The sequence below is a fragment of the Anguilla rostrata genome, chromosome 13 (genome assembly GCF_018555375.3).
Source record: "Anguilla rostrata isolate EN2019 chromosome 13, ASM1855537v3, whole genome shotgun sequence".
NCBI classification, from domain to species: Eukaryota; Metazoa; Chordata; class Actinopteri; order Anguilliformes; family Anguillidae; genus Anguilla; species Anguilla rostrata.
This window is the reverse complement of record NC_057945.1, coordinates 24,571,158-24,635,191: the sequence shown is the minus strand read 5'-3', so window position 1 is coordinate 24,635,191 and position 64,034 is coordinate 24,571,158. Positions and strand designations below refer to the sequence as shown.

Below are 64,034 nucleotides of genomic sequence, written 5' to 3'. Positions count from 1 at the left end.
AAAAGCTTACCATTAAAGATTTAGCATGGCACATGTTTATAATTCAAATACATACTTCCATTCATTTATGTCATGAATTATGTCATTAATGTAGTAATCATCATCATCATGTTTACAGTAAGTGGTACATATTTTCCTGATTCTGATCTTAATGAAATCATTTATATTGTTTATCAGTTTCATCAGTTTATATTGTTCAGTGGCTACATGTTATACATGATCATGGCAACTTAACATGCCCCACTCTGCCAATATTTAGTGTCCTCTAAAATTATTCACAGCAAAATAAGCAAAGAAGCCATTGTAAAAAATCAATACAGTTAATGACCTATATTTTATACTCAAAAATGGTTAAAAAAAAAAAATTATATTATCTTAATACAATTGCTTTGTCAAGATTGTGAATAATTTATTAATAATAACAATTTTCAACCATAAAATTAAAACCTCACCCTGGGGCAACCTCCCTCCCTCAAGTAAGTATGTACGTAAGTAAATAAATCAATCAATACATAAATAAATATACCATTCTTATTCTATTTGTGCAGTCACTATGTGAACTTGATGCAGGGAATTGGTTCAAGTCCAAGTCATACACGATAAAGAACATCAAAGACAAGCTCAGGATTTGTTTCTCCTCACAACAGAGAGGCCCTAGAGGGGCCGTTGATCTATGAAGCGGAGGCCTTCCTGAGAGCATGTTAGCCAGCTAATCCCTCTTCATAATCAGGTAATCTAGTTAGCACCCTTCCTGCTGTGCTGCGTGTCCCACTCCAATTTTACACCTTCCATCAGCCCTGGAGTGCCATACCTAAAAACACAGGCTCTCAATCACAGGAAGCCATGATCGTTTGCAAAACCATGTCCTTTATGCTACACAGACCGGTAAGAATTAAATCAAGTGTTTAAATAGGCAGGACGTTTTTGGGAACTTAATATTTCATATGTGTGTCACCCCCTGCTCAGGAGGCTTAGCCAATAATAAAAATGCTCCATTCAAAATCAAAAATAAAATCATTTAACTAGGTGACCTAATTTCTGACTGGTTTGTTAGATCTGCTGTCACTCTATATTAGCCTGCTTCACATAAGAGAAATAATTATAAATAAATAATAATATAAAGGTGATTTTAAAGTTCATAAGTAAGTCTGTGAAAAAACCATCATATGGTAAGTCAGCATAAACTTGTTTGTGGTTCAGTTAAGAGATAAATTACGTAACGTAATAGGCTATGTCTATAGATCGCCCATCATGTCATTCACATGTACTACACATACATTTTGTCCGAGAGCCAAAAAAATGAGGAGATCATCAGACTGCAGCATATGAATTTTTGTCATCTCTGAAAGATGCTACTGTTCACAAAATTACAAATAAGTCCTTTCAGAGTTTACAAGGTGAAAGCAGTGTATCTTTTGGGTCTAAATCGCTTCTTTGAAATGCGCAAGCTTGGATGCATTGGCCAGCTGGGACTACTGACAGATTGGACAGCTCACCCTCTTGCTGCTGCATTTTTAAAAATTTCAGGTGACAGGACATTGGTCAAAGCTGGTCGCCATAGCACCGGTCACATCTCTCCGGCTTGAACCCTCTGAAGTGCCCCACTTTCTCCAAGATGTGTTGCCTGCCTATTCTGTCCAAACCTCACATTTCTTTCAAGATTTCCCTTTTACTGACACACAACACAGCTGCTGCTGCTGCTGACTATGCTATGCGTCAAATGGTCAAACAGAGATCCTGTTGTCTGCTTAGGTGAAGAGATGTACAAGATGTCTGCTTCGATGAAGAGATGTACAAGATGTCTGCTTAGGTGAAGAGATGTATAAGATCAGATGAAGTACTAGATGACATTAGGGTGTTAGAGTGAAGAGAGAGGAGGGAGAGAAAGAACGCTTGAGGGGACAGACCTTCACAGGCAGACCTGGTTGCTCAGAGAGGACAGGCTGTGCTCACGCTGTCAACTTCAAGAGGTGGAGACTCTTCCACCCCTTCTTTCTAATCTAAGAAAAATACAAAAAAAGTAAAGAAAACATTCCATTAATTGCACAGGTTTACCCAACATTTTCAAAAACTTCCTGACTAAGAAACATGCTACAATGCTGCTTCCATAATGCCAAAAAAGCATTTTTAATTGAATTGTCTTAAGAGAAGGTGTTGAGCAACCTGTCAGAGACACAGGCTCACACAGGTTCAGATGTTGAACTTTTCACAACACCATCTTACCCATTGAAAATCCAATGATGGCATCTTGTAAATTATTGTCAAACAGTATCACATTACAGAAAGACCACATCTACATTTTACTACTTTTTGTGTGTAGTGCTTCCTATGATGGAGTTTGTGTGCATGTATTTAATTTTTGTGTAAGCTGCTTTTATTTTTATGCAAAATAGCCATACTGCATCACCACAGCTATTGGAGAGTAGTGCTGAGTTCACTGTGCACCTGACTTATGTGCACCTGACATGTGCACTATCCCAAAGCTTTCCGAAAAACATTCTGACAAAGTTAAAGGAATAACTGTTAAAAAATACACAAAAATGTTTTCCATTTTTGAGATACCATTTTCTGGAAAAAAGCAAACCAGTTTAATTCCCTCAGTGATTAACCTTGAGTCAAGCAGAAATAGAAGTACTTATTGAAATTCACATTTGTATCTGGGACAACTTGATGCTCTCTCTCTCTCTCTCTCTCTCTCCCTCCCTCTCTCTCGCTCTCCCTCTCTCTCTCTCTCTCTCCCTCCCTCCCTCCCTCTCAATGAAGACAAATTCTCTTGATGCCTGCAAAGCCCCTGAAAATATAGAAATAGATTGCAATATTTTTTTTAATTCCGCTGAACTAATAAGTTTCATTACTCTAACACACATTCACACAGGCTTCTAGGGCACTCTGATTAGATAAATGCTGCCCTAATTATTTTCTTTGCTAAACAAATAAATAAATGGATGTGTCAATGGCTAACTTGATGGTAAGACATAATTGCGCTGGCTCATAATACTAAATAAAAAATTGAAAAAAAAGAACGAATCATCTTCATGTTGTAAATTACTATTCATGTACTACTATAAGGAAGAAGGAAAAAAGTTGCACTTTCATACAAAATGAGAGAAAATTAACTTATTTCATCATTATCACTCTGGGCTGTGGGCTGGTTTTCTTTTTTTGAATTGATACTGTGCAGATTCTCTTTATCTGGGCTAGTAATACTGAAGACTAAGTGAATACATTTGGAATCATATATGGTACATACCCATGGATATACACTTAGTTTGCATAGCATATTTCAATCAAGTGATACGATATATTCAAATAAATCCTGTCATAAAAACAGCCTTCCAACACACTGTGTTAGTGAAGTGTTTTCATAATTTTGCCAACAACAGGCTTCATTGGTTTTAAACTACTGATGAAACCCCTTTGACTATTAATGGGAGTGACAATGTGTTCTGGCACGGTTAATTGTACTTATTAAGTATACTTTTAAGCACATTAATACTCTTTTAAGTTATCCACATTGGGTCCTGTGCAGGCTGATATTGCTTACAGGCAGAAAGATTTACCTCTGCCTTTTAGAATGGTAAATAAAAAATAAAAAGATTTCCTGTTTACAAAGATTTTAAACTGGCATATTACAGTTGTTCATGGTACTAATATGATATGTAATGTTTATGATATTATGGCACCAGATCGTTTTGATGTGGTGACCACAAAGATGTTGGGCAGTTGTTGGCCACAACTCCATCAGGCTTTACCAGCTAGTATTAAGGTAATGGGGAAAACTTACGTTTACTTTTGGCAGCCTTGCTTTTGCGAAATGACCATGCTAGCACCATAGTTATTCCAGCTTTGTTTCCATGCTGCCAGCAGGGGTCCAGTCTTCAAACTGGAACTGGTGACTAATCACTCTCACTTCTCCAGTTGCCATGGGGATTTTTGGGACTACTTACTCATCAGTAACGTGAGTCACGATGGAGCGGGATTGTGCTGGTATTTGAGTCTAGTCACTGTGTTTGATGATGAAGTGTCAAAATCACTCAGTAGTTGAGAGAAATGTGCTGAACAACAGATCAAAAATGTCATATATTTGCCAAACGTGCTCATATTAGAGTGAACGTACAGACGAATTGAGCTCCATCATAGGCCAAAGACATTTTTTTTTCTTGATTTGGCTCTGTACTCTACAATTTTTCATTTGTAATCAAACAATTCAAATGTAATTAAAGTGCAGATTCTCAGCTTTTATTGAAAGGCATTTTTTATACATTTTGGTTTCACCAAAAAAATTGCAGGACTTTTTATACACAAAAAAGACAGTCACACACTCAGTCAGAGCTGTCTTAAAAAAAAATGTTTTCCCTGAAAAAATATGTATATATTCCATATCTTGTTATGGTCATAGGTACCTATACTAGTATATACAAAATTTTTGGCTCGTCCAAAATCAAAAAAGAACCAATGTCCTAACCTTTCTTTAACCTGCTGAACACAGCCCTAAACTTGCCTCGACCCTCAGACTTATCGTTTTCATAACCCTAACCCTAAGTTGAGCCCTAAAACGTAATTGAAGCCATAGGAACTTTTGAAAACATGTGATTACTCATTTAAAATTGTGGAAAAACTAAGTCAAGACTGTGAATTCCATAGTACAAATGCTAAAAAATATATTTGAGGCCTTAATAGGATTATTTCTATCGTGAGTCCTGATGGGGGTACACACTGACTGAGGTAAAACGGGCTAGATTTCACAGATTTGAAGACTGCAAAATCGCTTAAAATATTGTCTAGTGTACGGCCAGCATGAGACAGCCCTGCTGTCCAGTCCAACCCTGATGAACACCCCTTGAAAAATTGCAATTTATTTAAAAAATAAAAATAATTCCTTCCACACCAGTGTACTGGTTTTTTTTAAAAATCCAGTTCTGTCAGTGTTGTTGACTCAGGTTGCTTGTCAATGTTCATCCCCCAGGCAGAAATCAAACAACAGCTTTGCAAAGGCCATGGATAAATCCCTAATTTGTGCACACTGCAAGACGGTGATGTGAAAACACAATCATAATTATGTTGTGTACGTTTGGAAGAAACAACATATGAACTCAGGGTTCAGTCTCCCTCCAGTAGTGATGCTCAGTCTTAACCAAAGAGGATCTGTATCAGCAAGGCCAGGCAGAAGTTCTGCCGCTTTACTACACTCCCCAATGAGACTTCTGTGCTGCTTCCATTTCTAGGTGATCCATGGTCTCCGTGGTAATTAACCCAAATGTGGAAATTAATAGATGAAGGGTGGGGCCAAGCAGGAAGTAGGGCACTGTAGGAGTGGGAGGTTTTCAGAATGGCTAAGTGGAAAGTGGGACACCTTCGCCTCTCCTGTGTCAAGGGAGTAGGGTCTGCTGCTATAACGAAATACCCACAGGCACTCTTTAATTGCTCTTACCCCCTGAGATATAAGTCCAATGAAGAGTTTGAGACATTTTTAAGAGAACACTTTGACACAAAAACACACACTGATATATTATGCATACATGTCTATAGGTAGATATTCTGGAGTTAAATATGTATATATATATATATATATATGTGGTTAGAAAATGGCAATATCCAAGGCAAATGTCATTACACCCACATACAGTATGCAGCTAAATATTTTCTGAAGAAATACCACTTACTGTAAGTGCAGCTCAAACTGTAAAGCTCAAGGGTACAAACAGCATTGCTCAAACTGGGATACAAGAATACTTGTCTGCATACATGTTGTGGGCCAATTACCCCCTTTTTTTGGGACAGTGGGCTCTGACGAGGTGGAATAATTATAGGATAGCCTCCTCTGTGAGCGTTTCCCCATCCTGGCAGTCGATCTGTGTGCTGCATCTCTCCTGGACGTGCAGTGGTGCTGACCCACATAGGACAGCGTCGGATGACTCTTTCGTCAAAATTCAAAATGAGGATGGAAGTGTCTTGCGCCACATCTCTGGAGGGACCTGGCACACATTGCTCTATTTATCTCTGCATCTGTGTCGGCTTTTGAGCAGAGGAAGGAGAGCAGAGGGCCAAACCCATAGGCCAGACTGCACCGCTATCTGTCTAACCAAGGTGTAACCTCAAGCAGGAAGGTGGTTTTGTAATAGTGGGGGGGATTACACATGTGTATGGGAGAGCCAATAGATAAGCCAACGTTCATTCAGCCCAGGAGAACAAACAGCAAAGACCAGACAGCCAGGCATTTCTAGGGCCCCATTGTGTCAATCTGGATCATCATTGTAGACAGTGGTGTAATTACTGTCATTGCTCAACTTGGGCTCCAGAGACTGCTGACAAACACCTGGCCAGCCATAGCTGGCAGCCCGTCACTTCAAAGAAAAAAAAAGTAGACACCCTGGCTGAAGCACTGTGTGTGTGTGTGTGTGTGTGCAGTCCATAAGTAACAATGGACAATGACAGTTTTTGTTGTTTTGGCTCTGTACTCCAGCACATTGGACTTAAAATGAAATAATGTGAAACAGTATGAGGACAAAGTGCAGACTATCAGCTTTAATTTGGTGGCATTTACATCCATATGGGGTGATTCATGTAGGAATTAAAGCCCTTTTTATACATAAATGGGCCATCACATTCAAAGTGTATCATTTGCATACAGCACGCATTTAAAGTAATGCTTGCAGACATCGTTTCATTCACCACCTATTTCCCATCGCGGTTATTAACAATAAATCCATAATACTCCCAAACAACCCACTTAAACCGCAGAGGATCCTCCGTCATTGTTTTTTCTCATGCAGTCGCCATTTTGCAAGCTGACCGACAGGCTGGAGATTCAGCTGTAAGCTGCACCGCACTCGCAAAAACTTCACCTGTGTGATTTTTTATATAAATTAAAGCAGCACAAGTTAAGATTAGTTAACTGAGTTAACCAATCTTTGTATTCCTTATTTTCAGTGTTGAATGATATCAAATAGAAATGGTCAATATAACCTTTACATGACAATTGTTTGTTTTTTTATTTGTAAATGCCTGTTTAAAAAACACAGCTGGATATAAGAGAGGATTCTTGAACCCATCAGCAAACCGAGCCCGACAAAAAGAAGCAATAGAGTTCCTGAGAAAGTTGTCATGTCTTTTTTCAAAGACTGAAGAGTCAGTATTTCCTGGTCTTTAAACATCAATTCATTAAACATCATGTTTTGTTAACAGCAAGTTCTGTTAAAAATGTAATATACATTATTTAAAAAATACTGGGTTCCAATTCAGACGGATGTTTTATGTTGCTTTTCAATAATGTTGCAAGAGGATTTTCCAAGAGTATTTAACTTCCAGACATTGCTTGCACTCACAGTGCTTAGTTATCACTTAACAAAGCTCTGTAAGATAAACTGAAAAGCATCAGAGAATGTCTGCCAGCAGCTCAGTTCACTCAGGAAATCTGACCCAAAATAATGTATAATGTCTCAGTGTTTATATCACACAATGAAGAACAGTGTCATTGAGGAACATAAACACTGAAAGAATTGACACGACACCATTCTACAAATTTATATTTATTTTGCGCAATAACTTGCAGCATGACCACCTTTGTGCATTCTCATATGTAATGTATTCAGATTTTACTGTAATATGTACTGTAAGATGCTAACATGGCTATGTGCAGAACGGCACAATAATCACATAAATCACCACTCATCTCGACCAGAAAGACTAACAAGCTAATTTGAAGCTGAAAATATACAAGGCAAACAAATACAGGCTATTTGAAATAGATTTTTATTTCCATTTTAACTTCTCACCAATTTGGAATTGCCAACTCTGTCTGTAGCTATGTCCACTGTACTGCACACCAATATTACTATAGATGAAGCATGTGGACACCACCACTACAGTCCTTCAGCCAGTCATTATTTTACCACACAGCACTACTGGAATGATGCATCTCCTACTGAGGATAACTTGCAGCCTGTAGGTACCTGAAATGTTGGGAGGAGCTAATGTAAGAGAATGTTCCAGGCCCTGGCCCAAGACCAACTGTGTCTTGCTATTGTGGACTTCCGGTGATAACCTATGGCATAATTAAGGTCACAGCTCAAACCTGAGACTACATGTCCAGGCTGTGTTTTTCATGAAGGCCTTTAACGAGTGAGCAATGATGAGGTCCTGACATATAAGTATTGCTGATGACAGAGACGTCCAGGGGCAGGAACAGTCTACAGTTATGGGCTCCGCAGTGGCAAGGCTTTCTTTTAAAACCTTCCTCTCCCACTCCCTTTGCCTGTTGGCCACCCGGAGATGGATGCGACCCCTTGCCTTGGGGGTTGTTGTAGCCCCCAGAGTAGTCGAAAGTGAGCTCCTCTCCAAGGGCGATGTCCCGCCCAGCGAACATTGCCAGCCTAGGGACCAGTGAATGCACTCGGACCGGCACCATGAAGAGGTTGGGCTGGCAGGAGTGGTTGAGGAAACGGCCAACGTTTCCCACGGTTCCAGGGTCCACGATGGTCTCCCCAACCTTCCCTTCTCCAGCATGCTCCCTCACCACAATGATGTAGTTCATATCTCCGGGCTTCTGGGCACGCTGCCTCCGACATGCCTCCTCGAACCCGATCACCTCCCCAGCATACTCGCACACAAACGTCCCCTGAGGTATGGGCTCCAGTGCCCGTACCCCCCAGCCCTTACCATGAGTGGGGAACACACACAGGCTAAGGCCCAGGCCCCTCTGCACCACCCGGTTACTGCAGGCTTCGCTGCACCCACACAGGGCGTTACACTCAAATACGGGCAGGCTGTACTCAGTCTTCTCCTCCCCGAGGTATTTCAGACGCCCCTGACTGTTGTATGCCTGACTGTGGGTCTCCAGGCAGGAACAGCTCCCCTGCTGGCAGGACTGGGAGCGGCAATCGCATCCTGGAAGTGTCACCTCGGCTGGGTCAGTCTCACACCTGGGACCTGGAACATTCTCTGGACTGTACTGGCATATGACATAGATTAATCATGACATGAAGGTTAAGACCTGTTAAAAGATAATGGCTACCAAGGTAAGTTAAACGGAAGGCTATAGGGAAGTAAATCCTCAATTTTACTGTCAAATAAGCAGCTCTGAAAAACAGCTGATATATGATTACAAACTGCAAGAATACTATACGAATGCACCGTCTCAATATCTATGCTACTGCACATTCTATTAATCATTACTTAATGACAATTGCAACCATACATTGTAGAGAAGACAAGCCGTGGCACATGAATGCAGAATTTCCATTTGAAGCAAAACCATATCCCAAACAAATACTGTGACAAAACAACACAATTCTACACTTTGTTTTATGTTTTTTTAGTAACTAGGACACCAAGATATTGTAATATGAATAAATTACAATTACGATACAATATCCTATATACAAATAGGATATATTATTTTAGCCCTTTCTTACATAGGCAGTATCACAGAACATGTACTCAGAGAGCCACCACTTTTTACTTTTTAATACCCTGTTTGTTGAGGAAAAAAAAACATTTGTTGAGATGACCACACTGGTTAAGATTTGAGGAAGGAGAAAATCTACCGAAAGTATGTGTATTGCTAAAATTTACCTTTTAGATTAGATTTTAGTCTGAATTAAGAAAAAAAAAGTAATATTTCTCTGACCATTATTTTAAACCAATCTGAATCAGTGTTTTAAAAAAAAAAAAATTGAGTCATAATGTTTATATAGATTTGTGCGTCTTCATAAGATATGGTTAAAAGCTTGTATTATTTAAAGCAACGCCTACCACATGGCTGCAACGTGCTGGAAATAAGAGTTGCATGACAATCAGTGAATGTAGGCCAATGGTAACCAACCCAGTTCCTGGAAATCTACTATCCTGTAGGTTTTCATTTCAATCCTAAATTGACACACCTGATTCTACTAAATAGCAACTCAATGAGATCTGTAGTTGTTCATTGATGTGGAATTTGTTATGTTGGAGTCAAAACCCACAGGACGAGTTTATGCAATCTTGATAACTACAGGAGTGGTAACCAACCCTGTTCCTGGAGATCTACCATCCTGTAGGTTTTCACTCTAACCCCAGCACGCATCAACAGCAACTTGTTCAGCTGTTAATTAGTAGTCAGGTGTGGCAACTTAGGTTGAAATGAAAACATACAGCTGGTAGACTAGTTACCACTAAGCTAGAGAGAAGTAAACACTGTGATGAAGACCTTTAATATACAAAAAATTGCACACTAACAGCCCAAGCATATATATTTCACGTTTCTGGGTAAATTCCGCTCCACGCACATATCTGTTTAGCAGTGCATTGATCAACGTTAAATGAGAGCTGACCTAATGACAGGAATGTGCTGCCGTTTGCTGGTGCAACAGCGACAGTACAACATACTCCAATATTATTAGGCAACAAGTAAAAGGAGTTCAGTCAACACCATAAAGTAACTGGAACGGCATACACATACTGCATGGAATCTGCGGCAACCTCTACGAATTACAGTTGATTAACTTAACTGTCCAAATTTCTCAGCAGCTGACGATAGCTACAGGCTAGTTTGGTCGCAAAGTACGAAGGCTTTATAACACGAAGGCAGTGTCCTGTTAAATGGAAAAGATAGTCTAAACGTCCAAAATAACTAAAGTTATACCGCTAACTAGCTAGCTGCCCTTACTCTATTATTACATTTAAGGTATGTCCTGGCAACAGAGACCGCTGGTAATCTAGGTAACGTAAGTAAAATGGTAGCTTCAATGGGCTAAACTGGTTAACTAATCTGCTAGAATTTTTTCAGTTCAGACCCCTATCTTTGTGTTATCACGGAAACGCCATGGGAATCGAAATTTGCTACATAGCATTAGCAGGCTAGCTACCTGAAATAGAGGCAAATCATCTTGCCTGACACTGCCTTCGAAGAAAACTGGAAGATTTTCAAGACCATTGCACGCATCTTGATCAGAGACGAAGCTCATGCTCTTGCATTATAGTGTATTTTGCTAGTTTCCCCGGATCAAATACAGTCAAGTCTGCAATCTTATTTTCAACTAATTTCAGAGGTTCACTTCACGGACTGCAATTTCAAACATTTCCAGGAAACACAAGAAACGCTTCCGGTGTTGAAGAGTCAATTTATGCATAGAGCGCATATGCCGAAGCAAATGAACTGATTCATGCCTCCATTCTTGTTTTACTGGCATCTAGGGTCGATGTTGGGAATAACACAGTCTGTTCTGAACAGATGAGGAGGAACAGCAAAATGCAGAATTAATATGCTTTCAAAAAGCCCTTAACATAAACTGCAACTGTTCTACCATTGAGCTAACTGGCCTACGTAGGCGTAATTGCTTCATAATATGGAAATGATTTAATAACCCATTCCAGGCACTTTAAATGAATTCTGTTAGGTAAAGAAAACATGGAAGGCCTTCTATTTTTCCCATTCCACTAAAAGTAAAAGTCTTTGGAAAACGATAGCTTCACTGCTAAATAATAACACAAAAAACATTAGTTTTATTTTATCTTGAACTACAATAATCTCACTTTCCTCCCTTGTAGCATATACTGGCAGTAGTTGATGTTGTACAGCAGGGGGTGCCATGGGACTTGACAAAAATGCAGAAACTACATGGGGTAATTAAACCATTTATAGGAATGCCACATGAAAAGGACACCAAACTTCAGGTTATAAATCGGTTATAGAAAGTATATCTCTCCTCTTATAAGGTTATATATACTACAGTATATATGACGTAGTGCTGGTTTCAGTTTCAACGTTTCTTACATTAAATTGTTTCTGTCCATGAACAAATAAATCTTTGATTTGCACAATTTATACTTTAAAATTCCACTGTCCAAATAAATGAGTCCATGCATGTTATTTGTATAAATAAATAAATAAATAAATAAATAAATAGTATGTCTGATGAAGCCCAAACTGAATATGAGTTCTCTTCCGTCTTCAGTCAAAGCTCTTATTTGCTTGTTTTATTTTACAGCTTTCTGAGGTCTTAGGTGGATGACAGACACACATGCTTGACTTGTGGCTAGGACAGGACAGAATGCAGTCATCTCATTGTGTCCATATTATGAGTGAATGAGCAGCGCTCACTAAATAAGGGTGACAGACCCAGTCAAGCGTGGCAGTGAGGATTGACTTTCTCAACACAGGTGGAGTCATTGATGAGAACATGCACAGTGGTGGCTACCACCTGGGTTGCCATGGACACACAGAGTACTGTAGGGTAGCCTACAGCAGAGGTGACAGTTTAACCTCACTGGCGTGATATCAGATGTCCTCTGAATATTAACTGGTTTCTCTGAAATTACACAATCCAATTTCTCCTCAAATAAATTGACTGCTATAAGATGAGTTCTTATAATAACTTAAAATCATGATAATAATAGCTGTTAATATAAATGTAAATAATCACTCTGAGTGACTTCTATTTTTGATTACTGTTATATATACACTGATGTAACTGTTTAAATGTTGTCTAAATTTGTTGAAATGTCAGTATTCTATCTGGCCTTTATGGAAGTACTGCTTGTTGTGATATAATGGTTGTTAAAGACAGGTTTTCTTTTCCCAGTTCACACTAAAAGCAGGCCGTTAACGCTAGATCAGCCAGGGCAAAGCCATTTTAAAAGGTAAATGACTTTGCTACTGTGCTGCTGTGAAAGCTAAATAGTTACCCATCCACAAATTTTCCTAGATATGTGCATTTAGCACCATCATGTTGCTTAGAAAAGCGGGACCATAAATAAACAAAAGATGTAATCACTTCCTACTTACATTGCCAACTGCTGTAAAAATGAAGGCTAAAGTGTGTAGACTTTTCAAATAATGTGTTTTAATTAGAGTATTTGGCATATCCAATTGTTTGTCTGAAAAATCAATATTAATGTTGTTTAAACCTTTCTGGATGGGCTTAGGTGTTGTGAAAATATTGTACCTCCTTGGGGGCATGCCGCATGTTCTCTGGTCTTCAGCTGAATAAATCACCTGACTTGACTGGTTATTTACTAGTAGATGCAGCCAACCATTGAATAGCCCATGCAATTTTTTTCTGTGGGATTAAGTGTATCTACCAAAATCAATGTTCGTCCACCCAAATGGCATGAAGTCTTTTGTAGCATTGTGACTATGTTACGGCAACAGCTTTGTGTAGCTCCAGAATCAATACACTACACGGCCATCTACAACAGCAATCCAGTTTGATAAAAGAAAACGTAATCATTTTTGCTTTCTGTCTTTGTTCTCTATTTCTGTTTTGTTCTTTACCACAGTCATCCGCGCTTGCAGGAAACATCACCTTGATGGGCCCTGTGAAATGCTTGGGTAGCTGGCACAGGGGAGAGTCACTTGCAATCAAGCTCTCACTGGGTAATGAAGGGAGACGAGGAAGTCTTTGAAATTTTCTTTGTTCTCAAAGTCAAAAGAAAAAGTGGATGGGTCATGGTGAATGATGTGGAATGGTGGATGTGTTTCCCTTATGCCCAGAGCATCAGAACAAGTGATCTGAAACTAAATCAAACTGCAGGGGCTGTGGAGGAAATCTGTGGGTGTTATGGAGGGGGTTATAGGCTCTTATCTAATTCCCTTTAATGCACTTCCACAGTGAATTGTATTTCCAGCTTTCAGTATACTTTACAATGTACAAACTCAAGGGACAAACTGTCTGAGTATACTTAATTTGCCAATAGACAGTTTTAATTCACAAATTGTCCATTGTCTTCAGCAAGCTGTAAGGAAGTGTACGGTTAGATTAATTATATTATGCTTAGGGGAAGACCTAAATTTTATTTCTTTATGCCCCTGGATTGAGGATCTGTTCTCTGAAAGAAACAAAAGCTGCAATGATCCACAGAGAAAGGTGAATAAACTCAATCATTGGTCAGCAAGCCATCAGTAGCCTGTGACGTATCATCAGTAAAATCCAGTGGAGGGTCTTGGGGATGGGTCTCAACTTTACATGCAATGTGGTAGAAGTAATTTTAAGAGCATTTTGAATTTATGAAGTGCTGTTTTGGAGTGCTGGTAAATAGCTGTCCAACAACCAATAACACATGTTGCAAAGAGCCTCACACGTAGTATTGGGGTTGGATTATATAATGGATTCATTTGATGGGATTAACTATATTCATTAGTTCAAAAACCAGCCAAACTCTGCAAATAAACATGGAAAACCCCCCCCCCCCCCATTCTCAATAGAAAAAGAATGCAAAGGTGGAAGGAAAGGGAAATAATGACCTCACATGATAACTCATGCATCTTCTCCCATTTTGCTCTTTGAGGCAAACCCCCTAAAGGTCACCAAAAGGTTTAAGTGGATCTATCGAATAAAACCAAATCAAATTTGCAGCTCCCAGACAAATGTAATGTTATGCTGAGGCAATGCATTTCCCCTTGGCAAGATCAAATGTAATTAACTGCTCATCACAGGTTGTTATGACAGGTTGAATTTAGTTTGCAGAACAAGATACCTATCCCTGATTATGACAAAGCTATTGGTGGTTTTATCTCCAGAGCTGTGTTTACTTTATAGCCTTACCTCAGCACTACTGTAGGTGTTCATCACTTAATTTATTATCTTGAGTTTTATATTCTTTTGAGAAGCATATTTTTAATAGGAAAGATATTACTTCATGATGTAGTATTATTTGAATATGAGTTACGCTTTATTTGTGTAGTATTGTTTTAAGAACAATCAGGTCATAGGAAATGTTGCCATTTAAAGAATAAATAAAGACTAAATGTAAGAGGGGCCTTTTAAGAGGGAGTTACTCTTAAATGCCAAAACATATATTGTAGTGTCTCTCTATAAATATGAATAAACATACACAAGTTGAGCAATGCTTTTTGATGTATAGATGTTTTTCAACATGTCATTCAACCCTAACCCTAACCCTAAGCTCACATAGAGTGTCAGAGGAAGATCGTTCATATGTGGGATTGTAGGCAGTCTAATGAGCCAGTGGGGGTCAACTCGAGAGCAATGACCAGCAACTGTCGGCACTGGCACAGTCCGGTCTCGACGAGGCTCATCCATGTACCACAATACTTTCCTCAAATATATTTCCAGCCTGAGACACTGCTACAGAACTGACAATACAAGGTTTCATCTGCCTTCAGCAGAACTGCAGTGCTAGTAATAACACAAATTCTTCACTAATGCTGAATTTAACATAAAAAATTAATCTCCATGCTGTGGACTTTCTTCAACATGAATTTATGTGTGTGTGTGTGTGAGTGTGTTTTATCCATACTTCAAAAGGTCAGAGTTTATTACATTAACACATAGGGGATCATTAGAGATGAGTTCATCATAGTTATGCATGCTTTCGTATGGTTTTGCTGTGTGTGATTCAGAGAAGCACAATTGAACCTCACTGATTCCTGAATCGTAATGTTGAAGAAAATGATTATATACCATGCATGAAATTGATTGTTCACAGTACAATTCAATACCTGAAGTGAAGATGTACGGGTGTGTCCATGCACAGACTTGGGTTTTGATGGCAGCAGTGATTTGATGAGTTTGATGTGAGTCTTTGTTTCTCCCTGGACCCTGGAGGCTGTGGATGTGCTGTGTGTCTATACAGAACAACTAGCCTGACTTGGTTTTGCTGAGCCAAACTTGCAGAAGCATGACCAGTTCAGTTTGGTTCAGTCGGAAGGGCAAAAAGCACTGTGCGTTTATGCGAAAAGAACCAATAGGAGGATGGGGCTTTTGCAAATGGATTTGTCCAGATCACACACTTGAGTCGCCCTGTATAGGGGTGTCATCCTATTGAAAAACGAAAAGAACTGTATCTCACCAGCAACATCGCATATGTGTTTAACTCTAGATTAATTCAAGAGCATTTGCTACCCGTGCTGCAGGACTATTCCAGCCTCAAATAAGATAATCTTGCTTGTCGCCACCTGTTACATTGGATATCATTACAGAATGTGTAATCACTGCTTGTAAGCTCTGTTGTGCCGTACTGTGCAGCTAAGCCAGCCCATGTGAATGTGAGTTGGAGCCATTATCTGATTGCAATGAGCCATCGCCCTCATTATTTTTGCACGGTCTACGAATGCGCCGCAGTGTGAAGCAATAAAGCCCTCCCTGCCGGTGTAGCGCCTTTAAAAAGTAATGGTATTTACATTCCACCACATTAAGCAGAATTCCCTTCATTCTGCCATGACATTAAAGAGTCCATAAAGTGCCAAATGGAAGATTGGCTGACGAGTGTGTACGTCGGGTGTTTACCAATGATGTCACATTAATCCTGCTACGGCTGTGTGCGCCCCTCTTCCAGCACTTGTTAGGGGTGGGGAGAATTGACTGTGCTGTTTCTGGTTCTGATGACGGTCATCTTTAAATGACTTTAATGCTGGGAAGATACACTTGTGGGTGAATGGAAAAATGTACTCATTAGTTATGCTTTTAATGCTATCAGAGAGATTCTGTTGCTGTGGATACTGGATCAACATGCTTTGAAAGATGAGCATGTAGACAGAGTAAACATTTCTGAGCCCTCCTTCTGTTTGGTGATGTATGCGGTGGAACATTGTCTTTTTTCTGCACCACAAAACCTGAGCAGTAACTTTAAAAATGTGATTACAATCGTTATAAAATATCCGGTATTAATTCAACTCTAACCAGTAGGGACCATACAGTATTTACTCTGTAAGAGGTGATTTAATCCTGAACATTTTACTGTGTACCATTCCTTTCATCATCACGATTTTATTTTAAACAATGAAACAAGACAGATAACAGACACTCAGATTGACTGATTTTTTTTCTAGAATATTTGTAACAGGTGTCATACTGAAAACAGTCACCCTATCAATGGCAATAGTGACAGCACTCTGGAACTAGCTGATCAATACAGCTTCATTATGGAATGGTTATATAAAAAAAGGGTGCAATGTCTTTTTTCTCTTGAAATGGCCCTGGAAACACAAAAGGCCTTGTCATGGTTTTGGGTGTTAACGCCATTTCTTTTCCAGCCTGCGTCATTCTTTTTTTTATTACGGCCATTATGTTTTTTTTCTGCACCTTTTCTTCAGTTATTACGGCCTTTTAGTTTTCTTCATTTCCTTGAATTACATGCGTGCAAATCTTTTTTTACGATTTGCCCCTTTTGGCATTCTATTTAAACCCCTAGCAAACCGATAAGCTTTGCTTTAGTGTCAACTTGCGTTACACGAAAAGCCGGTAACTTGGTCTGTTTTGGTAAGAGGTTTAGTTACTTGTTCAGTACTAGAGCAGTTCTTCTTCTGCGTCCTTTGACTTACGCGAAGAGGAACTGCGGAACTGAATGTTGAGGTTATTGGATTGTGTGTCAGGGTGCGTGCGTGGGGGGTTAGGACCCAACCGCAGAGTGAGGGGAAAAAACTCAAAACTCCCAACGGTAATTGAAACAGACTTTACTTAACAAAACAGGACAAAAGGGAACAAAAGGCCTCACAGTGCAACTCTTCAAAAAACACAAAGTAAAATCTACAACTCACAGGACACAGAAATCCAAAGTCAAAAGCACGTGGAAACATGAACCTGGGCAGGACACATGGGGCAGGAACAGATCAGAGGCATCACACAAACAACCAAGGATCCAGCACCTGAGTAAGAAAAGGAACTTAAATAAACAGACACTGACGAGACACATGAGGCACATGAACAATCAGGCCACAGAGGGGAGCAAAACAGACAACAAAAAGCAATAATTGAACAATTGAAAACAATAATACAATTACACAGGGTACAAGCAGGACACAAAACAGAAGTGCCGCCATCTGGCGGCCCAACAAAGAAAGACAGAGACAAAACACAGAACCATGACATTGTGGGCTACAAAGTTAGCTCTACTATCTTTACTCATTTCTCCTACTCTCCTGTGGTTCGTTTGACAGTCCTCTGTGCAAGGGCTGTTTTCTTAAAGTTCTCACGTTCACCATTCTTTTCTGTTGTGTTTTGTTTTAGTACACTCAGTACTCCTTAAGCCTTAGTTCTTCACCCTGTTCTCGGGGCATTGAAGCTTTTTCTTTGGGATAGTCTCCCATAGGAGTATTGGTTTTCTTTTTGTTTATTTTTTTTTCTTTCCCTATCCTTTTGTCTCTAATGAGTGGTTATTCCGCCCCAGGTGGTTAACTTGAAGTATCCTGCTCAGTCGTGTTTGGTCTCCCTAATTCCCCACTCCCTCACAGGGAAGATCTGATGTAACATTGCATCTTTACATTGCAGCCATATTATTTACAAGTCAATTTGCAGGGATTATTTGAAGTATGACCCTGACAAACATGGCCGACAGGTGAAAGGTTGTGTGATTGCTGGAAGGAATCATCAAGTAGGGGATACAGCCATCATGGTCGGCCTGCCACCATGGTCAGGTCATGATCCTGGTACAAATGAGCATTACTCAAAACCCAGTTAACACTCAGGACAATCCATGCAGTGTAAAATGAAAAAACACCATCATGCAGATTTATTTCCTCTATCAACACACTGACCTCCAGAGCGGTCCCTTCAGCCCATTGAATGCAGAGAAAAGCCTCTAAACCATCTAATAAACTGAAAGCATCAGCTGTTTCATTGAGGAGGGGATTTAGGCACAAGCACTGTAGGAGAACACGCTGAAAAAATAAAAACATTAAAATAGGATTTCAGAAATGCACAACCTTGCCGAGCGTTAACCCGACAAACATAAATTTCAGGGTCCCAGCGAATGCTACAGTACTGCTGAATTGCACATTATGATTGCAAATGAGTCAATTAGATGAGCCAAATTCTTTTGGGAACATTGCTCCAGCAATCACTTCATGCTTCACAGTCTGGATATAACACAGACGCTGAGCATCAGTATGCATAGTCTCTTACATCTTTTCAAAAGAAGAGCACAACATTTTCATTTTTGTATAATATTCTGGGTTGGGTAATGATCAAGGTTTTCCACGCTTGCAGTTTTGTACATGTATAAATAGCATGAACTATTTACTCTCACAATATCCTACATGTTCTCCTGTAGTGTATCAGAACTCTGTGAGATAACTGTGTAGTTTCTGTTACTTTCCTGGAATAGATGGTGACACTTGTACAATTAGCCAGCCATGTTTATTCACAATGCCTTTTTTCATTAGCGTGTTTGCCATTTCATAAGCTAAGAGAAGTAGTTTGCGATCCACAAGGGTACAGATTTGATTTAGTAAAGGACAAATACAAAATTTCCTTCCCTATGCTCTCATTAAGCATCACTGAGAAAATGGGAAAGTTATGCTTTCAAAGTATACTGTCAGTTATACAATTTGCATATACTGTTATGGGTTTGGGGTGCAGTTTCGTTTTTGGCCTCCCAGCCTGATTATTACCTCATTGGATGCACCAGTTTCCATTTATTCCTCCCTATGCCGTGATTTTGGCCACCTGCGTGGTGCAAGGCTATTTAAGACACGGTCTGACTTTCAGTGCTTGCTTCAGTGTCTACTTACGTTCACATTGAGCCGGTAAGATATTCAGAGCCTGTTTAAAAGCCTCCTATTCTCTCGCTTCTAAAGAAGTGTTTCCCCCTTAGAAGGTTTGTATTTCGGTCTGTGTTTCTGGGCTTCGTGCCGGCAGACCATTAGGGCTTTACCTTTTCGTTTTCGTAAGCTGCGTCTTAGGTTCTTGGGTATCTCGGTGTTCAACCCCAAGTTTTCCTTTTTGTTTTGGGTCTTAGCTGCGATTCAGTTACGTTGGGTTTCCTTGGTTTCTATCCCAACTGTTTTCATTCCTGAGTGGTGTTCAGTGTTTTTCTTTCTGTTTCTCGCCCTTGTTTTTTACAGGGTTGTTTTTGGTTTGGCAGTTTTTTTAGGCTTGACAGGGAGTTTGAGTTTTCACTCCTGTCATTCTGTTTTATTTTTTCCCCTTCCTCGTTTCCTCTAGCCTCAGTGGCTTATCACCTCTATCATTCCCTTCCATTCCCTTCTGTTTAACTTAAATGTTCATTATTTACGGTCAGTATTTTAAAATCTGAAGGGACAAATGCAAAAAGATTTTAAAATCTGAAAGGACAAACAAACTCAACCTTAATATGCACCCTTTATTTTTAATTAGAAAAATATAAACAACCCATTTTATATTAAAAAAACCAAGGACCAACATTACTAACACAGTGGGTTGTTAGTTTTACAAAGCTATTTGTTTGTACCCTCAACAAAACACTTCTGCTGGATTTATGACTTTCACAGGACCATTTCCGATTCCCTTCTGTGGTTTATTTCTGAGGCATTCCATCTCCCAAACCCCTCTGGGTAATGGAAGAAGCACCAGTCATTTCCTCATTGATTGGACAAAAGACATTGGAGAGAGAACTGGTGAAAGTCTACAACACGCCGACAAATTAGAAATCAATGTCTGACAAATTGCATTCAATAGAGCTGGATAGCCACAGGTGACTCAGCTACAGCTGTTTCTGCCTTTATATCTACTTACAATCACCTGATGGGTTACTCTGGTGCACAACATACTGAAAGCACATGTACTGTCATGTAATACAATAGATCAACAGTGCAATCATAAGAATCCAATCTCTGTCTGAATGTACTAGCAACACTCATTTGTCACTGATCCTGGCCACAGATTTGGCCACTGTCGTACCAGCTGTTCTTCTGCACTCAGACAGCTATGAGTTTGTGGATACAATGTAAGCGTATGACTGTGTGTGAGTGGCTCGCCAAGAAAATGGCTCTGCTCATTGATAATCCCTCCACAGCATTTAGTCATTCAATCCATAGTCTGTGGGGAGGTAGGAATGGGATTCACATTTGCAGCCATTAGAGAGGACAGGGAGTCATTGGACCCCCAAAAACAATTTTCCTTGTTTGCCTTCAATAATTTTGCTGAAACTCCAAATAAAGAAAGCCATTGCTTGTCATGACCTATGTGAAAGTAATGAATGAATGATGACTTGACATTTATAACTGTTTGCTGCCTGAAGGTAGCAACAAAGCACAGCCTACTGATTAATAATGGGCTGTCTGCTGCATTAAACATGTACCAGATCAGTAAACCTGTAGATCTGTGTAAGTGCTATTTTATTTTTGGGGTTGTCTTGTAACAATTGGTTATATTTAATAATTTAAAAAGGCCAGAGTTTAGCAGACTTCCAGTTGTCATAAGTGAGAGAGACAGCTCTCTTTGGATCAGTGGTAGCTTTCCTGTAGGGCACAGTGAAAAGTACTAAATGGTCTACAGATGATTTCATCAGAGGATGCACATTTATGAAAATATGCACACAAGATAACTGCCAAAAATAATGATGTCTCCTTTATACTGAAATTATGGACACGTTAATGGTTCTGCAATTTTCTTTTGCTTTTGTGTACAATGGGAAAGGTTGTGTTTCTAGGAAGGCAGCAATAATTGGCATTTTCCACCATGATGGAAAGTGTTTCTGTGACAGATATGCTCTGCAGTAAAACTCATAATGCAGCAATGCATCCCCATTAGTTTGCCATGACGCCTCTATTCCAGAGAGTTTTTTGTGATTGTGGCTGGTCTGCATTTCATGTATTTGAAATGGCTGGAGGAAAACACTCCTTCAAAAATGGGAGCCACTCACGAGAGGTCCTTTAAGCAAAATCAGAAAGGAAATATTATGTAACCGGCAGGCGGTAATGCTATTCTCTTAGGACTCACCTGTATTTAAAAATGTGAAATGCAAGCAAGACGATTGTCTACACCAACCCCCTGCCCCAGCAGCACATCCAAAAACAGCAATGAGAGACAGCATAATTAGCATTTGTTCCTCATTCAAATTTTAAATTAAATGCAAGAGCCTGTCTGTCACTGTAATTACATCCAAGTTGCAATACAAGAAAAACTGCAGCAGTCATTTATTTCCAGGAGATAGAAATAGCATAGATCACCTTGCCCTGCTTTGAACTATGCTTCTGTACCACAGCGATATTTAACACTTTACTTTTTGAAAATTTAAGCAGACATAATGTGAAACCATTCTAAAGGCAGCTTGTGTTAACTTAGCTAAGGGAGAGAGTCAAACAAATAAATTGTTTACTTAATTATGTACTCACTGTATAGCTTTTAAACGCTTGGTGTGGCGGATATGTCAGAGTGTGAGTGCAGTGCTTTTGGCCATTCATATTCCATGGTCTCCCCACAGCCCTACCATATGTGATTGGCCACCAGACTGCCATGTTTCTTTGTGAATGTGTGAAGTTGGGAGGGCATTCCCACAAGCCACAGTGATGGGTATGAACTATAATGAATATTCTCTCTCCTTACTACTTGACAGCAATAGCAGAGTAATCCCATAGACTGGATTACATGTCCAATAATGCAGTTACATAGATGAGGCGGGTGCCTCCCCCCTTATATTGTGGGAAAACATTAATGGACAGTAAGCTGATTGCTTATATTGCAACAAGTTAAATGCATTGAAGACAGAGATGGGAAGTATTTTTGATGTGTGGTCTTTCATTAAATTACCCCATCCAATTAATTATTGTGGATGATTATACGTAGGCCAATAGTAAAATGAATGACAAGAATGAAAACCCAAAAGCAATAGATGCAGATTATTCTGCTGCAGATTTTCTACCTTCAGGGCAATTTACAAAGTGAATTATAGGCTGTAAGTGCATTCAAGAAGTTTATGGGAGAAAGCTAAGACTAAATATAAAATTTAAAGGTAAAACTCCAAACTTCTTCCACTAAGAGCTGTCAGTCTCATAGATAAACAGTTGTATACTGTGGGCCAGGAGATTGCCCTCTGCTGCACTGACACTATATCTTAGCCTTCAGGTATGGTGCAGGATCCTCTGATGCTCTAATTAAATAGAGCTCCATCGAATTTCATGTCCCCTAACCAACTCTGTACTAGATGCAGGAGAAGACAGCCCTTGTAATGAAGGGTGCTGTGCTGTGCAACTCTGCTGATGTACCCTAGGATTCACTGATTAGCACATAAGGGTGGCTGATTAAAATCACCTGATTAAATAGGCTGATCTGTGTGGAGCACTCTTATTAAGCAAATTCAAACAGAATTGCAGATCTTCTTCTTTTAAATGGGAAGAAGTAGTATCAAGTTCTCTCAAGTGGCAAGCTGTCACTCCCATTGAAAATAAAAAAGTTCAAAGTTCTGCTTACGGCATCTATGCCATTTTAACACCAAGTGCAATGTCATGTGATGTTACTACTGATTTTCTGTGACAATTAACCCTTCCTCTACCGCTTCCTTTATCATGAAACCCTGATGGGAAAATATCCAGTACCTGTATATCTATTCCCTATACACCCACATACTGCACAAGCTTTGATTAAGATTCTGTCATGGTTTTGGGTTGTTTACACCATTTCTTTTCCAGCCTGCATCGTTCTTTCGTTTACTACGGCCATTGGGTTTTCCCTGCGCCTTTTCTTCAGTTATTACGCCCTTTTAGTTGTCTTCATTTCCTTGATTGTATTATACGCGTGCAAATCTCTTTTTACAATTTGCACCTGGTGGCGTCTATTTAAACCCCTAGCAAACCAAATAGCTTTGCTTTGGTGTCACTTGTGTTACACCAAAGCCGGTAACTTGGTCTGTTTGGTAAGAGGTATAGGGTATTGTTCAGTACTAGAGCAGTTCCCTTTCTGTGTCCTTTGTTTGACCTGAAGAGTTACTGCGGAACTGAACTTAGGGGTTATTGGATTGTAGGCTACAAAGTTAGCCCTACTATCCTTTCTCCTTTCTACAACTCTCTAGTGGTTCTTTTGGCAGTCCGCTCTGCGAGGGCTGTTTACTTAAAGTTCTCACGTTAACCAATTTTTTCAGACTTGTTTTGGTTGTTATTTCTCAATACTCCTTAAGGCTTAGTTTCTTCACCCTGTACTTGGGTCACTGTGACAAACACACCTGCCACAGGCCACCGAAGTGGCTTTCCTTGGGGCCCTCCAGCACAGAGACACAGGGAGGAGATGTTAAAACAGTCCACATTTATTCACGAGGGTTTGGCAAGATGGTAACACCAAATGAGCAGATGTAAAAACCCTGTCATGACAGAGAGCTCCCTGGTGTGGGTGGGGATGGCAGATTTAACCTGTGCACAGTGATTACCTCACTACGCACGGGTGCAGCCACTCCTGTTCCTGGGTCCAATTAGCCTGGCCAATTATCTAATTCTTAACCAATTATCCAATTGGCCAGGTCTAATTAGCTTGACCCAGGGCAGGTGTGGCTGCTTAAACCAGCCATCCCCACACCACAGTCACTAAAGCTTTTTCCTTGGGGTAGTCTCCCCAAGGAGTATTGTTTTTCTTTTCATTTATTTTCCCCCTATCCTTTTGTCTCTCACGAGACTTAGTAGTTATCCCGTCCAGGTGGATAGCTTAAAGAATCCCTGCTCAGTTGCGTTTGGTCTCCGAAATTCCCCACTCCCTCACAGATTCATCCACGGATAAACCAATATCTCCCAAAGAGACTGCATTTCTCAGTTAGTTTTCAAATTGTCAGACAGAAACATCTTGTGGTGAAAAGGGGCACAAGTTCTCCTTTCTGACTGCATCACTGAAAAAAAGGAGTCAGCAGGTGGGAACCATTTTCGCCTCATTTGGATGACATTCTCCTCAGGTGACTGCAGTTTGTGGCTTGGTCTCAAACAGCATTCTCCTGATTCACTTGTGTTTGTGTGTACATGTTTTTTAATGTGTTCACAAGTGCAGTTTTTATACAGCAGTTACACAGAAAGCTCGATGCATGCTGACATAGACAAATCTCACCTTGTAAAATATTTCATTGTAATAATAAGCTGGTAAACTGAGAACATAAATGAGCTGCAGGAAAATATATTTTCACCATTATCAGAGGGTATAAATCACCCCCATTCCCCTCTATTCCCCCCATCTCTTTACTGACCTCATCTACCTCTTCTCTTTCTCTACCTCTCCCTCTTCCCCGTTCTCTTCTTTTCTTCTCTTTCTCACAGTACCACTCACGTCCGTGGTCCCGCTCTCTCCCTCCCCTTTCCCTCTCTCTCCCTGCTTTTTCAATTCTCTCCATCATAAATGAAAATTCCTTCTGTGGCCCCTCCCCTGTGAAAGAAGGACTAGGTGGGTGATGAAGTGGGTCTGTCGCTAACGACTGCCTCCTCTCTATAAATGTTTCAGGGAGGGGAAGAAAAAGTGACAGCCATTGATGTTGAGAGTAGCTTGTGAAATGGACATGGGGATTGATGGGTTTTCCTCTGCGATGTGTCACTGCTGCGACAGTTCTGTCCTCTATACTGAAACTGCTGGGCCTGGGTACCGATATCAATGTTAGCACATATATTCGTAACACTGTACACCAACCTGTACAGAACATGTCTGTAGATACCCTACTGCACACATGAATCACAGAACTGTTGATACATTAGCCCACATGTTACATTAGCTTAGTTTAGTTGAATGGCATGTATTTTATCAAATGAATGCATAAAGCCCCTGATCTTTGAATGTTTAGTATTACAATCACCGTAGTTGTTAAATCAACTCACAGTTCATAGAAGCCCAAAACAGCTGTGTTCTGTTTCAGAGTTCATTAAACGTTGCAATTCTTATGCCACTGTTGCTAATAGCCACAGTCCAAGAAAATATCTTAAGACTGCAATGTAAAAATTGCAATGTTATAGAAAAATATGAGCCATCATAACACTTGGATTCTTGGTTGGTTTCACTGGTTAAATAAGTATTTATTTATTTATTTGTATTTTTTGTGCAGACAGTGACACATGCCTGATACTAAAGTAATCTGTAGTCACCATTCTTCCGGTTGATTAAAGTCTTTAAAAATGCACTTGCTGACAATTGATACCAACTAATTGCTGCCCACATAAAATAGATTTCCAAATTTCTTCTCTTTCTCTCTCACTAAAGGCAAATGTTTGCAAAGAATTACTGTATATATTACATAGTTTTTACACTTTAATGAAATTTTATTTGATATAGTGCACTTGCCACTGGATGCTTCTTAAAAAGAATTTGTTGGAATCCTCTTGAATCTCAGCCCGGAGAGAAAGGGTCACTTGCCCATCATGGGTGAGCAAGCATGTGACTCTGTACCTCTGCTGTGCTGTTGCCCATCTGAAGGACGCCTCAAGGGGAACGGATATGTATCACGGCTGAATGGAGGGTGTTTTTGTGAGGGTAATCAGGTTTCACAGAGCGATCATGAGACAGAAGCCTCAGAGCTTTGCCACCAGCAGTGAGGAGATTCAATATACATAAATAGAAAACAGAAACGAGTTTTTACTAATCATTCATAAGTAAAAACTCAAATAAAATGAAAATGAAGGTTGTTAATGCAGCAGTGCTGCTAGTGTGCTAGATAGGGGGCTAATGGTATTCAGTCTACTTGTCACTAAAAATAGTAAATAAGGCATACCTTTCCATAATAAAGTGTAAGCTGATTAGTGTTTACTATGAAGACAAGAATACCACGTTCAATGTAAAATGCTAGCTTCTATCATGAAACAGATTCAGCTCTCAGCCCCTAACAGCTCGCTAATGAACGGCTTTGGCATGGTGCTCAATAAGCTCTCATTGAGCTATATCATTTCTCAATTTAATTAAATCTCCTTCTGTTTTATAGTAATATTGATTAGCGCTATGAGCATTGTTCATATACTTCATGACTCATTTAATTCACATCTGTAGTGGCTGAATCTGATCAGCATTGCTTTAAATAGTGTTACTGTCTTTTGATACTGTACCCTTGTCATGTGTCCTTGGTCTGCCAAAGAAATAAATGGAAAATATAATTTCAATTTCAGCTATTCTGGACCCACATAAATACAACTCTAGGGCAGGAAGGTGGGCATGGTTCATCACTAATCCTGTTTCCTGTGAGTTCCCAATCCTATGCTACCTGGCTCTTTGGGGATAAAATTCCTCTCTCCTCTTCGTGGCCTGTCCTGGAGAGCCAGCCAATGGGACTGCAGTATATGGGTTCTGAAAGGGGAAAAGGTGAGATCGGATTGTGTCTGGCTTGTGCTGTGCAGAGAGAAATCACATTACGCTGATAGAGCAGAGCACAAGGCGGTTGGGATAAATATAGCAGGGCCCTGTAGAGGACACAAGGATGGATATCGCTATTTCTCTATCTCTCTGTATCTATTTTCTTCCATCACCCTGTTGCTGTTGCTCAACATTTCGTTTGCTCCTCTTGTCTTCCAAGGACTGTAGAATCAGCACTTAATCTTTATTGGTGGCCCGACGTTAGCATCCATTCATGTGCTTTGAAAGTAAAGATTATCCAAGAAATTTGCTATAAGAATGTGTGATATTTTCGTGGCGCTTTCTTTTCTGCTACTAGTAAGAAATTCCTTGGTAGCCTCTTGGGAAATGAGAGTAAGTTAATTCAATTAATCTCAAAATATAACATTTGGAAAGAGAAATAAATTTGTTTTCTATTGTGGTATGGTCCCTGAAAGTCCTCTGTAAACTATATATGCTCATGGGTAAGTTACAAAATGGCAAAAATTATATTGCAAACAATGCTAATCAATTCCATAATAGACTGAAAATAAATTGTTACTAACAAAGGGTTACTTACCCATTGCTCAATTGTTTCTCTTTTCTCCTGAGTTAAAGGTAGTTAATCATTTCCACAATTGAAAAAGATGTTGACTGATGAAAAGCTCATTCATTTAATGCCACTGGTGCTGTGTCTAAAACAAACACTGAAATTCTACTTGGAGCTCTTAATTGAATCCTTAGAGAAAGCATTGCAGATGTGCAACTGGTTCACTCAATTCCTTACTTGTTTATCACAAATTAACAAGAAAATGTTTTGAGGCTTTCTGAGAGGGAAATGAAATTATATTTGTATCTTTACTGTGACGAATTAATCACAAGTCAGTATCAATACACCTTAACAGCCACCTTACTCTTTGCATAAAAGACATACACACAAATGTTTACAAACACAATCAGGCACACGCACACACATAGGCACACAGAAGGCAGGATTAAGCATTTTTTCTGACCAAAGTGAAATTAAACACAACCATGAGTGGGTAACCAGTGTGGCACTGCACCAAGCTTCAGCAGAGCCATGTCTCATTTCAGCCACTTTTTGAAAATTATGGATTTCGTTGCAGAATAATATTCATAAATAGTAACAAAAGCAAAAACAACAATACTGTCATCCTTCAAAGCATTTCAAAGCAAATTCCATCACTAAGTCTACATGGAAAACTCTTAAGTTGTGCAAATAAATAAATGAGTAGTACATTTAGTTTCTTCAACAACCCTGCAGATAATCAATTTCTTGCCTTCTTTTTATCTATTCCCCAAACTGCTTTTGTGCAAGCAGGAACCCCAAGAAGGAAACAGAGTTTCCATGCTTTCATCCACTTTTAAGGTAGTGATAGCTTTATCCTCTGCGCTTCATTACTTTAAGCCTAGCAGCAGGGAGGGGCCCCACTGTGTTGCTGTATACTGTTCTGCCACTCAGGTGCCTCCTGTACTGGAGGAGATGACATCACCAGGAAGAGAGAGATGTCACTGATGAGGCAGACAGGTGCTGTCTCCACAGGTACTGGATCACGCCTCAAGGAAGGGCGTTGCACCCAGGCTGTCCTTGAAACTGAGTAAACAACCCCTTTTTGAGCCAGCTTTGTCGACAGAAAAAGGGCAAACAACACTGCCATTAAACACTGCCTACATAGTGGGAGCACTGGGAGGCCTTCCTAACCCATCGTGACTAATACAGTCCTTCCTTCATTATTTACATTAAACAAATTATGTTAATACTTTGATCAGAGATTCAGATGTTTTCATTTTGTTCTTTTAAAACCAAAAACTTGCTGTTCAAAATCTAGAGGGTTCCTGCTGATCTTGTCTAGACATGGATCAAGACATTCATAATATGGAAATAAAGTTTTTCATTCTTTCATGACATTGCATTACCCTGGAGTGATTTTAGAGTGCTTTCTATTTCTATTATTGCATACGTTTATTTAATAGGTTAGCGCGACAACATTTCAAGTTCAAGGTACTTTCACAGTCAGTACTAGACATATGGAGCACACTGGCATATCTAATGTGTAATTCCATGGCAGTGTTCAGACAGACCTCAGGGTGAGCCGACACAGGGCTCTGGGCTTCATACAGAGCAAGGCAGCTCCCTCTGCCTTGTGCTCTGAACCGGCAGTCCTGTCTGTGGACATCAGGGCTAATGCAACAGCTTTTTCATCACACCAGGGCCATGTAAAGACCTTTAGAGGGACAGGTGCTCAAAGTGAGAAAAGGGCACACCAGCCTAGAAAAACTGTTTCATGACACCCAGGTATCATAAAAATATATTTTACCAAAATGAATTAATCAAAATTAATGACAGCAACAATAATAATACAAATATTTTTTTTTATCAAATCAAGGGGGAAGATTGGGCATTTGGAGAAAAATGGGCAGGTGCTTTGACAGTGATTAAGGATGTAGGGGGCTAATGAGTTGCGCAAAAAGTTTAGCTAAAGCTCCATTGTGATTATTACAAGAAATACTTGACACAATACATGGACCATTCATATTTCTCAGTGTCATTTACAAGTGCCACTGAAGTGTTGCTAAGAAAAATCTGCACGGAATCCATGCAATATTGTGGAGAAAACATATGCAAAACAATAGCTAGCCTTACTGGGGAGAAGGTTAGAGTTTAGAAGTTCCCCTCATTTAAAGTGTGATATGCCCGGTACACTGGGAGATTATTCTATTACCTGCTCAGGCAGGAGAATACAACAGAGTACATGACAGGGCATTAACAATCAAATAAATTGGTACAGACAAATTCTATTCCTGTATGAATTTCAGATGAAATACTCTCCCCTTGAGCTTTCTTGTAATGGCACATTTCTAGTTACAAAGTTGTTTTCATAATTCAAATTCTTATTATTTTAAAAAATGATGATACACAGCAACTGGGTGTAATATTTTCTTCTTGAAATAAATAAATAATCATGCCATCGTTCTACATTCCGGGAAGATAATTTTGTTTTTATAAACGTCAAAACTATTTTTGCTTGCGGGATATGACCCTTTTTATTAGAGCTGACAGTTTTATTGATAACTTTATGACTGTGCTGTGAATCAAACAGAATATGTTAGGCTTTAATAAAATGCACTGATTTCGATGTCTATCATGTATTATGGTATTTGCATAGCCTTTGTCTTCATTGAAAAGCAATTTTGAACAATGTCACGGCCACTGTTCATTGCTGAGGAACGATTTCATGCTCCCTTTGCATCTCCTTCCTCTCCATCTAATGATGCTATTCATTTTAAATGCATGTTTGCCATATTTATGTCAAATCCACCCATAGGAGTTAAGGAGCATGAAATCCATGGGTTGTTTAATGAGCCACGAACGAGGGTGTTTAAAACAGGGTTTCATCGCAATTAGCAGATATTCATTAATTAACACAAATGTTTAGAAATGGGAGGAGCATTTGCCAACTTGAGCTTCAAGCATCACTTAATGCAATCCTGTTCCTGGGGTGATCCGTATATGCTGTTTTCATTCCAACAAATCTCTTGTTGAGTTGTTAGAAATGTATTTATGTTCCCTAATTCTGTGCTAAAACATACTGAAACATGGTTTAGCTTCAGTGCACAGGTGTCCACAGCTTCAGCATTTAGGGTTTCACTGATTTCAGTTTAGTGTCAATACAAAATCTAACCTCATTTAAAATGAGTCTTTTGAGAGTATTAGTTTGCATCAGAAACCTGCTCTAACTGATTTGGAGTTTTGAAATTAATATGGAATATGTATCCTTTGTAACACTAATGTATTCTTTGGACATAATATGGCATTAAGAGGATAAAAGATGCCAGTCTATACATTAAAAGTCTCTAATTAAAAACAACAGTGCTTCATACTTCACAAATTGCAATTAAAGTTGGAATGAAATTCAGCTTTTACAGGGGTGCTACAGGACTAGGATTTAAGTCCAATATCTTCGTCACTTTAAGACATGAGGATGGATTAACTAAAGAAATAAATATCCAAAGGAATTCATGCTTGAGGTCTTCCTCTGTCTCCATAGATGCCCACTTACAGAATGATTCCCAGCCTTCTTGATCTCTGGATCAATCCAATTAATGACTTTAGAACTAATCTTTGCAATTAGAATTACAATTACACCACTTTTTTTGACGGGTGACTTGCCAAAAATTTCAATGGAGCAGTCCCAGGATAACAAGGGTAATATGGTGTCAAAATTGCTTGCATTTTTAAAGCATAAAAAAAATCTTTTGAGGTGTGCTATGTGATCAGTGCTTCACCACAGGAGAGTAGACAAGCCATGGTGCAATGGTACAAGGACCCCTCTCTACTATGGCAGAGATAAAACTTAGTGTGGTTCTTATATGTGTCTGTCCATTTTAAATACATTGTGCAGCTGACTATTGTGTGTATATCTCTAGTTTGCCAAAAGAGTGGTCATAGTAGGCCTCTGGCCAAGCCTGTGGGTGCCCGTTGGGCTACCTGGCTAAATTGTGACAGTAAAAGTTTTGAGGGGACATTCCTGTTCGTTTAGAAAGCCAACTTCCATTAAGCAGCATGTATTCTCATATATACCCAAGAGATCAATATGTGTATCTCAGCCTACCTTGCCTCTCAGCAGCAAAATTAGGCCAGATCCATAGTAATAATGACCACAGAGGAAAAATTGGAATTGCTCAGCTCCAAACATGACCACCAGAGCCTGGAGAAAGATTCCAGGTGGCTGGACAGGTGCATTAGGGGTCAATACATGTCAGGAGTGCAGGTGATGGCTGCAGCAAAAGCCAATAGCTCTTCTTTACAAGAGGATTTTCCTTGAAATTAAAACAATAAAAAGTCCTAAGTGACCCTAAAGCAGATGCTGAAGAACAGCAGAAAGTGCTTGAATGACATTATCAGTCATGTCATCATGAACCACATCATAGGTGTACCTTCTGATGTCAGTCAACCAAACCAATGAAAAATATTTGCCATACACACAAAAATATCACTGGTAATTTAAAATTTACTTCCATGCTCCACAATTTTTGGGATTGTTGGCCTCACTCTCCTATCACCAATTGCTATGACATTTTCTTTGGAGTGGAGTACTGTACCTGTGTAGACTTGTTCATAATTTCCCTTCCTCCTTCATCTACATAGATGGTAGGGAGAAACTATACAGTTAATAGTTCTCTCCAGTTAAGTACTGCAGCTAATGGAACGTGTCAGACCCTGGCACATCTTGTGTCTCTTCCCACTGTGTGGAAAGATGAAATTCTGATTAATTTCCCTCTGTGAGCTCTGGCAGCCACGGGGCTGTTTGGAAAGCAGTGACATTTATGCTGTGAGTCGGAGCGCAGACAGAGGTCACCCCACTTCACTCAGCCGTCACACCCCCCGGGTCACAGTGAGTCACATGGGTGCAGGGATGGACTTTGGAAATGTGGAAAGAGGGCTAGTTGACATGCGTGAACATGCAGTTCTGGGGTGCATACGGATGACCAAGCTAATGTACATTTAAATCCTTGCATCAACAGATAATATTCCCCTAGATTCAATTAAAACATAAATTTCAAGGAAGAACCCCTTTGCTTTAATAAAGTGCTAAAGTAATGTGGGAATTTGTATTAATATCGAACAGCTTACTTTGACTTTTTATTTCATTCAGGGGTCATTCACATGTTTATAACATCAACCCCTGGATTCAACCATTATTTTCATTATCTTTGTGAGTGTTGCTTTCTTCAACATGAGTGTTTTCAGTATTCTTAGTGAAGTGGCAAACATTTGGTTATGCATTTGAATGAATGATAAAGGCAAATGCTTATGGAAAGCAGTGACTTGGTGTATGTTTAAGCATGGCCCATTAAGACATCACTCATGCCACATGCAGCACTTTGAATCTGCTCTGTGGTTTCAGCTGTAAGAGGAACTCACATTTAAGACATTAAGGTTTATTTAATCTCATCATGTTCAAACATCTTTCCCACCAAATGCATCACTTCAAATATGATTCCTAATTGTGGCTGCTGCAATAAGAATGGCCCCATTCTGTCAGTCGTGACAAATGGTAATTAGAGGAATCGTTCACAGATGCTTCACAGAACTGTCCTCTGTTTTAATTTTCAGATTTATGAAACAGAACTTTACAGGACCATTTGATAAGCCATCCCTCCCATTACATGGCTCCATTCAGCATTATGTCAGTCACTGACACTTGGCTGGCACAAGTCAGCAGAGAAGGTGTGGAAATATCTGGTATCAGAATGACATCAGAATGCAAGGCGTTTAAGATCCAGACTTGGTTTTTTCCAACTCCGCTCAAAAGGTATAAGGTTGCCCGCCTGCAGGGAGGTGACCTTGCCAGCAGTGTTTTAGTCTCAGTGCCTGGGGGCCTGCATATGCACTGCTGCCAGCATCACCAGGTGGAAGCACACAGGGTTGCCAAGGAAACGGGCCTGTGGGAGGACACAGGACGCAGGGTCTTCTGCACAAACTGACTCCAGCACACGTCTACTGAATCAAAGGACTCTGCTTTGTCCTCCAAAATGCCTGCAGTTTGACTGATCTACCGACCTGAGCAGTTTGAGCAATTTGCCAGTTTGATCTACCGACTGCGCAGTTTGAGTAATTTGCTGAGCTGAACACCCTGCAGTTCACAATTTAGGTTGAGCAGTCCAACTTGAATAAGTTGCAGGGAAGACTCAACCAATCAGAAAAAAAGCATAGAGTATGCATTGTTGTAGGTACAGACCTGGAATGGGAAGCCCCTGGAATCAGTCTTTCATTTTCACCTGGAGTACCAGGTAAGAGGCCTTTCTGATCAAATAACAACTTCTGTTAAATTTTATTTATTTATTTATTTATTTATTTATTTATTTATTTATTTGGGGCAGTGTACATTAATGAAGAGTTCTGCTTTCATACCAAAGTGACTATTTAGTTCATTTTCTTAAGAAGTTGCTGGGCAGGTTAATACAGATTATAAGACAAATTACTTGACATCACCAACAGAAAACAATTACACCTCAGGTGACCTTCTTTTAAGATTATTGGATTTCAAGGTTGATTTGCTTACAGCCAGATATGAAGGTTATATTGGAAAATTTACAATTATAGCAGACTGCTAGTGTAAAGTGACTCTGACCGGGAGAGCTGACTGCCATAATTTGTGACATCGGAATGTCACCTTAAAAATCCCCTCTGGTGGCTGCCCTTGCTGTCCTTTGTTTTGCTTATGAACAATTCATGGGGATCACATGGAATCTTAAAAATGACTGACAGGTGGAGTTCCTTTGTTCAAGGAAGTGACTGCATTGCTTATTGCCAACACTATTGCCAACAGTACAAGCGCACTGCAAATAAAAACAATCCTGCATAAAACATACACAGCAGGAAGAGTGGGAGGGAACTGAGGGCCAGTGCATGTCTGTACTGTACTCCCCCCAGATCTTATTGGATTCAAATTGTGACCAAATCACATATGACTCCATGACTAAATTATTCAGTCTTGGGGTCTCCCACGATCATAGAACTAAATGACTTGCCTATGATAAGGTGTTTTTAAAAGCCATTTCTTAGTTTCATGCAAAATCAAAAACATTCCCATCCTTCACCTCTTTGAGTACTGGCACACAGCCACTGACCTTAAAGGGTACCGTGAAAAGCACAGTATTGATATTCTATTTCGCCATTATCTTTGGAATTGCTCATTCAATCCAAGCATGAAATTCATCTTGGGATCTCTTTATAAAGTCAACTGGAATTATAGAAAGAGACAGAGATTAGCCTTTGCTGGACGTACCAATCAAATACCAAATAAAGACATGAAGGATGCAAGCTTTATGCTATCAATGTCCAGACTGGTTTACTAGCTGAGCCATAATACAAATAAAAGGGAGAACAGTTGCACACATGCCTAAGTTACAATTTATCTTTATTAAAATTGATATGATCCACTGAAAGTGCTTTTGAGCCGGCAAAATATAACTTGAAAGCTGTGCTTGGTCTATGCAAGCTTTACTTTTACTACTTTTTAAATTTATTTTTTGTATTTTTAATGTACTCTCAAATCAATCTTGCTTTTTTTCACTATTCTGTAAAGCACTTTGAATTGCATTCAATTGTATTAATATGTGCTATATAAATAAACTTGACTTGGCTATGCTATCCAGCACTATACCCCAACAGTGTCGAAATCTTGCTTCGTATCATTTTTGGTTTTGTGGATTAGGATTCAACAGGGTGAGGCTTTCCATTTATCTTTCAAATTACAGTCACATACCTCCTAATCTCTCTAACTAAGTCTGTTTGAAGCAAGCTTGGAACATTGTGCCAAAGGGGGAATATCCTCATAAAGTAAGTTCTATTATTTGTTTATTTCATTTTCAGGGACATCAGAAGGGACAGTATGCCAAGATGCTCACCTTTAATAGCCCAGAAAAACAGTAGCATCCTCCATTCTTAAGCCATCTGAAATGTTTAGTACCTGAAATATTCTCTGAAAACACATGGCAACATTGACTTTAAATTCTGGGTACCAGCCACCCCCTCCTGGCAAGGCCTACACTGTCAGTGTTGGTTTCAGCTGGCCGTATCAAGCCCTTTCCCAATAGGATCTCTGACATTCACTGACATTCTCTTCGATTATTAATTCCAGCCAAAAAAACATTTACTGGAAAACAGATTTTAAATGTTTTTTTTTTCCTAAACACAATTAGGATGCAATGAAAATGTTAGCTTGTTTCTCTATGAAGGATGACCCAAACATGATGGAAGGACAAATATATATTTTTGTCCAGTAATTCCAGGGGGGAGGGGGTGATTTTAACCCCTAAACAACTTTTAGGGGTTATTCAGGTGATGACTAATGCACATATTTATAAAATTGATTGTACGTGCATAATAATGAATGAAACTGTAGATTCAAGAAATGCAAATGTTTTAACAGGTCTGCATTTGTCAGAAGACATTGTAAAGATAATAAGATCTTAAACTAAATAGCTACATGAAAATAAATACCAAATTGCTTGGAGACGTAGAGCAAAAAAAAAAAAAAAGAAAAATGAAATACAAAAAAAAACCCACAAAAAAATCTCTATAAAGCTAATATTACATTCCTCACTAATGGCCTGTAACACTCCATGTGAATAGCATGTCTCCCTGTTGCTCCAGGTGATGATTGAATGGTCTCTGTCTCTGTAATCTGTAAGAGAAATAAAACAAAAACACTGGGGGCCAGGGCCCTGTTTCACATGTCACTCAAACAATTCAGGATAATTTGATGTGTCTCTTATTAAATTATTTTGTTAAATTTTGGCTAGCTCCTTTTCACGAACGTGAATTATGAATTTATGGTTAATCTAAGATAGAATCAACTTAGATAACTGTGCACACTTGCTCTGCTGGGTGAACCGCTTGGCAAAAACAGAATCATACTCCTTAAATGACACAAGGCAGGTGACGCTGCTCTTCATGGGACCACGTAAGCTATGTTGTTTTTTATTTTGCTTTGGGGTTGTACTGTCGATCACTAAATTATGGCTACACCGAAACTGGAATATTTTTTCATCTAAAGTTGCCAACCATCCATGACATCACAACACACAAACACAAACAGGCATGCGTAGGCAGGCTCACACATCCACTCCCATGTGGATAAAAACACAAAAATACTTGTTTGTGTTTAACATTCTGTTGATGTCTCATTTTTTCCTCTAACCTAGTGTAGCCTTTTTCTCAAACTGATTTTTTTTATAGGATCACAGTTGATGAATTATAACCATGGAGTTATTAATTATTCAGGCGTTGTGACAATTCAATGCATACAGTGGCCCCATGGGGATAATTGATGATTATATAATAATTGTACATTCTTATCCCAAACATCTACCTTGACTTCTGTTATAAGAATATTATTTTTCTTATTGAAATTGTTATGCGTTTTGTTATGCTATGTGATAGATTAATATAATATTTGTCATTCGTACAGACATGGATTGTTGTTTTTCACAATGCACTGTATTGTTTATGGAACAAAATTGGAGGCTATGTTAACCAACTGGGACATCTTCTCTTGGAAAGGGATTTATTTGGAGTTCACGCCCACTTGTTGCCGCAGTGAGGCAGGGCAATGAAAATGATTGCAGCGCAAGTTCACTCTCTGTCTCTGTGTATGTATATTACAAGCTGTGTTGGTGGGATAAAATTCTGAATGCTCACATCTCACAAATATTGCCTTGTATGTTTTTTTGTGCTTTTTTTTCAAAACAAGTTTCTGGGAGACTGTGATGTGGGAGATGCCTGTGCTTAATTCCACAGTACAATTCACCCCCTTTCCACATGCCATCAGTGATGCAGCAAACGGCGTAAGTGGTGTAACGATGTGTTTCCCTCCCTGCCCTGGTTATGTTAGCTTCATTGTGCCTGATGGCCCGATTCAGTCCACCCCGACAAACTGAATTATTCATGACCTTGGTGTTTGACATGTCACGGGGGAAATTGTGCAAAACCGATAATGTAAAAGCCTTCTGCCCCTTCCCCAGCTCCCTCTGATTCCGGGTCTTTCCAGTCTGTCGTGCTGCATGCCCTTCCACGAGACCCAATTATTGCCGATCGATACGAGCGTGTCAGCTTTCAGCAGCAGCCTCGTTAGGTTCTGTTTGGGAGCTGTTCGTTTGGTGGTTTAATACACTGTGTGAATGATCATTTCTGCTCTTTGCCTCCATAGTGAGTCAATCTGGAGCCAATTAAAAAAAAATAAAAAGAACACCATCCAACCCCCTCCTGCCCATCATACCCTGTCACCTCCTCCCTTTCCTTGTTAACAAGGCTTGATGGTCATTTCAAACACTTTCAGACCTGGTAGTGTGGTGACACCTCCGATGCACAAGGGGAATGTGGAGCACACACTGTGTGGCACAGGCTCTGAACTAATTGACAGAAGCCAGAGTGCTGGGTAAACAAGTGAAGCAGCTGAGGCTGACACATGTGACTTTTTTTCTCCTATTAAACCACAAAAGAGAAAGAAGACTAAATAAATAAACTGAGTAAAGTGACAGACAAAGAAGAAATTGAAGGAGGTGGAGTAGAATAAAAAAGTGGGCTTTTTTTGTTGCTGCTGTAGCTCTGTAAGCTGGGAGGTTGCCTAACTGCCTACCAAGAGCAAGAGCGCTGCTTCATGTTCCACCATCAGGAAAGAAAGGTCAGCTGCCATTGACCATGACAGGAATGGACCACCAGCCCCAGCCAAACGACCAAGCCGTGCCTGAGATTTCTGCTCATTGAAGTCCAGGAACAGTCATGTGACAGTGGCAGAGGGTCTACGGAGGGCTGGGGTGTGAGGAGGGGGGTGTGCTCCGTGTGATTAAAATCATATCTTCATCGCCGGGCCCAGCCATGTGCCAGGCCAGCCAAGCCCAGCCAGCGGGTGCCCTCTTGTATGAAAGTGCCACGCTGCTTTGCACCAGGCAGGAAGCGGCATTGCCTGACCGAGGTAATTAACCATCCCAATAACACAAACAGGCGTGCAGTCTCATTTCTGCCACCAGAACTCCCTCACAACACCTCCAACTCCTCTCCACCCTCCCTCCAGTCCCCAGCATTATTTTAATTAACTGGGAGTAGGCCTGTTGTACCCACTGAAGCAACTCAATGTTTTATATTTCCCAGGCTGAATCCACCTGTGGATTTTATTGTCTTTTTTTGTTTTGTTTTGATGCTCACTCAAAACTTCACTATACCATTCATTACTGTAGCACTGGGTCTTAAAATGGTTTCACATCAGCATTTGAAATATAAGACTTACATATTTAATCCTAATTTAAAATATTCATTACCCTCCATGGAATTACCTTTGAGAATGAAACAAAACTAGATTATAGTGCATTTATCAATAAGATGGTGAAAGGAAATTATATATGAACTATCAAAGGCAGACTATATTTTCAGATGTCTTTGTAATATACAGTTCTGTTCATATATAATTATTTAATTATTTCCATGTATGTCCTAACAATGTGCAATTTTATGGTATGGAACATATACAGTATATATTATGTAACACAAAAGTATTATTTTGTTGTCTATGTATTTTGTCTTCTTACTTGAATATACACTGCACTCTGTAAGTATTGGCACAGTGACACCATTCATTTATTTATTTTGCTCTGTACTCCAGCACATTATATTTGAAATGAAGCAATGACGTTATTATATGAGATTAAAAGGGGCAATGGGGCTGATCCCCTACAGTAAATGGTTTACCCAACATGGATCATGGAAATAATCTCAAATTAAAGGTATCAGTCTGCACTTCAACCTCACTGTCATTGTTTTATTTCAAATCCAATGTGCTTGAATACAGAGCCAAAACAACAAAAATTGCATTACTATCCTAATACTTACAGACTGCACTGTATATAATATTCGGTGAGAAGTAAGACTTCCTTCCCTTTATGTAGTCAGACCACTAGTGTGAAAGCTTTAATGTGAAAACATTTCATTTAATCGACTCTATGACTCTCTAAGGCTCTGTTTATACTTTGATTTTATTTCAGCATAGCTATGGAAATGCTCAATTATATCACGTTTGGTTCTAATGTACAGGTAAATCATCATCTATTTCAAAGAGTGATGGAAATAGATGATGAAAAATGTGAGAACAGTTTTACAGGGACAATTAATTTATATCGGCCCCTGTAGTTTTCACTAATGGACAGCCCAAGATACTGTAGCTTTACCCAGTTTGTACATAGGAAGCCTCCCTCTCTGAAGCCTAAAATAATAATATGAAAGAATCTGGCCCTGTCTCTTCCCCAGTGAATAGGGAATGACACTGAGGACTGTACTATGGGGAGGAATGTATTTAATGTATTGGACCAGCCCAGGAGCAGCATACAGTGAATAGCATTGATTAGTCTTGCTGTCTAAATGATCTGCTTTCTGCTCCAGTGGCCTTAAGGATCCAAATCACAGACTTTGTTAGTACTGATCTGATCACTTTTTTTTTTTAAGTGTTCACAATTCCACTTTCTTTCCCCAGCATCTGGAGTACTCCAGGACTTGTGTTACACACACTCCTGGCAACAACCTGGTGCACAGCATCTGCATCCCCTCATTACTTACATCCTACCATCTGCTCCTTTCCCCCTCTCCATATGACATTCGATTGAGCATAATAGCATTTATTCAAAAGCAGTTGATTGGAACCTGAATGAAGGACACTCAGCGGGGAGTTAGAGTGGGAAAAGAGAGAGAAGCCAAAAGTATAAACATTATGTTTTATATCCAGAAATGAGCACACGCCTCGGTTCATATGGAGCAAATTATTTTCTCAGCATATTATGTTTCCTGGGAATTTTGGGGTTCTGTCACATGTATTGAACATTGATCAGGACAATTATGCACCATCAGGAAAATAGTATACAGGAAATTTGCAGTCTTTTTTTAGTCTAGTTCTATTGGTAGAAGGCTAATTGGTTAGCTTAAGATAGCGCACTTAGTGTATCATACATTCTAGTGATGGCTACATTAGTTAGCAAGTAGCACTCTCAGCATTATGTTAGCTACAATAACTAAAATGCAAGATGCAAAACAATGATTTCAAATAAATGCCAAGGACTGTCTTAAAAAGTGTATACCACACCAGAAATAGCCTTCCTCTCATGGGAAACATTTAAACTGTGAAAAGCTCGGTTTTTAAATGTGTCTTTCAATATGTCACAAATTTGACCAATTATCTATAATTTCTTTTCCCCACAATAAATTGTTTTTTTTAATATTCTGTTCATACCTTAGGAAAATTATTTCAGGAGAAAAAGCACACCTGCTCAGAAAAGAACAAAAGGTGGGTCTGAATATTGCCTGTGATTATAACAATACATGACATGGTCTTCCAGTTAATTCTGATGAGTGAGTTCCAATATTTATCAGTTAATGGCATCTTAACGAAATATAACAATTTACTGAATTGTTTGATTTGAATCACCTGAATCACATTTATAAGAATAAACAAAGAACGTTTATTATCCTTTCATAAACTACAATTCAACTGTTGGTATAATATAATACTAGTAGTTACAAATGTATAAGCAACAAAAACCTGATTTATGGGATAAAATCTCGAGAAGAAAAATTCTATTCATATTGTAAGTAAGCATACTTTTGCTTGCACATATAACTTTTTTAATATCTTGAAATAGTGGTTTTCAGAATAGCACAAAATATAAGAATTTCATTGCTACTAAATGTATCAGACAATAGGATCTACGAAATCTTAAAATAAAAAATATTAATATACCTCTGCAGCCCAATAAATATATTAATTTGTTTCATGTAAAGGCCTTTCCGAATAATACAGAACAAGCTGGCTGATGTTATTATGTCAGGTGTAGCAGCACAAAATGCAGTGAATTCTAAGGGTGAGCATCTCCACCTCTTGTCATGCCTAAAGGACAATGTGCATGCTGTTTTACTCCTTTGAAGTGTAGATTCTGCTAAAGTTGCTAATGACATTCACACCAACTCCAGAGAGATGAGACAGCAGGATAAATATATGCCCAGGGGAGCATAAATGGAGATTCTGATCTCTCCTCAAAGCTCCAAGCTGTCAGTCATAAGCGCGCACGCAATACAAATTCCCCAGTGAGCCCAGTCTCCCCGAGAAATGCCAGCCAATGGGATCGGTGTGTGCAATGAGGTGGATCCGCGATGCACTTCAGGGAGGTTGCTGTGTGGCCTGGAGTTCATCTGAATTCAGGGACATGCCTTGCCTCCTGTTTCAGTTGTCACCAGCCATCTTCACTTTTCATCTGTGAAATCTGAGAAACTGCTCAGTGGGAAGGATGAAGGAAAATGCCTTATACATACGTCAATACGTATCACTCTATGATCTGAAATATTGTCTGTGTAATACCAAAACCTAATTTCTTAATTTTTGAAATTTATTTCTTATAGTCACTGAAAGCACTTCTCCAGCTAAATACACTATATGTTAAATGTCTAATATAAATGAATAAGCACAGAAATATATAAAACCATAACAATGCTGTCATTGAACCTTTGCAAAAGTGTTTCTTGCTGTTCCTGAAAATCACATTTTTCAACATGGTGGTTTTTGCCTGAAACAGATTACTCAAATGTTTTCTTTTTTTTCTGGTACTTCAACTCTACAAACAGAAAATACAGCACCGTGTTCCCTCTTACACTGTGCCTGCAGTGGTCATTCAGGGTGGATTCACAGGTCATTATGCTTCTGTGCACTCCTTAAGTCAGCACTTTCGGAGACAGTAAGTGCTTTCGGATCATGATGACGGACCGAATGTACAGCTGATGTACCTCTAAGTGGCCACGCGCAGTATTTCAGATGCAAGGTTGCAAATTAGCCTGTTCCTTCTTCCCAATTACCTTCATTGTGCTGAGCTGATGGATGCGGCTGTCAGAGTTTATTGCCAAACTGTGTCTTGCATCGGGCCTCCCCGCAGTTATGCAGAGTGCTTGCGGAGTTTCAGTTCACTGACTTTCTGTACAAATGCAGCCCAGCTCAATACTGGCACTGTGCTGGATATCTGGAGTCCCGCAGATGCTGTGTCTGCACTCTGGAGGCTCGGATGAACATGGAAGTGGGTGGCAATGAACAACAATTGACACCCCAGGCACACAGACACACAGGGGCATTTGTCATGCCTTCCTTGTCTGAAAGTAACATTTTCAGAAAGTTTCTGCTGAATAGTTTCCCCAGGCAGGAACAAAGCACATTGGGCCAGATTTACTAAAAGACTGCGACTGCTTTTCCGATGCAAAAGCTACAAGGTCGCAATATCTACGTCATATTTACTAAACGGTTGCAAGGTGTCAAAATCGCTATTGTGATGCATATTGTTTCTGAAACCTTCTTATGGGTGTCTCCTACTGCAAACATTTGCATGAGAGTGATGAATTAATTTGATTGCGTAAATAGAACCAGTCTTGGTAAATTGGTCGTCAGTGTGTCAGTATACGGTGAATGTTTTGTGCTGCAACTATTTCCTTAGTAAATCTGGCCCATTATGAAGTTTTTTCAATGCTAGCTTTCCAATATTATTATATTTTGTGAAGAGAAAACTGCTGAGATTATACTCTCTCTAGAACTTATCTATGTTGAATGTTTCCAAGCTAGATGCAATTTTGTAAATGCAATCTGATTCTATTTTAATGTACTGTGGCTTGTGGATAGAACATTACCTGAACTTCCTCTAGAGTATGTAGTTCATTACACAGAAACTAAGAGCAAACTAAGCCTCACTGAAATCACTGGGCATTCTAAGTTTTAAAATGCATTTAGTTCAGAATGACAAAAAAAAAAAAAAGCTTATTCCCACAAACCAAGTTGCACACACCTGTCTCTGTGAATTCCAGCCTAATTGTAAGGCTGCAGGAAGTTTCAGCAGAAAACATCTGGATGATTAAACCAGAACTGCTGGCCCAGGGAATATGTTGCTGCAGGGTTTGTTAATAGTTCCCATTATCTGTAATTACCCTCTCTTGGATCTGTATTGATTTCCTGTACACTGTTAAAAGCCTGTCCCAATAGAAAGGTCAAAAAATAAACTAAATGCCATCAGAGACCACAGACATCTTTGAGAATGTAGCCTGTCTTCCCTGCTAGTCAATATGCTCACCCTTGACCACAGAAGTTCCTATAATCCCTCTAGGACAAAGAACACACACACAGCATCATCCAATACTGGAATTTGTCTCTGCCAACAATGGTGTCCCCTAGCCTTCAACACAGCTGGCTCTGCTTTCAAATACATCCCATATCTAAATATGAGCCTCTTGGTCCCGAGGAACTGGCTTTGGAATAGCCAAGTTCTGGGAGGATTTTTTCATAAGCATGTCGGAAGAAAGATTTATACTCTTTTATTTTAATTGTTTCTGAAGTCTGCTGTCAAATTATATAATGAGTCATAACATGGACAGCCTTGTATGAAAATATGAGAACAAAACTGCAATTTATTTTAATCTATTATTCAATATACAACATATTGTGAGTGTGTTTATATCACAACAAAATTAAGTGCCCATTGAAATGTTCTAGCAAATAAAAAAGAATACTCAAGTGTAATTTTTTAAAAAAGCTTTGTTGACTACATATCTAGTTATCAAACATTCACATTTCTATTGCTTGTTACAGTGATTATATCTGCAAACTAAGTTCTAAATTAAAAAAGTTTTTCCCATAAACAAAAAGGTTCAAATGATAGTTGATACAACATTACAGTACAATTGCTAACGGTATTCAATAGACAGTATATCAAGTCTAATCTCAATTTGTCAGCTTATATTTAAGTCCATAGAAAATTGTGTTAATATGATTCAGTGCACAACAGTCAAACTGTTTTACAAAAGAGTGAAAGGAACATTGCAAATCTCTATGAATACTGCCAGAGGAGAAAACAAATGAAAGGAACAGTTCCTTCTGTTGAATCTGTTGACCCCCAGGTAAGTCCACATCCACATCCAAACTGTGCGATTAAGAGTGCACCACAAAAATAAAGCACAGCAAATAAGAGATCTTGGAAGCTAAAGAAAGCTGCCAATTTGAGTGTCAAAACAGGTAGTGGAGAGAAGAGGCATGATGCCCTATAAATAAAAAACTAACTATGACTCTACCACTCTCAGATGAGCAAAGCTGACTACAAAAAAATCAGAATTTTTGGTTTTAAAATCTGATTTTTTTCCCCAATTGCGCTCAAAAAAAGATGTGTCATTGTGCTCCTAAAAGCAAAGTCTCCTACACTTCACCACATGTAGTAGCTTCTCGTAGTATCAACCTGAGTCGGCTTGGTCTCTGATGCACCCTCCTTGTCCTTCTCAGACTCCGCCTCCCACAGATTAATAAGAGGTGGATAGAGCTCATTCAGGGGAATGGACGAGGTCTTCTGCATGTACTTCTTTAAGGAGTGGTGATAATTCTTTCTCTTGAATCGCTTGCCAATGTACACAGCAATGGAGGCCAAGCTGATGATCGCAAACATCGTGCCCATAACGGCTGCCAGGGCAGCGCTGGTGCCCTGGTCAGAGATTTCCAGGGCAAAGGCTGCATTCTTGGTGGTTACGTTGACACAGGACCTCTGCGTCTGCTGGTGGATATTTGAGACGGTGAGACATACCTCATACTCAGTGGCAGGCTGCAGGTGGGTGAGGTTGTACTCGTGGACATCCACAGGCACTCGAGCGGTGTAAGTGATATGGGGGTTGTCGATCTTCATGGTGGCTGATGACCACTTCAGGTTGGAGGTCATGACATTGGAGTTTACCTTCCAGGACACAAGGATGGAGTGGGTCTCAGTCTGCTTGACGGAGATCTTCATGAGCTGGGCACTGTCCAGTAGGGTCCCATTGATCCGAATGGTGGACACCCGCGTATCAGCACCCTCGGCGTTCTGGGCCACGCAGGTGTACTGTCCAGAGTCCTCCACCTGCATATGGTAGATGCGCAGGGTTCCCTCGCTGCTCAGATGGTACTTGTCAGACAAGATGTCCACAGTGACCTTATTCCCTAGCGGCGTGACCCAGTAGATCTCAGGCTCAGGTTCGGCCACAGCACGGCAGTCAAGGTCAATGGTCATGCCTATGTCCAGACTGAGGTGGCTGGGGAAGGTGTCGTGGGAGATCATGGGGAGGCACTGCTCAGCAGACACTTGCAGTTGCACCTCCCTCACATGCTGGCCCCGGAACTCGGGTGGCATAGCGCAGAACATGGACAGAGGCTCCATGAAGCGGATGCCGGTCTTATTGGAGCTCATCCACTGGATGACACAGTCACAGCGCAGAGGATTGCTGTGGATACTGATTTCTCGCAGGTTAGGCAGCAGCTCCACTGTCCTGTGGTACAGTGCATTCAGGGCATTGTTGTTCAGCATCAAGCTCTCCAGAGACGGCACTTCCCGGAAGGCTAGCCGGTTAATGTATGACAGCTTGGGGTTATTGGTGGCCTCCAACTTAGTCAGCTCAGGGAGATTGTCAAGCGCATATCGATCGATGGAAACCATCTCCCCCATATTGTTCACACCCAGCTCTTTTAACCGTAGCATGTTCCGGAAATCCCCTTCCTGAATCTTGTGTACTGGGTTTTTGTTTAAATCCAGGAATTTCAAGTTTGGAACTTTCTGCAGTGCGAGCTGCGGGACTCTAATGAGCTTGTTGTCATAAAAAGAAAGGCTCTCAAGGTTGTCTAGTCCCACAAATGCATTTCCGGGCACATCGGTCAAGTCCATCCCTGCCAGCACCAGACTCCTCAGATTAATCAGGGGCTTGAAGTTCATGTCCAGAATCCCAATTACAGGGTTCTCTCCTATCATGAGTATCTCCAGGTTCGGTGTTGACTCAAACCAGCGGCTGTCTATGATCCTCAACCTGTTGGAGTTGAGGTGGAGCCGTAGCAGGTTTCCCAGGCCAAAGAAGGCATCAGCGGAGATGGAGCTGATCTGGTTGTGATTAATGTAGAGCTCCTGCAAATTGATTAAATCCTGCAGGCAGTGATCAGACATCTCTGAGATTTGATTCTCCTCCAGGTGCAGCGTGGTGAGCTGGGACATGTTTACGAGACCCACATCCCGGATGCTACTGAAGTTGTTCTGGGACAGGTCCAGTTCAGTCAGGTTGAAGAGCTGCTCAAGCTCCTCGCTGGTGTGGGCGATGTAGTTGCTCTGCAGCAGGAGAACCTGGGTGTCGCTGGACAGGTTGCTAGGAATGTGGGTAAGCCGCAGGTCATTGCAGTCAACGGTGGTGGCCTCCCTGTAGGTGGACTGAGGAGTGAACCAGGGTCTGACCTCACACACGCATAGCTGAGGACACTCATTGGCACTCACCAAGGACAGTCTCACTGATACTAGGAAGAGGCCAATGCACAGCTCGCCTAGTGTGAAGGGGGAGGATGCTGTCCCCCTTGCCATGGTGCCCATCCCCCGTCTATCTGTACGCACCTGAGACGGGATCTAATCCGGAAGTGACAGACAACTTTTGGAGTGGGCGTGAGACTGTCATCAAACAGAAATGTTTATCTCTGATCTATGTAGAGCCAAGGTGATTTGCGCTGAGGAGAGGAACTATGGAATGTGTACTGAGCGAGAACTGGAGATCAGACACCTTTCTGTACCAGTGTGCTTTTCATGTGCTCAGAGATGTGCTTGTGTCTCTTTCTTCCAGCTCTCTCAAAGCGGGTGCACGGACCTGGAAAAAGAAAAAAAAAGCAAGTCACAAAAAGCGTGGTGGTTGACAGGCAGACAGACACACAGAGCCATGTATGGAGCAGTGGGTACAGATTCAGGATAAGCCCATGCACAAAGCAAATAAATAGCATTGTATCTATGAAGACCGCAGACACAGTAATATTAGATTAATGAAATATATATATATATGAAATATATATATCTTTAAGAATGGCCTACATTACTGATTCACTGTCATTTCACATAGGTCATCTGCGGCTGGATTCTTAAATATCCATAAGCCAACCCTCAAGAAGGTTGGCAGTGCTGCGTTTTTTTAAATAATGCTTTTATAACAGCATTCCAAAACAAATTACAGATGCAGGCTCAGTGGATGTGTATAAATAGCAACTGAAAACATATTTTTAAACCTTGCTTTTAAATAATTAACATTATTTATTTTACTATTTATTTACTGCTAAAAAATATCTCTCATCTTGTTTCTGAAGAAATGAATGATAAAGAATTTATGATACTGAGGACCAGATTTACTAAGGAAATATTCACAGCAGTCCAAGAAAATGTGGTATGATGTTAGGCAGTATACAAAGATAACAAAAATTCCTGCAACATAATGCAGGAAAAAGACACAGGTGGTGGTCGTGGAGGTAAAATATTAACACTTTTAAAAAATAGTGTAATAATCCTGGCAAAATGAGTCTGCTATTGGGGTGGAAAGAATAGATAAAGCTTAACTTGTGATGGGAGAAGGCTGCAGAGTATTATGGTAAAATTGCATTCACAATTCATTATATGCCCTGCTGAATGCATTCCCACAAGACATTTGTCTATATTCAGAACAGTTTTTATACTAACCACTAGCTAATGGTCAATAGATGTTCTGCATCCTTTTAATAAAAATGTGCGAAACATACCATTTAAAGAATGTAAGCTAGGCTTTATCAGTCTGCAGCAAATTAATGCCAGCTTTAAAAAGCCGTTAAAATCCACAAGCAACGAGGTGAGTTTCAATTAATACATGCTTTAGTAAATTAGATGGAATACTTGGAATTGACCTAATTCACAAAATAAACCCCCCTTGTTTTAGTGCATTCACTCCAGGCACATGCGCATGAACAGATTTAACTATATATCAGAGGGAAATTTGCAGTGACATAATTCCACTGAATCACATCCTAATAGAGATTTTGTGCTGCTGCTAGTGTTTAGTAAATCCGACATAGATTCTGCGTCCTTGTAGTGACTGGTGTGTTAAAAAAGGCAGTCACAATCTTTTAGTAAATATGGCCACAAGAGCAATAATTCACTGAGAGATATGCATTGAAAATACTGATACACATATGAACGTACTGTATGAATGGGATATTCCTTCAAAAAGTAAAAAAAGAGAAGAAAATCCAACTGGTGTGATTTATACAGTGAACAGACTATTATGCATGCGTACATCTTCCTAAAATGTAGCACTTTTGAAGGGAGCTCACATTTCTTTAAGGGCTTTCATCTCAAAAGGCATATGAAATGCACATCATTAGTTTTCCCAGCATGGGTAAATTCCCTGTGCTGCTTTAGAAGTCTGTGTGCAAAAAAAAAGAACAAGAACCAAAAAATTTCATGCAACATCTTCTTCTGCAGTCTGTTTTTTTGCCCCAAAATACTTCAAAACAGTCCTGCAAGCATTTTCATATATTCATGAGGACCAATTTCAGTGCTTTTTCACAAACTTGTGTTAAACGTCTAGCTTGCATTGTATCTGATTTCTTATTTTTAAAACTGACAATTAAAAACAAATATATTATTCTCTATTGAGCTAAAAAAAAAACCATATCAGTTTGTGATGGGTTCGTGTATGAATCGATTCCTAAAAATCACTTCACGTAGTTATTAATGCAGACTAAACAAGATTACTTTGTTCTCTAAAGAACACGTATGCGGAGTACGAACAAGCAACTACCCTTATGTATTAAATGAATATATAATTTTTTTTTATTTACTATTGAATGCTAATAATGTGAGCTCAATACCTACAACTTTCAGTGATAATTATACCAACTTTCCTCTGTTCTAGATCTGAATATGCCTGTAAAAATATGTCCATGTAACAGATCAGGCAGAAGGAAAGAAGATTGAGGAAAAAACTTTTGGACAGTAAAGCTTAATAAAGCTTCAGTTATTCACTGGACTGGTTTGACATGCCTGATAGGGCAGAATGAAAGCATTTCTTATGGAGGACAACAAAGCCTTTAAATGTGCATTTAAGACAGCCAAAGGGCTTCTGGGTGGCTCACTCAGTAAAACCATGAGCACCACAGTCTCGGATCACATCCGGCCCATGCCAGTGCCAACTGTGGCCGACAGTCCTCCAGGTGTGGCACACAACGGGTGTCCCTTTGCCCAAAGGATTATGCACAGAACTGTTCTGTGGATATATGGGAGGGATTCAATCAGAGGGAACAGAGGTATTCATTGCTTGTGTCACCCCTGTTGGCCATTCAAGCACCTGTGGCTTACTCTCTGAGCACGCATATATCGGGGTCTTCTCTTCTCATGTTCACGTTCAAATCCTAATTCTAATAATGGACCACGGACATGAAGATGTGACTCATCAGAGAGATATGTTTAAAAATATCTGCCCTCGAGCAAAAAGGTATAAATAGTTCCCTCACTGTGAAAAAGTTAACAACCGAATACAAAGAATATCTGAGACATAAAATAAAAAATCTACACGACACACACACTTTTCAAACCTTTAAATGGCAAACTGCTGAGACTGTCCATTAACGCAGTTTTCTGAAAGAGAGTTCCTGTAATTCTGACTCATTGCACAGAGGCTCAGCTCTCTGCACCCACCCAATGATGCTAATGTGGTAAGTTTGAGCAGGTCTGCAGACAAGCCCAGACAAGAGCATGGCAATGACATGGGAATCTGTGTTTACAAGCCAAATGTTGCATGTTCAATTGCTGTAGCACACATAGACAAATGTTTCAACCTGAGCTGATCAGTAAACATTCCGCTGTACGGTTACTATGCAGAAACGTGAGCAACATCGGAGATTTGTTCTGCAAATGAGAGATTTGGGAGATGGGAGATTTGTTCTGCAGTACTGGATGTGCTTGGCTCGTTACTTGGCTTTGGAGGGATCTGCACATGAACTGAGGCCTGAGCCTGGAATCTACCACTCCAGGGCCCCAGTGGAGACATTAACATCTTTAGCATAGCCCAACCCAGCTTCCATTTTACATGAGATGCTTCAGTACACAGTACTGAGAAAGTATCAAGGTGTTGCAAATGTTTTTAAAAGCCCATTAGCTGAACATTGAATTTATTTCTGGCTCCTTCTATTTTTACTCCCCTCCTCCCAGGCATCAACAATTCTTGGAACACTGCCCTCGCAGAATACTGAAAAAATCCATAGGGAAGCACGCTCCATGCTGTGCTCAAATGCTGCATTGTCGAGATTGTCGAACGATCTGCCCTGCAACAGGGGGGAAAAGCATGATAGTTCAGCAGTAGCTGTAAAACACAAGATACTCGAAAGGGATAGAGGAACAACGCAGTGGGTGTGAATAAGCCCTTTTAACAAGCGATCGGATATCAATTAGAAGCTTGGAAGCTCCATGACCGCAAGAGTGGCAGTACAATCTGAAGTGAATCGTGATTATAACCTGGGCTGGAAATGTGTTCATTCACTCAGATCAAAGCCTAACAAAGTCCTACAGGCAAAGCCCACTTAAAACATTCCTGAACCCCATCAGGAGTATTAACTGAGGACCATATTTATTCTTTATTAATATAAGTATTTATAAGACAAAAGGAGAAATAACAAGAAATAGCAGTGTATAGTACATCACAGTGTAAGAAGATCTGGTTTAAGAAGCTTTAAAATGGTTATCACAGTAGAAAGGAAAAAGTGTATGTACAAATCCAACCAATCTATAAATATTAACATCAGCCCATTGCTTAGTGCTTTATCAGAACAATAGTAACAACATGCCCCCAGGTATTCCAGCAGCAACCAAATCATTAATGGCCAATGCCCCCAGTCCTAATGTTTGACCTACTGCTCCATGTTGTGCCAAAGTTCCATGACACTGTGTGACAACAAGAACTACACCACAGTGCACAGGAGGGGCTTTCCATCAATATCACTGATGGCTTTTTACCGCATGATCGCAGCCATTAATGGCAAATGATACCGCCAAGATGCACGGCTTGATGTTTGGCATGCAGCACGCTGCGCTGCTTTGAATTTGTCTCTCAGACAGCCCTTCATCTCAGCGTGCTGCGCTGATGTTTGCCTGTGTCTCTGAAGGGGAGGGTCACTGCAAGTCCCCAGGATTAGTGTGGCAGCATTTAGTAGCCTTTACCTATATATTGGGTTGAGCACTTCATTCCTCGATAGGGAATTACTGTTCTTCCCTCAAGCAAAATACTTGGTTCAGCAAATATACAGGAACATGTTGAGCTTACCAGTTTGTAGGCCACACCAGAGAAGGGTTTCCAGAGTGTAAATAAAGTAATACTTTATTATTAATACTTTAAATTATATTTGAATGTTTACTGGATACGTGGGTACAACCTTTGAGGCACCAAAGTAACGGGGCAGTTGTATAATGCAAGATGTCACAGCTTAGAAGCTCTTTAATATCTTATTAGTAGTTGTCATTAAACACATCCAGTTGACTACATCTAACATTCACGGAAATCCTGTCATTTTTCCACATGAAATGTGAAAAACTCAGTTTTTTCATTTATAAATGCATGTATGAAAATCAAGATCATTAAAAATGATTATATGCCCAGGCCTTCAGGACAACGTAATGCAGTAAATCATTGGAAGGTAAGCATCTTTCCCTTTCTTGAGCTGGTTGACTTTCTTTTTCAGTCTTCCCAAAGCATTGTCTGTTAGTCCATCACACTGGAGGCAGCAGTGCTCCCTCTCTTTCCCATGCCACTGTGATCGCTGGTGGGACGTGACTTAAACTTCAGCCCGTCTCCCTCGCTCTCCCTAATCAAAGGTGACAGCTATGAAAATCTCTGCCTTCACGCAAGACCGTAAAGAAATAAGGCATCTGGTATTCAGCTTACAAAACCCATCAGCTCTGACCGAATGGGTAAATGTAATTAAGTCTCTAACACAATGCCCAACCTCTTCCCCCTGGTAGGACGTGAAACCCACAACAACAGAACCCTTACCTTGCCACCCCCCCTAATAACCCCTCCAAATAAGGCAAGGAAATACATCTTTGCTGGTGAAGTCTCCACCAAGAAAGAAACGGGGAACATGGGGTGTCTCTCAACACATGATGAAGGCTCTGAAATTGCTATTCCTCACTGCAAAATTTGAGAGTGATTATGAGAACAATAATCAATATGCATAATCAGTCATAGCAATGACCATTGAAGGGGGGTTTAAGCCAGCAGGCCATGCCCTGTCCTATCACACATTACTGAGTCTGAGAAAATCACAATCACCTTGGAAACCTAAGTGGGGAGTATACAAAAACATATCACGGAACAAGTGTGTTATTTTGACATTTTAACAAATATTGAAGAGCACCGATTGACTGGTTCTTGAAATTAAAGCATATTGTCCACAATCTTCTGCAAAACTATACACTGGATCAAGGGTAAACTGAGTCCAATCCATGATTTCAACCTGCAGCCCTCCTGACCAGCACAGACAGTGGTGTTACATGTAACACAATTATACTACGATGTCTGACTTGCACAGCTGGTATAGCGCAATAATATGATTTGTATGACTGAAATATTATAGGTGATACAGGTTTTTTGCCACAAGTATATTACAGTGCCATTGTGTATATCGCAGAAATGTCACAGAGTGTGATTTGAGCAACAGGGATGTTAGAATGGTATGATTTATACCACAGATATAAAGCAATGGTGTGATTTCAGCCACAGGCATTTTTTTCAGGAACAAATAATTTAAAGAAAAGGTCTGCAGGTGCTGTCAGAAGGAAAAGCCAAGGTTTGCCATTGTATATGTATATTTATGTTGTGTTTTCTTAACACTGAAGCTCAAGATTATATCTTCATTCACAGTCATTTTTCTGAAATGTCCTGAATAGTAATATCCAGATTTTGACAAGAAAATGGGTAGTGGGTAATGTTTGTTCTTTCCTTGATCTTGTTTGCACAGGGTGTACATCCCTCACAATGACACAGAGTTCAGAAAGAAAACAAATTCCATCACACAATTCCTAAATAAACAAGACACCCTGCAGTGATTCCACAGGACCCAGGTCTCCACATCTACGCTACAGGTGCCCTATGAAATCTGCCCCAAACCCTTGTGTTCATGCACAGTATCCTAGGGTACATCAGAATCCCCCAAAAACATGGGAATGTGGGTGCAGCAGTAACACTTTCAGCATCTCACAGATAATCAACAAAGTGTTTCTATACTCCAGGATCACATGAGCTATCTAGCCAAGTGCACTGGGAAGGCTGAGTATTTGCATAACAAGCACCCCCCCCCCCCTCACCATCACCAAGAAAAATGCTCCACTACAAGGTAACATCCAGTCTGTGCCAGTGCTACCCTGAGCAGCAGTACACATAACAATGTTACACTCAACCAGGTTACAACATAGCAAAGAGAGTGTGGTGTGTTGTTGGAGGGCTGAGTAAGTGTGATTTTTATTTCCCCTCAATGTTTGAGATGATAAATGTTCACTCATTTCAATTAATATCACCTCATATCCAAGGCATTGAGAAATCATTATAAATTAGAGCGGCAATGTTTAAGCCACTGTGATGAATGATGGCCAATCAATCACAGTGTGGCCACTTCAGCCTCTTTCAAGGAAAACCCTAGCTTAATTTATCCCTATGAGTGTGTGTGTGTGTGTGTGTGAGCATATGTGTGTTTGTGTGCGTGCATGCATGTGTGGTGTGTGTGTGTGTGTTTGTGTGCGTGCGTGCATGTGTGTGCGTGTGTGCGTGTGCACTATACAGGTGGGAACGTCTTTCAGAGAGTGTGAAGAGATTGCTGAAATGATATGCACATCTACAAAGACAAGGTGTAGCCTTCCCTTAACATATAGAGTACAAGTAAAAAAATACTGGAATGTCTGATTACATTCAATCCTATTACATCCTAATTCTTATGTTGTCCTCCATGGCTTAAGGTATTTTCTGCTCATCTAATTCACTATTTACAATTTATTTACAATAACGTAATAATAAGGCATAGACTTCACACTGTGATGGCAGAAAGCAAGGTATTGGACACGATGTAGGCAAGGATGCCACAGTCTAACAGGAGGAATACTATTACTATTAGATTGAATGTTGCAGCCCTCAGCTAACTGCAAAGACTGGAAAACGAACGCCTTCTGAAGTCTGAACAACGAGTCCATCAATAGCATAACAGAGCAAAATGCTGTTTTTCAGAGACCTGCATTTCTACCAAACACATTCCCCCTCTTTCATTTTATCCAAATTTTTGGAGAGGTATAAAAACTGGGAAGAGCGGCGTCTCTTAATTGTGAGTCATACAACAGGCCTGTGTTCTTCTGGTCACCATGGAGACGAGCTGCACCACTGGCATGCCTGTTTCATATACAAATGAGCGGGCAGCTGTATGGGCCATTGATCTGTGAATGGGATAACTATGATGAAACAACAAATGTGCCACATGCACAGATTGCTTTATTCAATCAAAACCTACGGTTTCTGACTCAAACTAAAAAAGACCGGTTCCTCATCAAACCCGTGCGGTTTGCCACATTAAACCTACCCAGTCCGATTTTGTAGCCACATTACCATAAATTCACAACTCAAAATTTCCTCAAAAAATATATAAAACAACAACACAATATGAATGACTCACAATTTATTTCGCAAAACCTTTTGAATGCATTGACTTACTTCATTTAGGTATGCCTATTTGTGATTAGCAGGTATTCATACGTAGGGCAAATATAAATGACATTACTCAGGGGCCTACTCCTAAAGGTGTTACATAAAATTATAATATATGCTCAATAAAAGCAAGGTCTTCCAACCGTGTTCTTTGATGAAGACAAATGCCACAGTACAGTGTATTCTTGCCTTTGAGGAAAAATGCTAATGAAATTTACAAAAAAATGGAATGAGGGCATTTTGAAACACATCAATCTGATAAAGAAAACTGACAGAAATGTTTTGGATGAGAATTTCAGTTTTCATGTCCATGGGATAGATTTTTAATAATATGACTTCAGTGTATATGTTCAATTGGACCATACTTAATTAATATCATTTTAGTCCAAAGATGTTTCTGACAACCTAGCAGCTTTAAAATGGTGAGCACATATGCAGATTCATGTTCTACAGCAAGAAAATAAAGGTCCACATAAGTCCAAAGTAGCATGCACAGTAACGTTATGTTTCCAGAGACTGTACATATGAACTCTCATTTCATAGTGTTAAGTCACAATTATAAGCATAAATTTCCTTTATAATAGTGTGTGTGTGCGCATGTGAGCGCGCACATGTGTGTGTGAGTGAATGCATGTGTGTGGGCATACGCATGTATGAACATAATATACATAATTAAAATATATCTTTAAGGCCATGATGCTTATCTAAACTTGCTTCAAATGATTTAACTGATACTATAAGAGATTTGAATGATAGGATTCAAACATCATCAATCTTCAACAAAGAAAGTTTGGAATTCTGTGGCTCCTTTTTTCTTCCTACCCAACACCACCCCAACACACACACCCCTCCCATGGCTTTGACTGCAATGGCACAGCAAAGCCAAAGTGCCGTCATCTCCACAGGGAGCAAAAAAAGCTGACTTTAGCAGGTACTGAAAACACTCCACTGCTATGAAACAAATTCCCACACAGAACTAACGCTCATCTCAAGTTCAAATCTGAGTACGATGTTAAATTTTACAGTAAAGTGTAAAGTACCATGCGAAATACACTTTTATGCCTGTCAAATAACTGAATTTCTATATCAATAATAGCTATAAATAAAGGTTTTTAAATTAACTCTGCCCATTGATAAAAAAATACACTCTATAATAATAATAATAATAATAAGTGTATTCTTATTATTATTATTATAACCTTATTTAATCATTTTAAATTATTTTTAGTTAACTATTTTAAATTTGCCCTAATCGTAACTCAGCCACCTGCTGTAATAATCAGTGAAGCCATTCAAAAGAAAAGATACATTTATTTTGTGAAATACGCTCTCTACATTAATCACAGCCCATGCCGACAACAGTTGTGTTACTTAGCAATGCATGCTTAAGACTATAATAACGTTCTCATGCAGCCTTCCCGGTTCAGAAGTCCAAAACCAATATGGCTCAATGTTACCAGACTTCTGTTACCAGGCAGGTCATTACTGAGGCTTAACAAACTGATTTTGAACATGGATATAGGAGATACTGCTGCATCTTCTGTCCCAGTCCTTACCTTATCTGTATAACCATCATAAAATAGAAAGACTTTTTAATTCTCCTGTCCCCTTTTGAATAATGAGAGCTTCCAAGGCCACAATGACCAAGTGACCGTTATTGTCTTTATGGTGTGTGTGTGTGTGCGCACGCATATGTGCGTATACTGTATGTACACACGGTCCTGTCCCTTGACTCCCATGTTTACTACAGCATCTCCAAGACAGCACTGTCTAATAACTACAATGACAGCAGCAAAAATCTGTCAAAAATATTTCAAAATTGAACATTCCATATGGATGTATCCAACTGTCATTTGGTTTAACTAATTAATAGTACTTGGGGTACAAAATAGTAAACAGGAATGTTTAACAAAGAGAACTGGTTAAAACAAAACAAATCTATTTTTTTCTTCTTCTCATTTTTCATATTGCCAAAAATACTACACTCATACGATTTCACCAACGGATTTACAGTCAGCATGTGACTGATATCTACCATACCTAGCTGCGATGCAATAGCTGCCATGCAATCTTAAATAGGCTATGCAGGGCAGGAACTCACTGGTATTGCTGGTGTTACAGTACTTGCGGAAATGTAAGATCAAGTAACAGGTGCAATTATCTCTTGGCTAGGCTACACTAAATACATAACAGCTGGATGAACTGGGACGGCTGTCCTAAAGTAATAGGAAACAATACGTCCTAATCCCTATAAACCCTCCCCCCTTTTTCTTTCTCAGAACTTCTTGTGATTGTCCATTGTCTGGGCCTTTTCTTAAGACTCGCATTCCTGGGGCAATGAAAGAATCGAGACATCTGCCAGAACGTGCTCACATTTGAATGCAAATCAGAGTTTGGCAGATCATCCAGGCCGCTGCCACTGAACAACGGCGCGCGATGCAAGCGTGCATCAGCTGCCCTCTGCACCAAGCCAAGCCGCGTGCGAAATACGAATGGAAGTTTCTGTGCGGTAAAGATCTAACGTAATTCCGCTCTCGTCGTTATGCCAAAGCATGCATGTAAGTTGATGTAACAGACGTATGTGGATGTGCAACCACCCGAGTCTTTGTTACACTTTATCTTCGTACGTTGTGGCAATTATTCCTAAAATATAACGAATTAACGCATATTACAAAATCCATCATTGCATTCGTTTTTTCTCACTGAACTGAAACATGAATGAAGGGCAAGTTTTTCGATAGTAGGCTACACAAAATCACATTTACATGTCTACGATTTAAACATTTAGCACAAAAAGCATAGCTATGCAGGCAAATTCTCAAACACATTGCAATCGCACAGCACAATGGACTAAATCCTCATATTTCACTGCACACGTGCTTGGCAACATGCAGGTTGGTCATGCCGAGGAATTGTGTATCGTATTTAAACTACACCTTTATACATAAAGTAACCTATCTTATAAAGTTCATCAAAATAACAGAAAACAGGCCAATGTAACATCGATACGAATAGAGTAATATAGTGAAATGCAATTGTCCTTGCATACCCAACTGACTATAGGATCGGTCCGCTGTGTCCTTCCAGTAATACAGAAAATTGCGATTACAGTGCTAAGAAGCTGGTTTAAAAATGGAGTACAGTGGGCTTTTCCCCACTTGAACAGAAATGTCGACGATGGCGTATAGCACATGTTCTGCGATGCAACGAAAAAAGATTTCAAAATAAGTGACAACACCTTCGCTTCCTCAATGACAGTCGCATCTCTCTCTGTATTACCATTGCTGGTTATCTTAGGTAGGCTATCTATCGGTGCTATTAGCTACAGCATTGCAGAGCAAGTGTAACACAAAACAAACAATAATTTATATAAACATGTCTTGCAAATTAATAGAAAGACAACACATGGACAAAACTGGTAATAAAATTCGTATCTCTCTTAAGTAGGCTATACTGGCAACTGCGGTTAGAGTGCTTGCAACAAATGTTTCCAAAAATAAAAAAATACCCTGTATGATTAACCGTACTTATTAGAATTATTGTATGCCACAATTTGTCCCTTGGCGATGTGATCATTCTTGAGCGTTAACTTAAAATATGCAGTCTGCTTACCTCGTTTTCATGGCAACCTTCTTTTTAAAAATAGCACTGGGTATATACACTCTCCACACTCTCCACACTCCACAGCTTAGTCTCAAAATTGGTTACGCCAAAGTAGAATAACCGCTTCCCTCCTGTACAATATCAATAAATAAATCACAATAAATAAATCAATACGTTCATACATAAATGCAGCATATGTGTACTGCAACTTTGGATTAACCATAAACCTAACAAGAGCTATGTAAATATTTATATTGAGATCTGGTTCGGCTATAGATACAATATCGATTCGTAAATGTGCTTCGCGAGCCTCGCCTGACTAAACTAGAAAAAAGGGGCTATGTCGCCACCAGCAATCCGCTCGCTGACCACCACCGCTTCTCTACATACTGATTTTGCTCGCGTTCCGCTAAGAAAATATGATGGTAGCACCTGGCGCTGTCCAGACGACTCAGCTGATTCCTAACACGCGATTGGTTGCCAGCTGGTGCCTGTCACTCGTGTCCAAGCAGAGCACCATCTGTTCGTGGCTTGTTGTGATGGGAACAAAGGCATGTGTTGGGAGCGCGCAGTGGGATAACACGGGGCGTGGAGGGGAGGGGGGTCTTGGAATTATCTTGTGGGAACGTTTTATGCTGGCGTCTCCCTCCTGTCTTAGTCATAGACTCATGGTGCAGGCTGAGTGGGAACGATGTCCCTGTTGCCCGGCTTAAAAGGAAAACAATGTTCAACATTTTTTTTTCTTCTATATTTGTCATGTGCGGCTCCAAACCTCCAAACAAATTAGTTAGCCACATTAATAGCCTATATACAGCACAATGCTGTGTTCATTTTGCATGAAACATAAGGCTGGGTTTAATTTTCACCACATTTTGGATTCAAAGTGTGATGTCTGAGGTAGAATCCTTGCTATCTGACGTCAGAATCAGAAACCAACTCATCTACCAACTAAGGACAGAAAACAGCTAATTTGATTCAAATGGAAAGCCACCCTCTGCAATGATCAGTTTCCATATCCCATCCCCTACTGCCAGGTGTTCACATATGGCTTACAATAAGCAGCTGCCGCCTTTAACATTATTGATGAACACCCCAATACCTTAATTTTTGAAATCTGCATTATTGCTTCAGTGTCCAACATCCCATGAACATGTTGCCTAACTCAGCATGGTTACCTCTGAGTTGACGTTGGATCTTCCTTTGGCAGCAGGCAATGCTGTGACAGCAAGCTTATGTGCAAATGAGGCAGTGAGCCTGTGCTGAGAGACACACTGTTGGGAATGGAAAACAACCAGAAGAACGTAGAGGCTCGATACAACCGTGATATCTATGGAGATTCACTGCAGTTACTGAAGAGTGTTGCTGATCAGGTTGTTTTCATCCAGATTGGCTCATAAGTGACATAATGCAAGTTCTGGCCTGCCTTTGTCAAACAATTATTAGCAATAGCGAGTCATGCTGGGCAGATAATTGTTGCTGATACTACTACAAATTAATCCAAAATCTTAAAACTGTGGAGGTCTTAAATTACAAAACCTTAATGGCAACAAGACATGTGCAATTTAAAAATGCCAGTTTGCAAATAAAATGTCCTCTCCACACTTCTATAAAAGAAAACAACATCTTATGAAATGGATTTTCTAACAAAATTATTTATAGAAAATGATGGCAATTTACACTATAGTTTGACCCATGTGTCAGAGAAATTGTGCGAGCACTGTTCCAAGACCTGCTGCCTCATGTTTCATGTAACTTCACCAGTATTGTAGTACTAGAGTGGAGGACTTGGACTGAAGTCCAACTCCTGACAGTACTTTCATGATTCTGAATTGACTTGGACTTGACCATTTTTGATTTGGAAAATTACAGGACATGTTTGTAAGGATTAAGAGATCATGGTCCTTTTGGGTATTTCTGTAGGAAAGCCTGAAAACTCTCTAAACTATTATATCTACATTGATATGGCAGAATGCCACAAACCCATAACATACGTATGTGTTATTATTATATGCTTTCTGATCAGAGGGTTTAAGATGCCTAAAGTACCAAAGCTGTAGATGTTCGGTAATAGTAAAAATAATGGAGCCACACTGCATATAAAGGGAAAACCTCAGTGTTATTAAGATGAGGATTTGTCATGGCTGTACTAGGTAAAAGAAGGAAATAACCAAATATGAGTCATATCCATCAAAGTTAATTCTCCTGCTATGTAATGCAGTATATTTTACATATGTGGATTTCTGATTGATGGAAATTGCTGATTGATGCTGATTTCTCTGATGGAATAAATTAATTTGAATTAGTTTTTACGGTAGTTACAAAGAAACAGAGCTGTGAATTTCAAGGATTTTAGTATTCTATAGCTCCTAAGACCTAATAATCAAAGCCACAGATTCCCCTCCCCCTCCCCCAGGAGCTGCTTAAAACTCCAGCTCTTTCTGTGCAAGTAATGACTCACTGCAAAAAGATCTGCATTCACTCACACTTTCAGGTACTGTAGGAACATTAATAATATCAATGAGCTATCTGTTACTCTACACAGAGATCTAAGGCTCTCCTTCATGAATATTAATGAAAAAGAATAGCAGGGAATTGAATAAAACTCTATACAGTACAGTCTCACACTGAAAAACACTATTGCATACTCAAGTTTTGTTTATGGTCAGTGATTTGCCATAAACCTTTCCATGTCCCACTGGTGTCTTTGGCATGGAGTTTGTTCTTCAGTTTACTCCTGTACTAGCCCTCTTCAAATAAATGCAAAAAATCTATTTGTGACAGGCCTGTCCCCTTGTGCTTGTGGAAAATGTTTTATTTTTAATATGAATAGAAAATATCAGTGAAAAATCAATGCATTTTTTTGAATGTTTCCTGAAAATCAATGTCAGTCGTGACAGAATTTTCCAAGTGTTTCTGCTTTCTGTTTTCACCTCACTCTGGAGATTTCATGGCAGAGAGGGGAAAATGTTCTCTGATCTCCCAAAATCTCATAAAGTCTGAGGTTCACCTCAGGCTCCGGTCAATGAAAGCATTATGTGGGATGGATCTGAAAGTGTCATATTTGGGATTAAGGATAGGTTGCTGCATTATTGCTTTTCAAATGTGAACGTACTCCTTGGATTAAAAAGCAGGTGTCAGGTAAATTTTAAGCCCAGAAATGTTAAACACTGAAAGAAATACATAAAGCTTACATTGATCTACACACAATGCTTTTTTGAGTTTAAATGCTGATGTTAGTCTTTACATAATGTCTTTTTGAATTTAAAGACATGAGTTTGATGTTTTCCTCAGAATCACTCAAGTTTCAAAATTCCCACAATGCAACACCTCTCTGATATGTTAATTGAACACAAGACACTTGGTAGCTCTCCAAGAAGGTGTTTGATATGTGCAAGGTTCTTTATATCCTTTCCTTTAATAAATATCCAGCTGTATAGATTGATTGTACATAAAAATAATGTAAACTGTCACTCTGGGCAAGCTGCATGTACAGTAGTTGTAGAGTGAAGCAACATGCATCTTGACTGTGTGAATGTACTTGCTATATATATATATATATATATATATATAAACTTTAGGGGCTTTGACAATCCTCCCCCAAAGGAGTAGCAGCAATGGTTGTTTAAGCTAAAAAAACAGTTGTATGTTTTAAGAACAGCATTTTCGCATTCCTAAATATAAATAGCAGATAAAATGTTCTTGAATCGATCAAAACCAACAAAAGAAGCTTTGATAATACACTCCGATTTGTAACTACATGAGCAAAATTGCTGCTACAACTGCAAGCTAGATACAACGTGCTCATTAACAGACTTACCAGCAATTCAATTGCCAGCACATTGTTACCATATGTGCAGAACCCCACAGCTCAAATAGAAAATAAAGACACCCAGCTTGCAATGTTATGTATGTATATTACACCTTTTCATTCTCAATGTACTTTATTTCTAAATCTTGATTTACAAGATAAAGTAATGAACTGCTATGAACCATCCTCTTTTGTGCCAGCTTTCTGGTCATCAGTCTGAAAACTAGATACATTTATTTGTTTTTGTTTTTTTTTCTGTGAACTTGCGTTAAATTCTTACATACTCTAAGTTCATGATGCAGGTTAGTTTTGAAAGCAGGTTTTATCTTTTATTCTGTGTTCAGTCTTTGTAAGTCTCATAGGCTATGCTTGGTGTTACACCATTATGACCTTATCATTTAATGCTGTACAAAGAAATTGAAAAGCAGAGATAATCCTAGACCTCCCCCTGCACTCTGCCCCCCCTACACACACACATGCACACACACCCCTTCACACAGTCAGTCAGAAATCATTGCTCACTGAACAGCCCAGAGTCCCTCGCCAAAATGCCTGGGGTACACAGAAAATAACAAATTGGGTTGCAAAAATCTGCCATTCCTTATAAGCTTGTCTCTTAAATCTGCAGATGCCTCTATCAGATAGTCAAGTGTTGTTTCCATGTCTGCACACAGACAGCTCTGAGACATTCATTTACATTGTATCCTCCATGGACTGAGGGGCTGGTGGATAGAGAACAGATAAGAATCTCTCTCGGCTTGCCTCTACCGTACCCACCAGCGCTCCCTATCTCTCGTTTCTGTAGGAAGGGCAGCTCTGTAGTAACTGTTACACACAGCTTGCACTTTTATTCCAGTCCTTCTTACCCTCCCCTTTAAAACATCTAAACTGGCCTTTGCCTCAGGTTTCTTGGCCCCTGCCAGTGACATCTCAGCATTTTGAAAATGCATTTTAAAATTCAGACAGCACTACCAGCGATTGTCTCCATTTTTGCTCTAGAGGGTGACATCATCTTCTGTAGCTCCCACATTCTGGTTCCACTTCCAGTTCATTGATATATAACCTATAATTATCATTCAATACTTCTTTAGCAACTACCTAGCCATAAATAATCACATTCTTTACCTCATATACCCAACACAACTACCATAAAGGGACTTCAGGGCCTGGATAGGTTGGATAATGTTTACAGGGCTCATGGGGGTCCATTCTAATTGCCAATTCAGCACATTTAAACAACGCTGTTGTTTTGGCAAGGAAGACAACCTGATCCATGTGATGAAAAAGTGTTTGGAGGGTCCATTGGTTCTGCGTGTGTGTGTGTGCGTGTACGTGCAAGTGTGTGTGTGTGCGTGTGTGTGTGTGCTTGTGAAGTAAAAGAGACTGACAGAGTCATTGAAGGTTCACTTAGCCAGTCTTCCTGCATGCATGCTACAGGCGCCAATTATGTGCTGATACTGCAGCTCACAGCAGACACCACACAGAGCAGCGGCTGTGCTGAAAGTCTAATAACAAATAATCCAAAGGCAATAGCAGTCACCCTTCCTCCTGCAGTCTCGCATTG

The 64,034-nt window shown here is 39.8% G+C and overlaps 2 protein-coding genes across 6 annotated transcripts; both read right to left on the bottom strand.

Annotated features, from left to right (window-relative positions):
• Positions 1 to 7,733: 7,733 nt before the first annotated feature.
• On the bottom strand, positions 7,734 to 11,081 carry setmar (SET domain and mariner transposase fusion gene). 4 transcript variants are annotated; one of them, XM_064305535.1, is made up of 2 exons: positions 10,845 to 11,081; positions 7,734 to 8,950 (listed from the first exon to the last, which is right to left on the bottom strand). In XM_064305535.1, the coding sequence occupies exons 1-2, from the start codon at positions 10,941 to 10,943 to the stop codon at positions 8,081 to 8,083; spliced, it is 969 nt and encodes a 322-aa protein (XP_064161605.1). In that variant the 5' UTR covers positions 10,944 to 11,081; the 3' UTR covers positions 7,734 to 8,080. The 4 variants fall into 4 exon arrangements, with proteins under 4 accessions (XP_064161605.1, XP_064161606.1, XP_064161607.1 ...); XM_064305536.1 differs by having other exon boundaries at positions 7,734 to 8,945; positions 10,845 to 11,075; XM_064305537.1 differs by lacking the exon at positions 10,845 to 11,081 and adding an exon at positions 9,754 to 10,641.
• Positions 11,082 to 43,932: 32,851 nt separating this feature from the next.
• LOC135238079 (leucine-rich repeat neuronal protein 1-like) lies at positions 43,933 to 59,209 on the bottom strand. 2 transcript variants are annotated; one of them, XM_064305743.1, is made up of 2 exons: positions 59,095 to 59,209; positions 43,933 to 47,172 (listed from the first exon to the last, which is right to left on the bottom strand). In XM_064305743.1, the coding sequence occupies exon 2, from the start codon at positions 46,902 to 46,904 to the stop codon at positions 44,739 to 44,741; it is 2,166 nt and encodes a 721-aa protein (XP_064161813.1). In that variant the 5' UTR covers positions 46,905 to 47,172; positions 59,095 to 59,209; the 3' UTR covers positions 43,933 to 44,738. The 2 variants fall into 2 exon arrangements, with proteins under 2 accessions (XP_064161813.1, XP_064161812.1); XM_064305742.1 differs by lacking the exon at positions 59,095 to 59,209 and adding an exon at positions 58,672 to 59,087.
• Between the last annotated feature and the right edge of the window lie 4,825 nt (positions 59,210 to 64,034).

Excerpts from the sequence above, each read along its gene's own strand:
- setmar (XM_064305535.1), bottom strand. The coding sequence starts at position 10,943 with ATGAGCTTCGTCTCTGATCAAGATGCGTGCAATGGTCTTGAAAATCTT. Across the intron at positions 8,951-10,844 it reads ATGATTTGCCTCTATTTCAG|TACAGTCCAGAGAATGTTCC; the intron begins GTAGCTAGCCTG and ends GTCATATGCCAG.
- LOC135238079 (XM_064305743.1), bottom strand. The coding sequence starts at position 46,904 with ATGGGCACCATGGCAAGGGGGACAGCATCCTCCCCCTTCACACTAGGC.